We start from the raw sequence: 72,089 nt of genomic DNA on the forward strand, positions 1-72,089 counted from the left end.
GATACTGTAACATCCCAAACTCATCAGGTATTCCATTCTTTTTATGAAGAGATGAGTGTAGATAATAAGATTCCCCATAACGCTAAAAACCTGTTTATAGATTTAGCTGAGAGTATTGCTGGTAGTCTTAATGTAACCAACTGCTATGTGTGTGGAGGTACTAACATGGGAGACCAATGGCCTTGGGAAGCAAAGGAGGTAATGTCCGGTTCTGAGGCAGTTGAACAATTAATATCTACACAAGCCGATTATCAGATGAGTGTTAGAGGTAAATCTGAGTGGAGATTAAAAACCTCCATCATAGGCAGTGGTGTATCCTGGTTTTGTGCTGCCCTAGGCAGGACAAAACTCAGGCGCCCCCCCTCCCCCCGCGCCACCCCCACCCAACCTTTCCCCCCACCCCGCATTCTAAATACACACACACACATTCACTGACAGATACGCATACACTAGCTAACAGAAACACACACTCGCTAACAGAAACACACACACACTAACAGACACACTCACACTCAGTAACAGACAAACACACTCACCAACAGACACACACTAACAGACACACACTCACTCACTAGCAGACACAAACTAGCAGACACACACACTCACTAACATACACACACACACACTCACAGGCAAACACACACTAACAGACACACACAGTCAGACACACACACTAACAGACACACACACTAACAGACACAGACACACACTAACAGACACAGACACACACACTAACAGACACACACACTAACAGACACACACACTAACAGACACAGACACACACACTAACAGACACAGATACACACTCACCCACCCACATTAACACATTTTTTTGAAATTTATTTTTAACACATTTTTTTGAAATTTATTTTTAACACATTTTTTATTTATTTATTTTTAACACATTTTTATTTATTTTTTTTTTAACACATTTTTTTATTTATTTAAATCCCCCCCCCCCCAGCCTCCTTACCTTTGGGAATGCTGGGGAGGGGGGGTGTCTCTTCCTCCCTGGTGGTCCAGTGGCTGCTGGGCGATCGGGCGGGCGGGCGGGCGGCCGGCCGGCGAGGGAACACTTCCCCTGAGCTGTCTGCTCAGCTCCCTCGCGCGCCTCAGAGTGAGGCTGGGAGCCGGAATATGACGTCATATTCCGGCTCCGCCTCCCAGCCTCGCTCTGCGGCTGGCGAGGGAGCTGAGCAGACAGCTCAGGGGAAGTGCTCCCTCGCCGGCCGCCCGCCTGCCAGGCAGGCAGTGCCGCCCGATCGCCCAGCAGCCCGGCGGCATGTCTGTTAGCCGCAAGGCTAACAAGACATTTGCCTTGGGCATTTGGGGGCGGCTTTTTTTGCCGCCCCCTGGAAAATGCCGCCCAAGGCAAATGCCTTGTTTGCCTCGCGGCTAATACGCCCCTGATCATAGGTTATGTTTGCATAGCAAGGAAAGGAATGATGTTTAATACTTCTGTAGGAGAACTAACTTGTCTAGGGCAAAAAGCTTATGATGATGATACAAAGAATACAACTTGGTGGTCGGCTTCAAATGTCTCAGAACCACCCAACCCGTTTGCAAGATATGCCAATTTAAAGGACGTATGGTTTGACCTATCTATCACATCTAGTTGGAAAGCCCCAGCAAATTTGTACTGGATCTGTGGTAAGAAGGCCTATGTGTGTTGGGTATGCTCAAACCATCCTTCTTCTTGTTACCTATTGAAACAGGTGAGACTTTGGGAGTTAAAGTGTATGATGTGAATCATAGGAAGAAAAGGGGACCCATAGAGATAGGCGCCTGGGAAGATGATGAATGGCCTCCCCAGCGTATTATAGAGTATTATGGGCCAGCCACTTGGGCAGAGGATGGTACTTTCGGGTATAGGACCCCAATATATATGCTCAACCGCATTATAAGGTTACAGGCGGTGGTTGAGATAATTACTAATGAGACCTCACAAGCGCTCAATCTTCTAGCGAAGCATAATACCAGGATGAGGACAGCAGTTTACCAAAATAGATTAGCCTTGGATTACCTATTGGCAGTAGAAGGAGGTGTATGTGGGAAGTTTAACCTGAGCAATTGCTGTCTTCAAATAGATGACGAAGGGCAAGCAATAGCTGAGCTTACTAGCCATATGGTTAAACTAGCGCATGTGCCTATTCAGGTATGGAAAGGGTATAATCCAAGTAGTTGGTTTGGTAACTGGTATGAGCAGTTTGGAGGGCTTAAGGCATTGGTAGGCGGAGTCATGCTGATTTTAATGTTGTGCCTACTCCTGCCATGTCTTATTCCTTTAGTAGTTAGGTCTGTGCAGAGCCTGATAGAAAATATAGCAGAGAGGAAGGCGGCTGCACAGATAATGGCCATATATAAATATGAGGCTCTAAATCAGGGAGAACCAATGCAGGAAGAGGAGTGTTGAGGGATTCACATCATAGAAAAGTCTGGTCTGGTTCATGGTAACCTGAGGTATATGCAAACCAAGGTTAAGTGATGCCTCCGTAATTGTGAAATATCAGAGGCATCAAAGGGGGGAATGTGGTGGAATCTCGGTAAAAATAAATTTAGTAGGCCGAGATTACCACGTGGCATGTGTACGTGCATATACTGGTGTATCGGTCGGTTGGTTGCACGTGGCAAAGATACGATCAGTAGTGTACGGAGCATGTGCGAGAATACAGGATGTAGTATTCCCCTCCTCCATTGTGCTGGACAGGCCATGCGGTCAAGCAGGAAGTTAGTTCTTGTTCGTTTTGATTGGTTATGAGAATGTGCGGGTGGAGCTTAATATGGGAGGAGTTATGTGCCTATATAAGGAGCCTGCACTATTGTCCGGGGCTCAGAACCTGTTGTATTTTGGTGACATTAGTCCCTCTGAGTCCCGATCGGTGAACCAAATAAAGAATCTCTTCCTTCCTGAAGAAACCTGTGTCCATCTCTCTGTGCTTCGCTTCCGTCAGTTTCTCCGGTATCAAAAGCACTACAGAATTTATTGGCGCTATGTAAATATAATAGTAATAAATGCTGCTGCCCTATTGTGCTGCAAAGCTAATTTAAAAAAAAAAAATTTTAGTCTTGAAATGGACGTTCTCCTGCACGATCACCGTCACCGTCACTCACTGTACTCTGCGCTCAATTTCAACACTGGGAAACACAGATTTCAAGTTGTCTAAAATTATTTTTCTGTACAATGCAGAGACAGTCTCACAATTTTCATCAAGAACCATGTAGTGCTTAAGATGCTCACATTTACGTGCAACAGCAAGATCGCATGTACAGATAACAGCTGATACTGAGGTAATTGTAATGTTTAAACATTTTAATGAAGAGGTTTTGAAGGTGCTAAATGAATATCCCTGAATAATGTCTTGAAAAGTTGGCAAGTCTATGGGGCCCCTAAGCGCGTGCCTGTGCGTTAAGACGGCCCTGCCATATCCCATTTGTTCCTGGATAGCTATCACCTATACATATTGATGGATGGCACAAGGACACTCTTGCCTTGTTGCATACTGAATTCAGAAGCTGAGGTACACCATTTACAACCAGTCAGGGAGGGTTCCTACATCATATACATTATACATAGGGCAGGGTGCCACTTGCTATGTGTCCTGCTAATCCTCCCCCCAAGGTGTATGCAGTGACCGGGTGCCACTACCGCAGCACACATTCAGCTTTTCATCTGTATCAGAAGGGGCTTTTGTCTGCCTAGCGGTAGATGGGTGGCTGGGGGTCGGGGCGGCCCTTGTCGGGGTGGAGCGAAATGACGTGCGCAATAATGGAGGCGGGTGTCACCGCGACACGATAACCAGCCAGGTTGCTCCGTGCTGGAGGAAATGAAAGCGCCGGTAAGGGCGCAGGGCGTGCCTGGGGTGGACACCGGACAGGTGAGAGGGAAGGCGGCCGGTTTGCGGGAGAATCCGGCGTTAACCGAGGGACAGTGTGTAGAGAAGGCCCTGAAAATGATTCCAGTGTAGGCAGCGGAATATAATGCTGCGACCTTTCCGGCCCCTCCCTTTAGGCATATCCCCATACCGAGCACAGCCTGGCACCTCCTTCATAGAACACACGCCTTCCTGTCATCCTGTGTTACACAGAGTTCTATAACATTCTCAACAGCCTTTTTTAGAACACCGTGACCGTTTATACCCCATTCTATTTTTCTATAGCCCTGTAACCACTTTGTACTCGTTTTCCTTCCATGTATGTCACTTTTCACCTCACCTAAATACATCTCTTATTTATGTTTATATTTGGCGCACTTGAGACCTCTTTTCTATGGCTGTCCTGTAATATGCTGCTAAGCATTCATGTTCCAAGAAGGCAATAAATAAACTAAGACATGCATATACGTTTTGTTTGTGAACAAAGCAAATAATTTAAAATACCTCCAATGTTAAACATTTTATAATAAAATAACATTAATCTCTAAAATTAAACTGGGACCAAATGGCCCCACAAATGTACCCCATGAAAAAAACACCACATACAACTCTCTTGTTTCTAGAGTTAACAACATACCGCTCTCCACTTCTACTGGGATGTATGTCTCTTTACTTCATTCCACTCTAATGGGTATCCCAGACCTCCCCGATAGACTTTATTTGCTAATGTTATTGAGTTGATTCTGGGTTTCTTGCCCCTCCATATAAAGTCTGTAAAACTTCTCTGTATTAAATTTAACCAGTGTAATGGGATCTTAAGAGGGATCATGCGGAACAGATAGATCCATTTTGGGACTATATAAGCCCTAATCGTGTTAATTCTGCCCCACCATGATATTTCATGAAACCTCCATTCCCTAAGCAATCTATTCATTTCTTTTAGTTGATTTAAAAAATTCATTTCCTTTAAGCGAGCAACTTCAGATGTTAACAAAATGCCTAAATATGGAAGCTGTGTAATTGACCAGTTGAATGAATAATTTTGTCTTAACGTTTGTTACTGTGATTTCCCTATGTTTATAGTTAAGGCTAATGTTTTATTAAAGGGACACTATAGTCACCTGAACAACTTCAGCTTAATGAGGTTGTTCAGGAGAGTGCTACAGCTACCCGGAGCCTTTTTCTTGTAAGCACTGTATTTTCTGAGAAAATGCAGTGTTTACATTGGAAGCTTGGAACACCTCTTGTTGCAGTCAATCAGACGGCCACCAGAGGGACTTCCGAGTTCAGAGGCCCTAAAAAGGCCTCTCGTCCGATGCATTCTGGGTGAATGCATCAGACGGGCTATCAGCACACAAAGCACTGTGAACGCGCTTTGTGTGCTGATAGCCTGTCAGCACTGCTGTGGGCGTGGCTTCAGCTGACAGCTTCAGCTTCAGCTGACAGCTGAAGCCCGAACCCACAGGGACGCTTACGGTCCACAATAGTGGTTGAAGGGGGGGGGGGGGGAGACCTACTCTCCTCCCCCCCCCCCGGCCCCCACCGCTGTGCGGCGGGTGGGGCCCCTAAAATTATCAATAAGGGGGGGGACCTACTGTCCCCCCCCGGCCCCCACCCCTGTGCGGCGGGTGGGGGCCCTAAAATTATCAATAAGGGGGGGGACCTATTGTCCCCCCCCGGCCCCCACCCCTGAGCGGTGGGTGGGGGCCCTAAAATTATCGATAAGGGGGGGGACCTACTGTCCCCGGCCCCCACCCCTGTGCGGCGGGTGGAGGCCCTAAAATTATCGATAAGGTGGGGGACCTACTGTCCCCCCCCGGCCCCCACCCCTGTGCGGCGGGTGGGGGCCCTAAATACAAAGGGGGGGGGGACCTACTGTCCCCCCCAGCCCCCACCCCTGTGCGGCGGGTGGGGGCCCTAAAATTATCAATAAGGGGGGGACCTATTGTCCCCCCCGGCCCCCACCCCTGAGCGGTGGGTGGGGGCCCTAAAATTATCAATAAGGGGGGGACCTATTGTCCCCCCCCGGCCCCCACCCCTGAGCGGTGGGTGGGGGCCCTAAAATTATCGATAAGGGGGGGGACCTACTGTCCCCCCCCCGGCCCCCACCCCTGTGCGGCGGGTGGAGGCCCTAAAATGATCAATAAGGGGGGGGACCTACTGTCCCCCCCCGGCCCCCACCCCTGTGCGGCGGGTGGGGGCCCTAAATACAAAGGGGGGGGGACCTACTGTCCCCCCCGGCCCCCACCCCTGTGCGGCGGGTGGGGGCCCTAAAATTATCAATAAGGGGGGGACCTATTGTCCCCCCCCCGGCCCCCACCCCTGTGCGGCGGGTGGGGGCCCTAAAATTATCAATAAGGGGGGGACCTACTGTCCCCCCCCCGGCCCCCACCCCTGTGCGGCGGGTGGGGGCCCTAAAATGATCAATAAGGGGGGACCTACTGTCCCCCCCGGCCCCCACCCCTGAGCGGTGGGTGGGGGCCCTAAATACAAAGGGGGGGGGGGACCCTAGTTAACCCTCCCCCCCCCCAAAAAAAAAAAATTATCTCCCTACCTACCCCCCTCACCCTAAAAATAATGAGGGGGGAACATTAACTAAAAACCTGTAAAAAAAAAAAAAAGAGATAAAAAAAACTTACCATTCGATGTTTTCTTTCTTCTAAAATCTTCTTTCTTCAGCCCAAAAAAGGCCAAATAAAAATCCATAATAACCGACGCAATAAAAAAAAAACAAAAAAAAAAACCGAGCGCAAAAAAAATAATCCATCTTCACCCATGGAGGGCTCCGCGCAGACTGAGCTCCGCAGGGTGGGGAAGGCTTATAAAGCCTTGCCCCGCCCTGCAATTAGGCTAAGAACACTCTGATTGGTGGGTTTAAACCAATCAGAGTGCTCTTTGTCATTTTACAAGCGTGGGAAAGTTCTTTGGAATTTTCCCACGCTTGTAAAATGACACAGAGCACTGTGATTGGATGGATTTCAAGCCATCCAATCACAGTGCTCTGTGTCATTTTACAAGCGTGGGAAAGTTCTTTGGAATTTTCCCACGCTTGTAAAATGACACAGAGCACTGTGATTGGATGGCTTGAAACCCATCCAATCACAGTGCTCTGTGTCATTTTACAAGCGTGGGAAAATTCCAAAGAACTTTCCCACGCTTGTAAAATGACACAGAGCACTGTGATTGGATGGCTTGAAACCCATCCAATCACAGTGCTCTGTGTCATTTTACAAGCGTGGGAAAATTCCAAAGAACTTTCCCACGCTTGTAAAATGACACAGAGCACTGTGATTGGATGGCTTGAAACCCATCCAATCACAGTGCTCTGTGTCATTTTACAAGCGTAGGAAAATTCCAAAGAACTTTCCCACGCTTGTAAAATGACACAGAGCACTGTGATTGGATGGCTTGAAACCCATCCAATCACAGTGCTCTGTGTCATTTTACAAGCGTGGGAAAATTCCAAAGAACTTTCCCACGCTTGTAAAATGACAAAGAGCACTCTGATTGGCTCAAACCCACCAATCAGAGTGTTCTTAGCCTAATTGCAGGGCGGGGCAAGGCTTTATAAGCCTTCCCCCGCCCTGCGGAGCTCAGTCTGCGCGGAGCCCTCCATGGGTGAAGATGGATTATTTTTTTTTGCGCTCGTTTTTTTTTTTTTTTTTTTTTTTTTAATTGCGTCGGTTATTATGGATTTTTATTTGGCCTTTTTTGGGGCTGAAGAAAGAAGATTTTAGAAGAAAGAAAACATCGAATGGTAAGTTTTTTTTATCTCATTTTTTCTTTTTTACAGGTTTTTAGTTAATGGTCCCCCCTCATTATTTTTAGGGTGAGGGGGGTAGGTAGGGAGATAATTTTTTTTGGGGGGGGGGGAGGGTTAACTAGGGTCCCCCCCCCCCTTTGTATTTAGGGCCCCCACCCACCGCTCAGGGGTGGGGGCCGGGGGGGACAGTAGGTCCCCCCTTATTGATAATTTTAGGGCCCCCACCCACCGCTCAAGGGTGGGGGCCGGGGGGGGGACAATAGGTCCCCCCCTTATTGATCATTTTAGGGCCCCCACCCGCCGCACAGGGGTGGGGGCCGGGGGGGACAGTAGGTCCCCCCCTTATTGATAATTTTAGGGCCCCCACCCGCCGCACAGGGGTGGGGGCCGGGGGGGACAGTAGGTCCCCCCCTTATCGATAATTTTAGGGCCCCCACCCACCGCTCAGGGGTGGGGGCCGGGGGGGGGACAGTAGGTCCCCCCCTCATTGATAATTTTAGGGCCCCCACCCGCCGCTCAGGGGTGGGGGCCGGGGGGGGCAGTAGGTCCCCCCCTTATCGATAATTTTAGGGCCCCCACCCACCGCTCAGGGGTGGGGGCCGGGGGGGGACAGTAGGTCCCCCCCTCATTGATAATTTTAGGGCCCCCACCCGCCGCACAGGGGTGGGGGCCGGGGGGGGGACAGTAGGTCCCCCCCTTATTGATAATTGTAGGGCCCCCACCCGCCGCTCAGGGGTGGGGGCCGGGGGGGGGACAGTAGGTCCCCCCCTTATTGATAATTGTAGGGCCCCCACCCGCCGCTCAGGGGTGGGGGCCGGGGGGGGGACAGTAGCCCCCCCCCCCCTTATCGATAATTTTAGGGCCCCCACCCGCCGCACAGGGGTGGGGGCCGGGGGGGGACAGTAGGTCCCCCCCCTTATTGACAATTTTAGAAAGCGAGCTGAGCTGTCAGTCAGACAGCTCAGCTCGCGAACGCGCATTCCGCGCACATGCGCGGTAAAGCGCTCAGGTTCTTCATAGGGCGGCATTCAATGCCGCTCTATGAAGAACGCGATTGGTCCAGCGTGAAGCCGTCCCATTGGGCCCCGCGATTTCGTCATTTTGACGAAAAAGGGGGCGCGGCCTAGCGGGGAGCTCGGCGCTGGAACGGAGGTAAGTTTTTAATATAAAAACACCGATTTTTTTTTTTTTAATGAATGAAAGTTCATATAAAAGCAAGAAGGAAGGCTGGGGAACCTGTCTTTCTTGCTTTTATATGGTGACTATAGAGTCCCTTTAATATTCATTTTGAAGTTGGAGACCTCGCCATATAATGTTATCTCCTGCAATAACAGTGGTAGCGAGTGTTCTGGTTCTGTAATAGTCAATATAACGTCATCTGCATATAGACAGATTTTAAGTTGTTCATTTGGGATAGAAATCCCTTTTATACCTATACTTTGTCTAATTATGCATGCCAAGGGTTCCACTGAAATAACGTATAAAAGTGGTGAGAGTGGACAGCCCTGTCTCGTGCCGTTAAGAATTTTGAACCATTCAGATCTTAAGTCTCTACCTACAATTCTAGCTGACGGCTCCGAGTACAGAGCCTCCACTGCCCCCGTAAACCAACCTTCAAAACCCATTTTAAACATGGTTTGTTTTAGAAAATCCCAGCTGACCCTGTCGAAAGCCTTTTCGGCATCAATCGACAGGGTCAGCAGGGGCATCCCAGTTGTTTGGGCCCAGTCCATTATCTCTATCATTCTTCTAGTATTGTTATTGGATTGTCTCCCTGCTACAAAACCTATCTGGTCCTTGTGTATAATTTCTGGCAACACTGCTTGGAGTCTATTTGCCAAAATTGCTGAATAAAGTTTAACATCAGCATTTTTTTTTTTTTTTTAATTCTTTATTTTTGACGTGCAGTGTTGAATACAAGCTTTGTCAAGATGTACTGCACATTTTTTTTATAACAGAAAACTAGCTTTTCGCAGAAAGCTTGAACATAGCGAGGTAATAGAAACATGCATGTTATCAATGCCTTAGTCTAGATGCGTATAAAGGTTAACCATTTAGTCGACATACGGATGCAGTAATATGATATAATTAACATAACGTCTAAGCATTTGCTGGCCGTTCATCCAGCGTGATTTTAGCAGAGTAAATGCTACTAGTAAGTGAATTAGACAATTAAGGAAAAAATCTCTATGACATATTCACCTTCTTTTCTGGTATGGTGGACTAAGTTTAAATTCTCACTGTGAGGCCCTACTTTATATATATTGTTCAAGCTAGACCATGCCGTTAGGACTGTAAAGTAAGAATGAATGTAGCTAGCACATAGTGTTAACACGCTATAGGACATTCACAGTAAGCATTAAGTATTAAGTATGCTAGGACTTGAGGTTAAGAAGCCGTTAGACTTCAGTGAGATTACAGTGAGTTGTTAATTAGCCCCCTATACTGGCTATCCAGTCAAATCTAGCTCCCATCGATTAGTACTTATGCTGGTATAAAATGTTTAGCTAGCGAAATACATCTGCGGTATTGTTGATTGTCTGACTAGTAATGCATGAACAAACGTAGATAAACATTTTGCAGAGGGATAGAGAATTTAAAATAAAGGTTGCTAGCTAGGGCTTCCGGGCATGTAAAAGATCAGGGTAAATCATAGGTAAAAGTACATAGCCGTTTGCAGGACTCTGGCATGAACGGGTAAGTCCAGTGCAAGTTCAGCCGACCCTTGACACCGGGAAACGCTGGTGCTCTGTTAGGCAGTTCCTCATGTCTTCGGCGTTTCTGTGTTGGGAGTCTGCCCTTGTAGTAGCCTGTAGGATGTGCAGCCGCTTGATTGCTTGGTGTGCAGCGCTGGTTAGAGTGAGCTGGGTCGTGCTGCGCTTGATGCATAGCTGAGGTGGAGTGCTTGTGTGGTAGGCATGGTGGGCTATTCCGCTTATGTGTATTTGGGAGTGGGAACAGCGTGGTACTTTTCCCCGCCGTGGGGATCGCAAGTATCTGCGTCGCCGGATGGCTGTTCTGGGAGCTTGAGGCAGGTATCTGTAGCATCGGCTCTCGTTGCGGGTCGGACCCATGCTGCCACAGTTTTCACCGCCCGTTGGAGAGTCATTCCGCGGCTGTGTAGTGTGGCCCAAAAGCTTGTGCAGATCTGGTCCAAGGCCCCCAGGAGGTATGTGGGTGGCTGGACGCAGGTACTCTGCTCGTTAGGTCGGCGCTGGGCGGCCATTTTGGATGCGTCTTGGCAGTTTGGTGCCCTTGCCCGCTGTGCCAGTAGCTTGTCCAATGTGGACCGGGATGTCCCCCACCGGTCCGGGGTGGGGGTTGGGAGATGCAAGGTCTCGTAAGGGTTCCGGTGTCGGGGAGAGCGGCCGCCTCTCCCCGACCCTAGTCCCAGTAGGCCGCACTTGGATTCCCGCTCCCGTAGCTCCGACAGGCTCCGGGGTGGTCTCGTTCGGGTCCGTGGGACACCCCCGACGTGGGTGGTGTACCCTCGGTGGTCCTCTGGCAGAATTGCCGTCGCTTTGAACCCGGTTTCGGCCCGCCAGGCAGGAGCTCGTGCTTTGCGTGTCTGCACGGCTTGGCGGTCAGGCTCCGCCCCCAACATCAGCATTTATTAATGATATTGGGCGATAACTTGATAATTCTGTCGGGGATTTGCCCGGTTTTAATATCGGACTAATATGTGCTCTTAAAAAATCTGCTGAAGCATGGCCTACTTTTGATATTTCATTAAATGTATCTGTTAACACTGGAATGATTTGAAGTTTAAAGTTTTTATAAAATTGATTAGTATATCCGTCAGGACCCAGAGCTTTTTGTTTTGCTAAATTCTTAATTGCCGTTCTAATTCTTCTGTTCTAAATGGCTTATTTACCGTATTTATCGGTGTATAACATGCACCGGCGTATAACACGCACCTCATTTTAAGAAGGAAATTCCAACAAATTTCCCCCCTCCCATAGTATTCCCCCCCCATCCCATAGTGTCCCCCCCCTCATCCTGTAGTGTCCCCCCCCCTTTCCATAGTATTCTCCACCCCCTCCCATAGTGTCCCCCCCTCATCCCATAGTGTCCCCCCCTCATCCCATAGTGTCCCCCCCTCATCCCATAGTGTCCCCCCTCATCCCATAGTGTCCCCCTCATCCCATAGTGTCCCCCCTCATCCCATAGTGTCCCCCTCATCCCATAGTGCCCCCCTCATCCCATAGTGTCCCCCCTCATCCCATAGTGTCCCCCCTCATCCCATAGTGTCCCCCCTCATCCCATAGTGTCCCCCCTCATCCCATAGTGTCCCCCCTCATCCCATAGTGTCCCCCCTCATCCCATAGTGTCCCCCTCATCCCATAGTGTCCCCCCCTCATCCCATAGTGTCCCCCCTCATCCCATAGTGTCCCCCCCTCATCCCATAGTGTCCCCCCCATCCCATAGTGTCCCCCCCTCATCCCATAGTGTCCCCCTCATCCCCTAGTGTCCCCCCTCATCCCCTAGTGTCCCCCCCTCATCCCCTAGTGTCCCCCCTCATCCCGTAGTGTCCCCCCTCATCCCCTAGTGTCCCCCCCTCATCCCCTAGTGTCCCCCCCTCATCCCCTAGTGTCCCCCCCTCATCCCCTAGTGTCCCCCCCTCATCCCCTAGTGTCCCCCCCATATCCCCTAGTGTCCCCCCATCCCATAGTGTCCCCCCATCCCATAGTGTCCCCCCATCCCATAGTGTCCCCCCCTCATCCCATAGTGTCCCCCCCTCATCCCATAGTGTCCCCCCTCATCCCATAGTGTCCCCCCTCATCCCATAGTGTCCCCCCCTCATCCCATAGTGTCCCCCCCTCATCGCATAGTGTCCCCCCCTCATCGCATAGTGTCCCCCCTCATCGCATAGTGTCCCCCCTCATCGCATAGTGTCCCCCCTCATCCCATAGTGTCCCCCCCTCATCCCATAGTGTCCCCCCTCATCCCATAGTGTCCCCCCCCTCATCCCATAGTGTCCCCCCTCATCCCATAGTGTCCCCCCTCATCCCATAGTGTCCCCCCTCATCCCATAGTGTCCCCCCTCATCCCATAGTGTCCCCCCTCATCCCATAGTGTCCCCCCTCATCCCATAGTGTCCCCCCTCATCCCATAGTGTCCCCCCCTCATCCCATAGTGTCCCCCCCTCATCCCATAGTGTCCCCCCTCATCCCATAGTGTCCCCCCCTCATCCCATAGTGTCCCCCCTCATCCCATAGTGTCCCCCCTCATCCCATAGTGTCCCCCCTCATCCCATAGTGTCCCCCCTCATCCCATAGTGTCCCCCCTCATCCCATAGTGTCCCCCCTCATCCCATAGTGTCCCCCCTCATCCCATAGTGTCCCCCCCTCATCCCATAGTGTCCCCCCCTCATCCCATAGTGTCCCCCCCTCATCCCATAGTGCCCCCCATAGTATTCTCCTCCCCCCTCCCATAGTATTCTCCTCCCCCCTCCATAGTATTCTCCTCCCCCCTCCCATAGTATTCTCCTCCCCCCTCCCATAGTATTCTCCTCCCCCCTCCCATAGTATTCTCCTCCCCCCTCCCATAGTATTCTCCTCCCCCCTCCCATAGTATTCTCCTCCCCCCTCCCATAGTATTCTCCTCCCCCTCCCATAGTATTCTCCTCCCCCCTCCCATAGTATTCTCCTCCCCCCTCCCATAGTATTCTCCTCCCCCCTCCCATAGTATTCTCCTCCCCCCTCCCATAGTATTCTCCTCCCCCCTCCCATAGTATTCTCCTCCCCCCTCCCATAGTATTCTCCTCCCCCCTCCCATAGTATTCTCCTCCCCCCTCCCATAGTATTCTTCCCCCCCTCCCATAGTATTCTCCCCCCTCCCATAGTATTCTTCCCCCCCCTCCCATAGTATTCTTCCCCCCCCATAGTATTCTCCCCCCCCTCCCATAGTATTCTCCCCCCCCTCCCATAGTATTCTCCCCCCTCCCATAGTATTCTCCCCCCTCCCATAGTATTCTCCCCCCCCATAGTATTCTCCCCCCTCCCATAGTATTCCCCCCCATAGTATTCTCCCCCTCCCCCCCATAGTATTCTCCACCCCCTCCCATAGTATTCTCCACCCCCCCTCCCATAGTATTCTCCACCCCCCCTCCCATAGTATTCTCCACCCCCCCTCCCATAGTATTCTCCACCCCCCCTCCCATAGTATTCTCCACCCCCCCCTCCCATAGTATTCTCCACCCCCCCTCCCATAGTATTCTCCACCCCCCCTCCCATAGTATTCTCCCCCCCTCCCATAGTGTCCCTTAGCGCACTTTCCCTTGTCCCATAATTACTTACCTGTCTTGAAGCGTGGGCCGGCTTCACAGCACGCACCGCGGTACAGGAACTTCAATTTCAGGTTCCGGTTTCCGGCGGGACTGAAAGGAAGTGTGCACAAGTGTGCACACTTCCTTTCAGTCCCACCAGAACCTGAAATTGAAGTTCCAGTACCGCGGTGCACGCTGAACACCGGCCCACGCTTCAAGACGGGTAAGTAATTATGGGATATCAGCGTATAACACGCACCCACGATTTTCCCCCTATTTTCAGGGAGAAAAAGTGCGTGTTATACGCCGATAAATACGGTAAATTCTTTTTCTGATCAATTGAGATTTTCGGCATTTTTAACTTTGATAAATATCTTTCCATGCCTTTTTATTGGAGGATTTAAGTTTAAATTATATAGTTTGCCATAGAACTTCCTAAATGTCTCGGCTATATCTTCAGGTTTTGTAATATTCTCACCTCCTACTATTATCTTATAAATTTTTCTTTCCAAATTTAGTTTTTTTAGTCTATTTGTTAACATAGAGTCTACTTTGTTGTTTTTGTAATAAAATTTTACTTTCAATTTTTTAAAATTTCGTTGAATTCTAGCCTCGATTAACTTATTTATATTTGTTTTGCAGATCTTAATCTTTTCTAATCTTTCTCTTGAAAAATTACTTTTATTCAAAGTTGATAAATTATAATATTCAATATACATAATATATTGATTTAACCTCTCTCTTTGTTTTATGTTGACTTGCCAAATTAATCCAATACCGTCTTATCACTGTTTTAAATGTACACCAAAGGCATTCTTTAGTGATCTCATCTGTCGAATTTTCTTTAAAAAATAAATTTATCAAATTGGTCATATGATCGATATTTGACTTTACTTCTAAGAGGCTATCGTCTAGTCTCCATAATGGTGGAATTTTTTATTCCTTCTGCAACTTCAACTAATATTAAATCATGGTCAGACCACGTGTTCTCTTTTATATTAACTGAGATTAGAAATTTAGAAAAATTTACATTTCCAAGAATCAAATTAATTCTTGCCGCTGAGCCGTGGGGGACAGATCTGTGAGTATAGTTTTTCTCACTGGGATGCAACAATCTCCAGCAATCAATTAAATCAAATTTATTCACTAATTTGTTCATTTCTTTAGCCTGCTTTGCTAAATTTTGGTTATTTTTCTGATTTATACCCAGTTGTTTATCCATAATGGGGTCAAATATATTGCATTATTTTGATGTATAAATTGTTAATATAATTTGTGGGTCATTTTAGCCTTCTGCTGTAGTATTTTGCTGTTCATAATCAACCAGTTTAGTTTTACAAACCACAAATTCACATATCTGAAATACTTATTTGATGTTTAGCTGATGATTTATTTTTTTCTCTTCTAGGCCAAATTCAAACTATTGAGCGTGTGTGTGTGGGAACAGGGAGGGATGCTGCAATTTGTGGTTTGCAGTATTATTTGAAATGTGTTCCCTTTGAAATGTGGACTTAATTATGGGGAATTTTCTAACCTTAAATTTCCTTGAGTTAGTCACTTGAACAGTTCTGGAATTACATTCAAAAACATATGTAAAATAATATGCCTTTAAAAAAAAACAAAAAAAAACCAGGTATTACAAGGAAATGTTGTCAAAGTAAAATAAAACATTTTTTCTACGCTAACAATCCTTTCTACATACAAAAAAAATATCAAAACTAATTTCAGCATGGTGTTTTGGTAAAGATGTGTTTATTCTCTAAATGGAGGTGGGGGGAGGGGTGTGTGAAAAAGGGATAGTTTAGTGCAACATAGCCTAACTAGGTAAAAAATGCTGATTTTCTAGAATTATTTTCAATATAGATGTTTTTTGATGAGTGTCATCCATTTCGCTGTTACCCACAATTCATAGTTTAGTGATTATACGCCTTTTTGTATGTGTGTGTGTGTGTGTGTGTGTGTGTGTGTGTGTATATATATATATATATATATATATATATATATAGTAACTTTCTGACGTGAGTGTCCCCTTACCAAAAAAAAGTTACAATGTGTTGTGTGTTACACAATGAGTGTAAGAATTCACACAGTAAACATGAATAGCATATGGCTATCTGATCAGTGGGTTGGTCCTGCTGCGATATGGTTCACAGCTTCACCCAAAGGAGGGCCAGTGACACGTAATGGAACATGATAACACATATCGTACTAAAGTCTTCCTTTTTTTATGTTCCTTGTAAACTTTAAGCAATACAGGAACAGCAAGTAATGCAAGCTAGAAGCTACCGTAGTTGTACTGCATAGCCTGAAACAAGGTAGACAAGTAGGGAAAGAAAGGTAAGAACATCTTACTAATAATAGTAAGTACTAATAATACATGTGCTTCCTGATCTGTACATTTGAATGTGCCTGCACCCATTCGCTACATCAGAGTACATGTTTCAATCAATTAATGTGGCACAGACATCTGCCCATTACATGTGTAACAGTATGAGGTAATGGATGAACTATTTCATAATGTTATGAAAAATATAATCTACGAAATGCCATTATGTAATTTTTTTTCATAATTATTTTACTTTTTTTTTTTTTACAAATGTTGTTTTAACTTTTTTGAAATATATCTCTCTGATCCATATAGACCAAGCCTTTGTGGAATGTCTCTGAGCACAAAGATCAAGCTGGTAGTGACAGGAGATGATTTTGGGTACTGCCCACGTCGGGATCTTGGCATCGTTGACTGTTTTCGTGCTGGTGGTGTGTCCAGTGTCTCCCTTCTGGTTAATGGGAGCTCTGCAGCTGGAGCAGCTGATCAAGCACAGAGGTAAGAAGGCAGACGTGGAAAACAAACAAATTCTGCTGTTATTTTAGGTTTTGCTTCACATGCACACACCACGTATTCTTAAAGGGACACTATAGTCACCTGAACAACTACAGCTTAATGTAGTTGTTCAGGTATGATCTATAGCTCCCTGCAGGCAATCTAATGTAAACACTGTATTTTCAGATAAAATACAGTGTTTACATTGATTGATAGGAATACCTCCAGTGGCCATCACTCAGACGGCCACCAGAGGGACTTCCTATCATGCAGGGCCCTAAAAAGGCCCTGTACACATCAGACGTATTAAAATACGTCTGACAGTGTCAGGAGAGAGAAGGCACTGTGTGCGCGCCTTCTCTCTCCAGCCTGTCAGCAGAGGAGGGGGGCGGGCAAAGACCGCGAGCTGAGCTGTCAGTCAGCTCAGCTCACGGCCGCGCGCATGCGCGGTAGTGCGCTCAGGACTTCAGAGGGCGGCATGAATGCCGCCCTCTGAAGTATGTGCACATGTGTGGCGAAGCCGCGCATGCGCACAAGGGAGCAATGACGCTTCCAAATGGATGCGTCTGATTGCTCCCTGCTCGCGTCCGCCTATTTCGTCATTTTGATGAAATAGGGGGCGCGGCTTCACGAGGCTCCCGGCGCTGGAACCAGGTGCGTAAAAACTGCTGCCTGGAGAGTCCCTTTAAATTTAACTCTAGCGATTTCTTAAGAAAGATTTATTATCTACATCGATGTATTTGTAATGAATTCACCACAGATTTGTAACATTTAAGCCAAAATACCCCAAGTGGAAAAGTTCTCTTACTTGTCTGATTAACAAAGCTCTTTTCTATTCACCAAAATTCACTCTGCAGTAAACTGACCCTCATGGAATATAATTGTTGCCTGTCCTTTCCTGTGCAGAGTACAGTGAGCATCTGGCATGGAGCAGTCAAATCTTTGGTATTGAATAACTTGTGATTTTAATACATTTTGTTGCATTATGGTTGTAACTTATCCATTATCCTTCACATTAAACCCTTAAGGATGGAGGCAATTGTACAAATTCTAACCAAAACCTAGAATTTGAGTTATATGTTTGTTCTCCTCTCACCTCACCTCTTTCATATTAAAGCGGCACTGTCATGGCCGAATCCCGTTTTTTTTTTTTTTTTTAACCCCCCTCCCGCCTCCACTACATCTAACTGACCCCCTAGTCACCCCCAAATGTAACTAAGCTCCCCATATTACCTATTTTTAATCTTTAGTTTCTGCCCCGATCTATATTCAGGGCACCGCCATCTTTGTGTGGGTAGATGAAGTCCCCGTGGGACACGTCATCTGCCCACACTAGATAAACTGTGAGATTCCCGCACATGCCCAGTTAAACACTTGGACATGCGAACGGGAATTTCATCTATTCATTCATTCGTCAGAAAGACGAATGAATGAATAGCATTGTCAGACGAACAAACAAACACTGAATATCAGTGTTCGTTTGTTTGTGCAGTTTATTACAAGGAGGGAGCTACTGGTGCGCAGCTCCCTCCTTGTAATATGTAAAGATAGAAGCGGCTGGGAGCAGTGCTCCCCGCCACTTCCTAAGCCCCCCCATGTCCCCCTCACTCTATGGGGGTCAATATGACCCCCATATTAGCATAAGGGAGATTTAAAATCTCCCGAATGCCACTACTCGCTATATCGTGAGTAGGGGCATGTCCACTAAACAGTGAGCAGCCTGTGGCTGCCCACTGTAAAAAAACAAAACTAAAAAAAACTACTATGCGGCCCCCACCCCTGTGCGGCGTGCGGGTGGGGGCCCTAAATAACAATAAGGGGGGGGGGGGACCTACTGTCCCTCCCCTGGCCCCCACCCCTGAGCGGTGGGTGGGGGCCAAAAATTACAATGGGGGGGGGAACCTACTGTCCAACCCCGGCCCCCAACCTTGAGCGGTGGGTGGGGGCTGTGGCGGAACCAGCCTCACCACTGGGCATTGGAGAAGACTGATTGCCAGGCTCCTGCCCTGTGACTATGGCCCCATGTTGAAATGCTTGATTTCCCCTGCAAAGACCTGAAAGCTAGGTCATTCTGGCAACTTGTGTGACTTTTAACCGGTTAACTGCTGCCTGTCAGCAGTCCTTCACAGGTGAGCTACTACTTTGTGCTCCACTGTGGTAAAGCAGAAGATAACTCAGTGCAGGCAGCCGTTGTTACACTAGAATATACTGCTAGGTATCTTGCAGAAAAAACGGAGCTAGGTCAGCAACCCCTTATTTTACACTTTACTGCTTGACAGCAACCTTTATTTATTATCAATACGCTGCTATGATCTAGGCACCTTTTGTGATATTTAACTGGCTAATCGCCGTCTGTCAGAAATCTGTCTGAGCTGAACCATTAACGTTGATCTTTCTGAGGTTAAGCACCATAGAACATTATCAATTATTGTATGTGGAGCTAACCCATGTCCTTAGTTGTACTATCATGTAGGGATTTACTTATCCATAAATCTTTTAACTATTGACAGCACTGGTTTAGCAGTCGTCTTATCTCCCCCCTCTTGTTACAGCTATTAGTGATATATAATATAGTATCACTTCTATTACTTGGGAATACACTGATGTTATATTGTAGCAAAACAGTATTGCTTCAGCATTAGTGTTATGTATACACTTTTACAGCTTGTATAAGTAGTCAGAGTTTTACTCACTGTATAGTCTCCACCCACTCCTGTTGTTCATATGATTTTTCTTTAATATATTTTTATTTTAGATTTATTTATTAAAAGTTACTTTTTAAGCCTATAATCTTCTCAGTAAATCATACACAGGTAGAATGGCATTTTTTTCTTTTTTTGTTTATTCTCTATGATATTCACCATTTAGGGGTTACCCCCCTTTTTTGTGCCCTCTACCTTGTGATATCTAAATTTTGGCCCTAGGTTAATTCTTTTCATTTTCTTCGTATAATGTTTATTGGTTGTTTTACAAAACCCTGTGGGTGGTACTAATGTGTAAGAATGTGTATATAAGAACAATAAACCCACAGCTCTGTCAGTTCTACTTCACCCTCAATTTGGAGTGCTGTCTCTTATTGGGGGAATCTGCTACAAGGGATTGCTATGCTTGTCATACTCCCTTGCTAAATCACTACTAAGCTCTTGTAAGAGCTTGTTCCTGCCTTGCTCGCTGGAGGAGTCTACGGTGGTTATGGTGTTGGCTGGAGTGCTTGGAGCCCTCAGGAAGTGTTAGGAGCATCCTTCAAAGGAGGTACCCAGTCGGGGTGCCAGGTGATCCGTTACAGGGGCCATAAATTACAATGGGGGGGGAGAGGACCTACTGACCTCCCACCCCCCCCGGCCCCCAACCTTGAGCGGTGGGTGGGGGCCATAAAGATAGTGAGGGGGGACCTACTGTCCTCCCCCCGGCCCCAACCTCTGGGCAGCGGGTGGGGTCCCTAAGACAAATCCCCCCCACCCATCAAAGGTGACTAGGGGTCCCCAAGCCCCTAGTCACCCACCCCCCCCACCCCAAAAAAAGTTACCCCCTACTTACCCTCCTCACCCTAAAATATAGTGAGAGGGGAATAAAATAACTAACCTGTAAAGAAAAATTCAACTTACCATTTGACATCTTCATTTTTCAGCCCCCAAAAAAGGCCAAATAAAAAAAAACATCATACCCTTCTAACTTAAAATGAAATAAAAACCCCGAGCGCCTCCAAAAAAACACAACGAAAAAGAAAAAACACGAGCGCAAAAAAAATAAATAATCCATCTTCACCCATGGAGGGCTCCGCGCAGACTTAGCTCTGCAGGGCGGGGGAAGGCTATAAAGCCTTGCCCTGCCCTGCAATTAGGCTAAGAACACTCTGGTTGGTTTAAGCCAACCAGAGTGCTCTTTGTCATTTTACACAGCGTGGGAAAATTCCAAAGAACTTTCCCACGCTGTGTAAAATGACACAGAGCACTCTGATTGGGTGGCTTAAAATCCATCCAATCACAGTGCTCTGTGTCATTTTACACCGCGTGTGAAAGTTCTTTGGAATTTTCCCACACTGTGTAAAATGACAGAGTACTCAGGTTGGATTCCAAGCCCACCAGAGTGTTATGGCTGCTCACTGTTTACTTGACATGCCCCTACTCGCGGTTTAGTAAGTAGGGGCATATTATTTACTAATACTAAGTAATCTTTACTTGGTATTAGTAAAGTTGTCTGAAAGACCAATTTAGGTCTTTCAGTCTTTTGGAAGATAACTCCTTAATACCGTGGGAATTAGGGCGTTATCTACTAAGCAGCTGCAAGATGCAGCTGCGGCACAAATTGAATCGGAGTTTCATTCATTCCAATGAAATTCCGATACGAACAAAGTGCCGAATTGAGTTCTAAAACAAACGAACAAACTGTTCTCATTCAGTTAGAACGCAATTCGGCAGTTTCGTCTAAAATAACAGGAAGCATCGCGAGATCACAGAGGAAAGGTAAGAATTATGGGAAAATTGCTCTGACCAGCGGAAATAAAGCACACTTTGCTCCTCCGCTGGTCAGAGCTGGTCAAGCGGAGGAATCCTCCATAAGGCAAAGAGTCCCTACTTTGTCTTATGATTTTAAAGAAAACTAAAGAAGACAGGAAGAAAATAATAACAGATCCTGAGAGAGGGGGAGAAGAGGAAGAGATTGAGAAAAGCTAAGTTCGGCATGAGAGTGCCGCTTTAAGTGTGCCCACACTTATTATATGTAATTTTGTTCATGAGTAACAGGGCTTTAATTTCACATCAAATATTTCCATATGGAACACAATTTAATATGAATAAAATCTAAAAAAAAGGGTGAGAAATTAAGACATTTTGTTTTTCAACTTATGCATGACATTTTAACGGTGAATGTCATAATACTGTTGGCTTTTACTGCAACAAAACATATATTTGTATGCTGTGAGGTCCCAGGAGTATACCAATGCAACCCATGTACAGGTTCCATGGTGTTTTGGAAAGTCACAGGCTTAAATAAAGAGCTTGTCCATTTCAGTTTATACATATTGGAATCTGACGAATTGGTTTGCTGGGCCTATGTTGCCTTTGGGACCGTATAGCAGCCCAGGAATGAAAATTACCCCCATCATGACAAACCATTTGCAAAAGTAGACGACCTAGTGTATTCAAAATGTCCATTCACAAACTCTGGCCAAAGTTAGTGTTCATATTTTTTTTTTGCATTTTTCACACAAAAACTACCCTTTCACCAATGATATCTTTATTATGTTTTACTGTACGAAAACACTCATATTTGTTGAGTAATGTCTCATACGTACAACAGTAAACCCCATGTACAGGTTTTATGAGGTTCAGGAAAGTTACAGGGTCAAAGACATGGCTTGCAACTTAAAGGGACACTCCAGGCACCCAGACCACTTTTGCCCATTGGAGTGGTCTGGGTGCCAACTCCCACTACTCTTAACCCTGCAAGTGTAATTATTGCAGTTTTTTGCGCATTAGGTTTCCCCGGCCGGTGGGCGGGATCAGTCTCGCCCACCGGCCGACGCAATCACTAGGAGGCGCGGAGGAAGGAGCAGCGACGTGGGGACATCGTCGCTGCCTCAGGTAAGTCACTGAAGTGGTTTTCACACCTTCAGCAGCCGGGGATTGGGGGATGGGAGGGAGAGGGGACATGCAGTGCCAGGAAAACGGATTGTTTTCCTGGCACTGGAGTTTCCCTTTAAAGGGATACTATAGTCACCAGAACAACTACAGCTTATTGTATTTGCTCTGGTGAGTATAATCATTCCCTTAAGGCTTTTTTGCTGTAAACATTGTCTTTTCAGAAAAGGCAGTGTTTAAATTACAGCCTAGGGATACCTCCACTGGCCACTCTTCATATGGCCACTAGAGGTCTTCCCGGGGCAGTGCTGCACAGGGTCTACACCCTCTGCATGGAGACACTGAATTTTTCTCATAGAGATGCATTGATTCAATGCATCACTATGAGGAGATGCTGATTGGCCAGGGCTATGTTTGGCTTGTGCTGGCTGTTGCCCTGATCTGTTTCTTTGACAAGCTTGGGCAATCCAATGCTTTCCTATGGGAAAGCATTGTGATTGGCTAAGATCAACACTTCTGATGATGTCAGCAAAGCAAGCAGATCAGGCGTGGCGCCAGCACCAGCAGACTGCAATAAAGGTAAGGTTTTACTATATTTAGGGGAACAAGGGGCACCAGGGAGGCTATATGATTTTTTTATTTTATTTTTTTAACACTATAGGGTCAGAAATACATGGTTTTTGTTTGTGACCCAATAGTGTTCATTTAAATTCTCTGGACTGTCTGCCTGGGTTGTCAGCCAGATCCCTCAATATATAAAAAATCACATAAAATATGTAATAATAAACAAACAATTTAAAATCTATATATAAACAAACAATTTAAAATCTCTATATAATTTTATTTATTTTCCACCACAACTGTGTGGTTTTTAATTTTTTTATTTTTAAATTCATTGAATTGGGGGATCTGCCTGACATCCCAGGCAGTCCCCCTGCGGCAGTGATGTAAACTGATGATCCGAGTCATGCGATCAAGACCATATGACACGGTGGGCAGTATTTGTTGCAGGTGGACAGCCTGGGTTGTCGGGCAGTCCTTTCGAATCGTAATGGAAGGTAGGTAAAGTCACCCTTTTGCAGGACGACATAGCACATCCTAACAGCATTAAGGGGTTAAATGAACACTCAAAACACCATAACCACTGCAGCCCATTGCAGGACCAAGGTAAGTTGTCAAACTGTACTTAAATGGTTTGACCTTATGGGACAGTGCCAGGGCATTTCTGGCACCATATCCACTACAGTTGAAAGTTGTGGTTATGGTGCTTGGGGTGTTTCTTTAGAGAGCACCTGTCATGACTAATATTATGTTTTGTTTTTCTTTTAATAGAGAATAAACTGTATCAAATATATAATATGTAAGCTGGGCACACTCCAAGTGATGAGGTGTAAAAAAAGGGGTTTGCTTACATTTATCCAATACTGAGTCTCACTTAGTGCTGCCGCCTGCCTATCCTCTTGTGACATCATCCAGCAGGCATAACCTCCTTGGCTTCTTGTCTAATCCAGTGCTTCCTTTAGAGATGCATTGAGAACGAGAAGTGTATGGACTGTGCTTGTTCAATCAAATGCTTCTCATAGGGAATTATTGAATCCTATGCTTTCAAAAGGTCTGCGTTTTGAAGACTTTTGAAGACTACAAACTCTATCAGTGCAGAAGCTTCTCTAGTGTGAATCCTACAATTAAATCATTCCTGAATGTAGCTAAAGGCAATGTTTTAGATTGCAGGCCTAAAACAACAGGTGTGCTGCATCCAGGCCACTTCATTGAGTTGAAGTGGTCTGGGTGCCTTTAATGTTCCTTTAAATTGTTCATTGACTTTCAAAATCTTTGAATGCCTTCAGAGCAGGTCTGGTGACCATAAATATCATTATATAACTCGTGTACATGCATGCATGATTGTTCTTCTAATAATAATTGTGTCTGAAGGAAGACTGGTGTAGGACACCTTTATCTTTAAATCCAATTAGAACTGCTAATTTGGTAAGCCTGTTCATAAATGTTTTATTTACCAATAATGTTTATGTTGTACTTTGTGTATGAATTTGTACATAGAGTGGCCTAGCTAAAATTTATAAAGTCGATTTGTGCTTTCTGGCATTCATAAAGCCCTAGCCTGCTTTACGGTATGTCTGCCATTGTATTTTCTTTATCAATCAGCAATTATGATATGTATGTGTGTGTGTGTGTGTGTGTGTATATATAGACTTCTTTTATTTACAATATATCTACTGCTTATTAAGGTATAACATTCCCATTGGTCTTCATGCCAATCTCTCAGAGGGCATCCCGGTCTCTGCTGAGTTACGTCAGAAATCTTCCCTTGTTAACTCTGAAGGTGTCTTTCTTGGCAAGATGGGTATACGGAAAGCACTGGCACTAGGACAGCTCAGCATGCCAGAGGTGAGGGTCACTTTAGCTCTGAATACAAAGCACTTTTCTGTATCAATTGTTGCTCAGAGTTTCTTAAAAATATGTGACTTATACAATTTTAAAATGCGTTTGTTCAAAATATGTGTGTCTCTTTCTTCTTTCTTCTGACCATTTGTTTTGCTCTATAGGTCAGACAGGAGCTGCAAGCACAGGTCAGTCTGTTTAGAGAGCTGACAGGACAAACTCCTCAACATATGGATGGTCATCAGCATGTCCACATTTTACCAAGTAAGAGTTCAAGATTACAAAACTTGCTTATAATTTAACTCTGTTTTAAGTAAGAATCCGTGTATCATGCATTAAGCAACCTGATAATTATTTCCTATAAATTAAAATGATGTGCTCTTAAGATAATCTCACATTTTCCCCTTATACTTTACAATCTCATTGTAAGTTCAGACCTGCTGTCACAGGCAAGCAAAGGGGAGAAGGGCCTTTTAGAGCTATTTTTGGAAGACAGAAATATTGAGCAGCTCTCGCTGAACAGCACTTTCCAGAACTGCGCTCTGAGCTCTTACACTTGAGCAGCAACAGTGGGTATATTTAATAGACTATCAATTCTTCCCGATTTTCAGGCTGCTGTTCGGAAGTCAAATGGAACCACTACAGGAGGGTTGCCAGAATCCTATATATTGTGTGTGCTTCTGGATCTGTCTGTATAAGAACAGGAAAGTGTTTATCTAGGAAGTCCAGCCATTGTTGAGTTTTGTTTTGTTTAAGGGGCTCCAAAAAATATCTTGGCAGCTCAGGCTCTGCCAACTATGTTATATCTTGAATACCATTACATTATATAATCACGCATGCAGTTATTTGTTCTCATTAAGTGATCATTTTTTTTTAAATTTATAATAAACAATTAATGGACATCACAAGGCAGGGTTCAAGAAATAAATTCCTATGTTCAAGCCAGGCCCTAAAGGTTACTCACCACAGCAAGCCATGGCACACTAACCAGGGGTGGATTTATACTTACCAGGACTGAATTTTAACTCCTTGATGAATAGTGGAAATTTGAAAGTTTGAGTCCTAATATAAAACATGTTTTGTATTTTTTTTTTACCTACAAATGCATTTTGAATATATATCCTAATAAGGTGACATCATATGCGCAATAAGTAAAATTCACACAAACCGGCTTTACATCAATATTACACTGATCAGCCACAACATTAAAACCACCTGCCTAATATCATGTAGGTTCCACTCAAGCTGCCAAAACAGCTCTGACGCATTGAGGCATGGACTCCACCAAACCTCTGTACATGTTCTGTGTTGTTCCAGTGCATCCCACGAATGTTCAATTGGATTGAGATCTGGGGAATTTGGAGGCCAAGTTAAATACCTTAAAGTCTGTCATTTTTCTTAAACTATTCCTAAACCATTTATGCAGTGTGGCAGGATACATCATCCTGCTAAAAGAGGCCACTGCCATCAGGGAACACCATTGCCGTGAAGTTGTGAAAGTGGTTTGCAACAATCACATGTTGGTGGTACATGTCAAACCAGTAATGGCATTACTACGCTCCCAGGGAATTCGGTCCATCGTATATATGGACGATATCCTCCTCATGGCACAGGACCAGAAGACTCTACACCTTCATATGGTCATGACCTCAGCTTTGTTACAGAACCTTGACTTTGTGATCAATCTCCAGAATTCATCTCTCACCCCATCTCAGACAGTGCAATTCCTTGGATTCCAGATAGATTCTGTTCAGGCAGTTCTACAACTTCCTACAACAAAAATCAAATCCATCAAAAAGGACATTCAGAGGTTGCTGGTGTCACCATATCTCTGCCTGCGGGACCTCATCATCGGCTTACTCTATGCTTCAATACAGGCAATATTCCCTGCCCCGTTACACTACCGAGAACAACACCTAAAAACACGTTACTTGCATCAGTCGACATCTTACGATCAGCAGATCACACTCACAGACAAGGTCCGACTAGAACTCAACTGGTGCCTACATCATATGGAAGCTTGGAATGGGAGAGCCATCTTCGGATCGCAACCCAATTTTCATTCTGGAGTCACATGCCAGCCTTCTCGGATCAGGCGCGACTTTCTCAGAACATTCTACTCTGGTCCCAATCGGAACAAGCACTTCATATCAATTGCCTCAAACTAATTGCAGGTTTCTTTGCAATCCGCAGTTTCACCAAGCACGTCTACAATTGTTCCTTGGTTCTGAAGATGGACAATGTGTCAACGGTTCGCAATGTGAGCGAATTGTAATAGTTATGCCTGGACAGGAATATCTCCCTTCGAGCAGAATATTTACCGGGCTCAGACAACCTTGTTGCAGACTGGTTTTCCCGACACTGGAATCGATTCCAGCGATTGGCAACTAGACCCGTAAATCTTTCGACGTCTGCAGATCTGGCGAGGACCATTCAGCCTGGATCTGTTTGCATCTCGCTTCAACCGTCAGATTGACGCATTTTTCAGCTGGCTGTCAAATCCAGCGTGCCTTGCAGTCGATGCCTTCTTACAGACTTGACCGACGTCCAGAGCATATGCGTTCCCTCCATTTTCCATGATCCCACGCACACTACAGTATCTCAAAACTCAAGGCGTGAAGGTAACTCTTGGTAAATCCAGGCCTATGGTAAATCCAGTAGCAGAGTCTTGAATATTTCCCTCACGATGGGACCCTGTTGACCATCCCAAGCTTCTTGCAGATATAGATGTTAATCCACCATATACTGTTGGCCAAATCCTCCAATAGTATCTTGGCCTCTTCCAGCCTAGTGCAGAGGTTTTGGTATTTCTTTTTTTTTAATTGGCTTGTTCCCTAAACTCTTTAGATAACTCCCCCACATCAGCACTGAAATAAGATATAACCAAACTGATGTATTCTAGCACTGGTAGAGTCTCCTTACTACACCCCAATCTGCCACCTGTGAAATCCTCATTACTGCTGACTTGTGTCCAATCAGATGTTTCTCATAGAAGCATTGGGACACACCAACAATGTTTCTCATAGTGAAGTATTAAAACCCTTGGTCCAATATGAGAAGCCCTCACTTCCACTTTGAACAACAGTCCAAAGCAAATGAGGTAGAAAACAAAGGGGTATTATAAACGTTCAGATTTTTCTTGAAATCTGTATTTCTATCAAATGAGTCTGAAGGTACATGCAGTAAACCCTTAAAGATCTTCAGCAAGCTAACGTTTTTAAGGGTACTGAGGTGCCTGTTGAAATGTTTAGTCTACTGGTCAACTGTGCTTATTGCTCCACTTTTAAAACTTAGTTTAAATAATGCTCTTCATAGATAACGTTCATTATTTAGATCTAATACGTATGTAAAATGAAGCTATTCAGATTGAACGAATAGTATCTTAATTGGGGCTGATGTTTTAATTAGGGATCCGTGAAGAGTTTGCTCAAGTGCTGCAGGAAAACGGAATTCATTACACAAGACTGCCAGTGGAGCTAGGCCTTCACAGGTGTGACTGGATCCCTGAGGAACTTATGGTGTTTAATAGAGCAGTACAGGAAGATGCCCTGAATTCTGTGGGGATATTCAAGAGCTATGGCCTTAGGTAAGTTATCTAATTATATGGGAAAGAGGGTCCAGGGATGATGACCACGACTTTCTTGCTTTCTCTATACCTCTTCCTCTGCACACAAAACATCCTTTGAGGTTAATCTATCCTGTTAGACTGCTTTGGATAAGGAATACATTTGAGATTTTTTAGAAATGTATATTCCACATCCTCCTAATGCTTATTGTTGTTTTAACACCTTAATGGCTAGTGACATGCCTAACAGATTATGATGTAAATATATTTGCTGATCACCTGGTCATTAGATTTGGGTAATTTCATTATACACACAGCATCATAGACAAAAAAATATTGTTAAGTCCATTAAATCAGGCTTACTTAATGCCACCGTGAAAGTGTTATACTGGTAAATTCCCATCGCTATCTTGACTTTGGGTGAAGTATACTTGCCACAACAAAGCACCTTTAATCTAGAAAGTACCAAAATTAACCTAAGATATTGTGAACACAAAAGCTATGTATAATATGGAAAAATATTTTGTGGAACCTTTACAATCATCAGCTTGTGTGCACCTATGGACAATTTCTGCAGATATTAAGCCCTTATTTGGACAGTCATACCTCAGAATCATGTATACACAATTTTTACCAATTGCAAGGAAAATTGGTTCATTGCAAATTAGTTCCTCCCCTGTGATTGGCAGATAGCCGGCTCTGAGGTGTGTTCTGTCGCTGTACTGACTGCTGAGCAAATCTAAACATTTCCCTCAAGAGGTAGTGAAAGAGTTGCAGGTCTGCACCTCCAGCAGGTGCAGATCACTGCCAATACTCCGTCGCAGTCACAGATGGAAAAGGGATCATTCAAAGTGGTCTTCACCTAGGCAGCAGACCTACAGCTTGGCCCCCTGAACCACCAGGGAACTGAACTGGGAATATTGCCCTCCTCCCTCACACTTGCACACCAGTTTGTTAATTAACATTACTTGGGTCTCCGGGTCTGCTGGGCCTAGATTAATGCATTTATATTTTTTTAAGTATGGATTGCCTTTTTGGAAATATAAATATTTTATTAAACCCTCCTAAACTAGGGAAGACACCTTGCTGTACAACAATGCCTTCTTTTGAAGTCAATGTTAAAATAAATATTACTTCACAAAAGACTTGTACCTCACTCATGTAGCATCAAGCAAAGTTTAATGAGGAAGGTCCATTAAATGTAATGATTTATTCAAAATTAAAAAAGAAGGGGGGCAAAAGTCCTCAAACCAGAATTAATAAGAAGGTACGGATTGATGGGAAAGGTGCAGCAGAACTAAAAACATTATTTATTTTGTTTGTCACAATATATACGTCTATACCTGTATAGCTAATTGTCTTTTGAATATAGTCCTATATATAATCATAAACTTTCATGGGGACTTTGTTGGATGTTACACGAGTGCAGCTGAAGTCTTTTTCCTTTATATAGAACAAGACAACCTGCACCAGGTGCATTTAATTGTTTTCACAGACCATTTTGTAACTTGTTATAATGCCAATTGATGTAGTGGCACAAAACTTTTTGTGTTTTTCTAATAATCACACAAACAAAATAAATAGGATTTATCTTATTGCTGCTGTGTTATAAGCAATTATTCTAACTGAATTAATATATTTGATTTGCAGGTGGCCGGATCTATACATTGGTCTCAGCACAATGGGGAAGTACATGTCGACGCATAACATCCAGAGAGCAATTGAGTATGGAATCCTGTCTTTGCATAGCAGTCTTTCCCCAGGGCACTCAACCCAATCCAGCATCTGCATGACCATTGAACTGATGACTCACCCTGGTTACCCCAGTATGCCGCAAGAGGGGGGCTGTGGGGAGGGTCCAGATGATTTCTCACAATCCAGGGATAGACTGCATGAGTTAGAGATCTTAAGAGACCCATCATTACACAGTTATTATAATAACCATAATGTACACTTATGTAGTTTCAAAGATCTATAACACTTGGAGTGGAAATTGACCTCTTGCACTCATTACAGGGATTTTGCCAGCGTGCCTCTTTAAAGGCTTGATGGGATGGATTTACACCATGGTCAGTATAGCCGCTAATGTTTAACAGGGCAGGAACTTTATAGAGCTGCCCTGACTCCAATTTTGGTTGATTACTACTTTTGAAGTGTTGTTTTTTTCTTGTTTTTATTTTAAACTTTGACATTGATATTATTTGAAGATTTTCATTTTTGTTGAAATAAGCAGCTGTTCTAATGCCACAAGTGACATTTATGGTGTTAGGGGGTGGTGAGAATGGGCAAAATGAATGGTATACAGGGGAATATAGTTGATACTGGCTGATATACATTCCTAATTAGCTTTCAGAAAGTTTAGATAGTTCCAGTTCCCTCACTAGCAATGACCCATTCCACCATTACATGTTCCATCACAATTAAGGATCTGTTTGAGAATTACAGCATCTTCTTTTCAAAGACTTGATCAATATCACATTTCACCCAACTCTTTCTAGTAAATACAGTAAAATGATGAAAGGAAATTAGGCAACACTTATTCCCCATATTGACCTTATGGAATGTAAACAATTGAATGTGTATATATCCATCAGAAATGATTCATACATGTCAGATATTTTCCTTTCCTGGGCCATGGCAGCACTACCCTCAGCTTAGCTCATCCTATCACTCCCACTGGACAGAAATTAAATGATAAATATCACCCATAGCACTGGATCACCCTAGTTTCATTCCCACCATGGTGGAAACAAAGTGGAAATCCAGCAAATGTGACGATTGGACAATAGAATGCTTCTCATTAGATTAATGCTTCCTCATGGAACTCTCACTTCCATTTGAACAATCATTCGAGCAAAGTGAACGAGGAAGCCCTCCTGGCAGTTAGCTTGGCTACCAGGGATTGTTCTTAAATTCATAAAAGTGATGATTTCTCATGAAATCAGCACTTTTATGAATTGGGACAAGAGAGACATGCAGCAGCAATAGGCCCCTGTTGGAGGCACTGTGGAGGCCTGCAGGAGGTTGCCATTGGTGAGTTGGTGTCCTGCAGCTTGCATAAGGGAGAGACTGAACTCTTTTACGCAAGAAACCAAAATATTTATCGTAAGATATACACATGGTCACATACACATGGTCAAATGAGACAAACATCTACGTCAGATAAAAACAAGTCCTGCACACCTTTTGAGTAGTCAGAAAACCTTTATCCGCTATCAGTGCATGGAAGACGTTTCGCCAACTATCCTGGTCTTTTTCTAGACTTGACAAAGTCCAGTAAAGTGGTCAACATGTTGTCTTCTATGCACTGATAATGAATAAAATGGATTTCTGACTACTCGGGTGTGAAGCATACTCATTTTTATTTATCTGACTACTTACCTGGACTGCGGATCCAGAGGTATATTGCACCTTTGCTCCTGTATTAGCGTGCCTGTCACTGCACACTTGTTTAAGGGGGAAAAACACTGTGACCACCCTATATTGCTGTTGCCAGTTCTAACTTAATTTCCTGTCTAGTAAGCATGATGGGAGATGCTTATCAACAGAGCTATTTACTAAAATGAAAATTCACGGCAAAGGCCAGAGTAGCTGAAATGAAAGCATAGCTAAACATGAATCTCACTATGAGTGTACTACTGCCATGGTTGGGAAAAATATTTTATTAAATATATTTTTTGTGAATATATGTATATCTAGAGACTGCAATAAGAAATATGTCATTTAAATGTCTTGGTACTGAACAACCCTTAAGTACTATTTCTAGCTCATGCTAATCTAAGAAGACTCAGAAACCGCCAATAGTCTGCCAACCTGTTTGCACTGAAAAAAAAAAAAAAAAAAAAAGCGGATTGTCAGACTAGATAAGACATTGGAAAATAACATTGTATTTGTCCTTGATGCCATACTGACCCTTATAATCTGAAATGCTTTTGAAAAATCATATGGAACCGTTTGAATGAACCCAAGTGAAAAAGTCACATCTACTGCCAAACAAAGTGATCCCTCTCGCTCACTTCACTAATCTGTTCTAAACAATTCTCATGGCCTTCAGTAATGGACGTGCACTCAACAAATGAGAGTGCTGTTGTAATTCAGCAGATTGAGGTATTTTTTTTAGGTACTTCTACTTCTTGCAGCACAGAGAACTGATGGCCTTGGCATGATGTCGGCGGCGAGGAGTGTGGGTGGAGCCTGACGATGCGCCAAGGGATTTCGGCGCTGGATTCAGGTATGTGGCTGAAGAGTTTTTTTGTTTTTTTTATTCCAAATGTTTTTATTTTGTTATAAATTCGTATTACAAAGCAGTTTGAGAAGGGTTACAGGAGATACAGAGTGCATGAGTAACATATTATAACATGGTATCAGTTAGTTTACGGAGCATGTGATGGTTTGGGCTGAAGGAGCCTGTGTAGTTTGGCTACTCAACGAGTTGATCACCGCGTTACGGCATGTGATGGTTGCACCATATTTATACCATGAACAGTGTTGCAATAATAGTTGCATGACTCAGATCCGTCTATTTTTGTAGTAGGGTGTGGACATTTTCACGGTAGTGCGTAGTTTTGGCGTTCCATTGGGGTGTATGATTTGGGTGTTATTTTGGGGGTGGGTAAGTATATCTGGTAGGTTTCTCATGTCACATTACTTGTCGTGTGGGGTTTCCTCAGTTGAACGGGTGTTCAGTTGTGTATCTTACTTGGTAGTGACTCGTATCAGATCTCTGCGTGTAGGTCTAGTAGGGAGGGTCTGTCGCTGGGGCTTCGGGTATGAGGTTCGAAGCCTAGCTGTTAATGATGCTAATCGGGGAAGGTGAGATTAGTGGGCGGCAGAGGGTCGTGTGTCGGGGTGTATCTGCGCTCGGAGCTGTCTGGTAAGTGGGGAGGGGAGTTAGGGTTGCTGGCTTATTGGTCATTGTAGTGTGAGTAATGGGGGGGGATGCCCCTGGTGGGCTGTCTCGCGTGTGTCTTTGTCGTGTGTCATGGCCACGTCCCATTCGGATGCCTGGGGTTGTGGTGCGCGTCGTCCGTTCTGTGTGTGGTTTGTACGTTTCTGCTGGGTTGTGAGCGGGCAGGGTCGCCCGGGTGGAGGGGAGGGGGGAGGAATGAGGAATAGGGGCCAGAAGATGTGGATGGTTCCAGGGCAAACGGGGTGGTGTAGAGGGAGGTAGGGGTGGGTTAGGGTTCAGGTCCCGGTCCAGCTCCCCGGCTCCGACCCGGGCGGAGAGCCCCCCCTCTGCTCCTGAGGGTTGTTGGTCTCCTCCCGGCGCCGTGGTAGAGGTGAGCCATCGTAGCCAGTGGTACCAGGTGTCGTGGTAGCGTTGTATGCGTCCCGCCGCTGAGAGGATGAGCTCCTCTATTATTCTGATGTCTTCCACTCTCTTAGCGTCCGGGCCATGGGTTTTTTCGTGAGTGGTAGGTTCGCGTCCGTTACGGTCTCTAGAGCTTTGTGGATTTCTTCCCAGTAGGGTTTGATTAGTGGGCAGGTCCACCAAATATGGAAGAGGGTTCCCAGGTCTTTCTTGCATCTTCAACATTCTGGGTCGCAGGTGGTCATCATTGCCAATAGATTCTCCGGCGTTTTGTACCAATGCGAGATCATTTTATATCCTGCTTCTTGGAATTTGGTGGCAATAGAAGCTTTGTGTACAAGTGTGAACACCGTGGTCCATTGCTCCCCTGTGAGTGCGTGTCCTAGGTCTTTTTCCCAGTATCTGGTGAAGTAGGGGAGGGGTGCGTCGGTGGGTGGTGTGATTTGTAGTTTGAGGAGTGAGATTGCGTGTGGTGGGTTTGGGGGGTTCGAGCATATGGTTTCGAAGGTAGAGAGTGCTCGTGTTGCTGAGTTCAGTTTGGGCGTGTGCGTCAGGAATCTCTTTAGTTGGTGGTATCTGAAGCGGAGTGGCCAGCTGTGTGGGGTATCCGGGATCAGGTCTCTCAGGGGCATGATCATGCCTTGTTTGTAGACATCCTGGATTCTGCATGGGTATGGTAGCCCTAGGGTCGTGACGAAGCGAGGGTCCGTCACCGGGGGGAATCTCGGGTTGTGGGAGATAGGGCAGAGGGGCGATAGCTCCGGGGCCATATCCCTGTGTGGTGCTAGGCTTCTCCAGACTGTCAGTGTGGCGTTGAGGGTTGGGTGGTGGTGTGGCAGTTCGCCGGTCGTAGTTTTTGGTAGCCATGGGAGGAGAGAGAGGGGAGTTTGTGAGAAGCTTGCCTCTATTAGGATCCATAGTTTGCTCTCCGGATTGTGTGTCCATTCAATCAGGCGCTGGAGGTGGACGGCCCGCCGGTATTTGGTTAGGTCAGGTAGACCCAGTCCCTCGTATTGGTTGGGTTTCGTGATCGTGGCAAAGTTCAGTCTCGCCCTCTTGCAGTACCACACGTATTCTGTCAATATCTTTCGGGCTTGTGCGAAGAAGGTGTTGGGAAAGTGTATGGGTAGGGTTTGCAGGAGGTAAAGGATTCGTGGGAGAATGTTCATTTTGAGTACGCTGATCCTTCCCAGCCATGTGATGTGTGGAAGTTGCCATGTGTTTAGGTCTCTCTTAATCTGGTCGAGGAGGGGTGGGAAGTTGATTCGGAAAATGGTTGTGAGGTCTGCCGATAGCCAGGTCCCCAGGTACCTGATCGCCTCTGTACACCAGTGGAAGGGGAAGTCTTTTTGTAGGTTGGTCACCAGCGTTTGGGGGCATCCCACGTTGAGAATTTCCGATTTGTTGAAATTTATTTTTAGGTTTGACAGTGTGCCATTAGTGTCGAATTGATGCATTAGTTCTTTTAAGGTGGGGTTTTGGGTTGGTGATGGTAAACAGGAGGTCGTCCGCATATGCTGCGACTTTGCTGACTCCCCATTTGCCTCCTACCCCTGTGATATTGGGTTGATTTCTGATGGCGTTGAGGAACGGTTCCAGGCTGAGGACAAAGAGCAGGGGGCAGCCCTGTCTTGTGCCATTTCTAATATCGAATGGGTCCGATAGAATGCCGTTTACCTGCACTTGGGCTGCTGGGTTGGTGTATAGGGCCGATATCCGCGCTAACATGTGTGGTCCTATCCCAAGGTGCTCCAGGGTGGAGAATAGGAAGGACCAGTCCACTCTGTCGAACGCCTTTTCCGCGTCTGTCGAAACCAACAGGGTGGGCATGGATCCTTGTCTTGCCGCGTATATTAGATTGAGTGCCTTAATGGTGTTGTCCCTAGCCTCTCTTCCCTTCACGAATCCCACCTGGTGAGGGTGGATGAGGCCTGGCAGTAGGGGTTGGAGGCATAGCGCCAGGATCTTGGCGAGCAACTTGAGATCCGTGTTTAACAGGGATATCAGTCTGTAGCTGGTGCATAGGGACGGGTCTTTGCCTGCCTTAGGTATCACCACGACATGGGCCAGGAGCTTGTTGGGGTCCAGTTGGCTTCCGGTGTGGAGGAAGTTAAACAGCGTTAGTAGGTGCGGGGTGAGAGCGTCTGCAAATGTCTTATAGTATAGTATTGGTCCTGGGTTCTTCCCCTGTTTGGCCAGTTTAATTGCTAGGCGTACTTCTTCGGCGGTGATGTCTTCCTCCAGTGTGGTTACGGTTTGGGGCGAGAGCTTGGAAGTCAGGTTCTGTGCTATATATTCTTTCTGTCGGGCTATAAAGGTTGCTTCTGTGGCGTTCGCTCGTGAGGCGTTTGGGGGTAAGCAATACAGAGAGGAGTAGTATTGTCGGACCCCTCTGCTATGGCTTTGGGTGTGAGCAAGGGTTTTCCTGCCGCGGTGATCTTTTGGACGTGGCATTTTTGCCTGCGCGCTCTCAGTGCCCTGGCTAATAATTTGCCACTTTTGTTTCCGAATTCGTAGAATGTTTTTTTAGCGAGTTGAAACTGGAATTGGATCTTTGATTGTAATAGAGAATTGAGTTGCGCTCTGGCCTCTAGTAATTGTTTGTGGGTGGTGTCTTGAAGGGTGTGTTTCCAGTTGGGCAACCTGGGTGACAAGGTGTACAATTTCTTGTGTACGTTGTTTTTTCAATCGAGTGCCATGTTTAATAAGGATCCCTCTGACAACGCATTTATGTGCCTCCCAGATTGTGGGTTGTGTGGAGTCAGGTGTCTTGTTGGTGAGGAAGTAGTGCTCCAGGGCGGTTCTTATGTCAGTTTGAATTTGTGGGTCCTCCAGGAGGGATTCGTTCAGTTTCCATGTCCATTGCGGCTTTAAGGGTCTGGGGTGTTCGATAGTGATGATCACTGGTGCGTGGTTTGACCAGGTCATAGGCGCTATCTGGGCGGTGATCAGCGTGTCCAGGTCTCTATGTTGGGTGAAAAAGTAGTCTATCCTCGAGAAGGATCTATGTGGAGTCGAATAGTAGGTGAAGTCCCTATCTGCATGGTGGAGGACGCGCCAGGTGTCCGCAAATTGGTGTTGTGAGAGGAGGGTCCTCATTCCTCTGAGCATGTGATCTGGTATTGTGGACGTGCCTTTGGATGTGTCCATTGTGGGGTGTAGGGGGGCATTGAATTCTCCTCCCATTATGATTGTGCCTTCTCCAAATGCTTCCAGGGTTCTGAGGGCAGGGGCCAGGAACGTTCTTTGGCCCTTATTTGGGAGGTACAGGTTTGCAAGTGTGAGTGTGGAGTTGCCTATCTTTACTCTGAGGAAGAGGTATCTGCCTTTCTTGTCTCTTTCTTCTGCTTCCAGGTGGAACTGGATGTCTGCTGAGAATAGTATGGCCACTCAGATTTAGTCGAGGGATTATGCACGAAAATGCCAATGGGGAAGTATTTGTTGGAGAACTTCGGGGCTTGGGGTGCGTGGAAGTGGGTTTCCTGGAAGAAGGCTATCGACACTCCGAGTGCTCTGAGCTCTCGTAATGCTCTGGCCCGTTTGTGAGGGGAGTTGAGGCCCCTTGCGTTGATCGTGTAGAGTTTGATGTGGTTCCATTTGTGTCCGCCCGCGTAGGGGGCGCGGGGAGCAGGGGGGGGCGAGCCCATGTTTTGGGGGTTTCACCCGGGACGGTTGGTGGGCGAGGGTGAGGGGGGGGAGGGTCAGCAGGAAGGGGGGGGGGCGATAGGTAGTAGAGTGCGCAAGGTGGGGCACAGAGTATAAGTGTTGGTGACTCGTCGAGGTAGCGGTAGTAAGGGGTGATATGCCACTGGTAGGTGGAAATCGGGGGGTGTTGTCTCCCGTGTCCACCTAACAGGTCGTTGGCAGTGTACCCGTGGGGTTGGGGGTGCCGGTGGGAGGGTAGGTCGTCCACTAGTGACTTCTCGCTGGGCTTTGTGTCACGGTTGGGTCCTCATCCGGCCCCCGCTGCCCCTAAGTTTTGAGGTGTAGGGTGGTGTGGCACCCATTGAGGGGACTGCCGTGTGTGTTGACTAAGATGCGCGTGAGCGGGTTTCTGTGTTGTCCCTTCCATGGTTTGTAGCATATAATACGTATAATGAGGGGGGTTTAGGGTTTAGGAGAGAACATAATCATGCAGGTTATGAACACACAGTGATCAACATTATATAAGAAAACATTTGTAACATTCAAAAACATTTTAACTCAACCAGTTCGTGCAATTTGTACAGTTTGACAATTTTATCATTCCCTTGTGGTGCGTGGGTTGTCCAGTCTCATTCGTCCTGAGGTTATGTCCTGTGGGTCACTCGAGGTCTCAAGGTGCTCAGTCAGGTAGGAGAGGAAAGGGGGAAAGGTAGGGGACTCAAGTGCCATCTAGGTCTCGTTTTAAGTTGTACGTCTTCTGTTTCGTGTCGGCGGGTGTTCATTGCTCAGTGTGAGGTTCTGACTTCCATATAGTCACATATGAGTCAGTGTGTCTGTTGTCGCCCGTGGGCGTCAATTGGAATGGTTTGTCGGGAAAGCCTAATCTGTAGGGTTCGTGAGTGATCAGTGCAGGATGACTCGTCTGTCAGTGTTGGGAGCGGGCGGTTGTCGTCGGCAGGGTCAGGTTATGGTTCGGACATCTGAGGGTTCCTCCAGGCTGTGTTCAGTCGTCTTTGGTAGCGAATAGTCTCAGTGTTGCGGAGTCGTTACATTTTGTGTTCCCTTAGTTGGGGTAGCACTGAGCGGTCGTGTACCAAAGTGTAGGCCTATGTCTGTGTCGTCGACGTAAGCTTAATTTAGCCTTGCTTGTACAATACCAGTGTCCCTGATGTCTGCGACGTTATTTTGTCGCCCGTATGTGATGTGTAGTCATATGTCGTGGTGTCTGTCTTGTGTGTTTGCTTTCACTGTTTAGCACCCACAGATTATACAGAGGAGTACAGACAAGTAGCCTCGTCTTCAGTGTATCATGGCTTGGATTGGGCACTACGGACCCCACCACGTCTAGCACCCTTGGTATTCAACCTTGCAATCAAAGCCTGCTATTTGTATATCAGAGCAGCGGCTTGGAGTGAGAGTCTCGGTTATAGCATTGCCTTTGTGACTGAGCATAGTGCGAATGTCTCTGGCGTCCGCATGTACAGTATATCACCATCGTGTAGTGTGTGGCTAGGTGTTGTGTTGGTGTGAGTGTGGGTGTGCCATGTGTGGTGGGTTTAGGCTTGTCATCTTGCGTGTGGTCTTGTGTAGTGCGTGTAGCTAGTGTCGTGTCTGGAGGGGTTGAGGCCCCCGGTTTTGTACTTGCGCTTTCAGTGTTTTTCTTCTTCAGCTTGGGAGAGTCCATCATGTATCAGTGTCAGTCCTCTTATCGGTTGCCGGTGGGGGGTTCCCGTGCAGTGTTGGAGCTTGCTTGGTGAGAGTTCATGTTGCCACCGGGTATGGGGGGACGAACTCAGTCTCTTGTCGGACGGCTTGTGTGAGGGCCGGTGAGTGCACTGTAGATGTTTGCTGGTGGTCTTGGCGGTGTTGTATGTGCATCCTGGGCCTGCTGGGCGGATTGTGTGGTTGTCTAGGGCTGTGCTTCTTCTAGTCGTGCTTGGTCGTTCTCCGGTGGGTGAGTGGTGTCCGGTGGGTCGGCATGAGGAGAGACAAGCGAGAGAAAAAAAAAAGGGGGGGGGGGGCTTAATGTTTTAAAAAGAGTTTTTGAAAAAAGAGGGGGGGACCTCGTGATCCTGTTTAGAATGTCTGCGTGAAGTCCTCGTTTATGTCTCAGGCGAAGTGGGTGGTATTATTCTTCGGGTTCCGTTTGCTGTAGAGTGGTAAGTTCGGCGTCTGGACCCTGCTGGACGTTGCGGCTGGTTGGCCTTCTTGTGAAGCGTTCGTTTGCCGGGCAGTTGGTCCAATCTACGATGGGGTCTTGCGGGAGGCCTAAGGCCTCTTGGAAGGCCTGTATGTCCTGTGGCATTCTTATTGTGGCTTCAGTGTCGCCTCTTCTGGCAGTAAGGGCGAATGGGAATTGCCAGCGGTAGCGTATTTGAGCCTCCTGCATGGCGGTGGTTACGGGCCGTAGCACTCTTCGGGCCTGTAGGGTGAGGTGGGAGAGGTCATTGTAGAGTTCGACCGTCTGCCCTTCATGCCTCCAGGATCTCTCTGCTCGGGCTTTTCTCATTATTTCTTCCTTAAGTTGGAAGTCTGGTATGTGGCAAATTATATCCCTGGGCGGGGCGCCTGGTGGAGGTTTGGGCCTCAGGCCCCTGTGAGCTCTATCTATGGGAATGCGAGTGTCCCTGGGCCTGTTAAGAATCCGATTAAAGAGTGGTAATAGGATGGCCCAAGCGTCTTCCGGGTGTCTGTTTCCCTGCAGCCTCTTGCCCGTATATTGTGCCTGCGGCTGTGATTGTCCAGGTCTTCAACATGTAGGCGTAGATCCTGTAGCTGTTTAGCTTGTATATTCGTGGCTGCGACCGCAGGGCAGGGGTCTGGGATTCTAGGGCCTGCACTCTGGTTTCCAGCGCTGTGATGGAGGTGCCTAGTGCAGACATCTCCGTGTGCAGCGTGGTTTTAACCTCTGCTAGGAGGGAGTGGAAATCCTCCTTCTTGGGCAGGGATGCATACAGGGCATACCAGTCTGGCGTTGGTGGGGCAGCCTCACTGATTCCTGTGCTGGGGCCTTCTTCCGATAGCGTGGAGCTTGGAGAGGAGGGCGCCATGTTGGATGTCTCCTCCTGCGTGAGAAAGTCGCCCGGGGTGTTCAGGTAACTCCTGATTGAGGGGTGCGGGTTGTTTCCCTGTGTTCTTGGCGTGGAGGGGGTCATTTGGGCTCGCTTGGTGCATCCCATGGGTGCCATGACACGCTGTTTAGTTGTGCTTTGGGGCAGTCGGGCGCGGAGCGGGGAATCGGGCTGCCATTCTCTTTCGGCGCCAAGCCACCGGCTAAAGAAGTTTTAACCCCTTCACCCCCGCAGGAGAAGGGGACCTATTAAACCTATAGTGCCAGGAAAACCGCTTTGGAAACCTTTAACATATTCCTTTATCTCATCTTATTTGTTACCAGCATACGATACAAATTGCATCTTTGGACCATTCTCTACATGTCTGCAGTTAACTTCTGGACACAGTTTTAAACACACAAGAAATGCAGAGTGCTGTCTAAAACACAATTGTCTTAAATAAACCAATAAAGGGACTGCGTTCATGCCGTAAATCTAAGCTGAAATAAGGAGTTGGTGCTTTCAAATCTGGAGATGGCAAGGCTCTAGCCCGTATCCAGAAAGTATAAAAATGGTCCAGCCACACTAGGTGTCTCAGTGGGCAGGCTTTAATGGGAGCAAGACACCATGGCAATGCTTTTATACTTTGTCAAGTAAATTTTAGTGTTACAAAGCAGCATTGTGGCAAACCTAGCCACTTTGGATCACATTGCTGTGTCTTTAAAGGTTGTCTGTAGGAAGCCGCTGAAATGCTGTTTAAATGTATGCCTTTAATGTTATAATATAGAGCATTCGTATGCTAGCAGCCGAAAACCGCTAGCATTCATATGGTCGTTTCACGACTAGCAACTTTACCTGCTGTTTGTGAAACGAATCAAGTACCGAACAAGAGCCCACACACAGGGTCGTGTGGCGCCAATTAACGGATTGCAACATTGTTGCAATCGGTTGTTAAGCACTTACCTGGGTGGCCGTCATTTGACTACCGACCACGCGGATCCTTTGTTAGCCCAGCGGTGTTAGGTCGTCGAGCGCCTGGAACTAAAATCGGCTACTCAACGGTGCGAACACCACTGGACTTCCAGGCCGCTCGGGAGCTCCGGTCTTTTAGTATTGGGTTCCCCAACCGGTGTTTGGTACTTTGAGGAGAATTTAATGTAAGTTGTGTTTTCGTGCGCCGTTCGGTTATTTATGCTGGGATCTGAGCGGTACTCCCACAAAGTATGCGTTCAGACCCCAGCTATCTACCGAACGGTCATTCATTTATATCACACGAATAAAGCAAAAGTTATATATTTTTATGTTAAAATCCGGTTCTGCTGGACAGAGGGATAATCCACTTAACAGGATATTCTAGTGGGAGTATCCCTCTCGTACAGCAGTGCATGGTGGGAGAAATGCTCTGTAAATGCAATTCCCCATGTAGTCCACTACTGTAATACCCCTGTAATGTGACTAAGGAAACCCCTTGCATGGGGAACCACATAAATAGTGGAGCTTGTGAATAAAAACCTCAGTTGACTCCCAGAACTGTGTTTCGGACGGTTACTGGGGGATTTGGGATATTGCCTTCATTTCCAGCGCTTTACTTTGGATTACTTTCTTAACTAGCAGAGATTTTGTGATTTCATATTGCAGCTCCGTTACAATTGGTGGCAAGCAACGGGATCCAACCTTACAGCCGAAAAGCGTGGTTCGTGCAATTGAAACTGCCAACAGGAAAGGGAATGGCAATTCGAATGCAACAAAAGAACCGAACACAGAAGTGAATGGAGACGGATTACACTGCGTTAAAACGGCAGACGTTAAAGGAATTATTAGAAGCCCAGAACTGTGTTTCGTCCGGTTACTGGGGGACTTGGGATATTGCCTTCATTTCCAGCGCTTTACTTTGGATTATTTTCTTAACCAGCGGAGATATTGGGATTTCATATTGCAGCTCCGCTACAAGCATATTATATATCCCACCACAAAATAATTACACAATTAAATACAAAACGCAAACACATATAATAGTGATTAATAATAAAGTGCATTTTTTTTCCCCAAGCAATGTCACCATCAGGGAAAGAATACAACAGCATTATCGACTGGTTGTAAATGTAAAAAAGGGGGTATAGGTGCTTTATTATTATTATTTAAAGGACCACTATAAGCACCCAGACCACTTCAGCTCAATAAAGTGGTCTGAATGCCAGGTTCCCCCCTAGTTTTTACCATGCAGCTGAAAACATAGTAGTTTCAGAGAAACTGCTATGTTTATATTGCAGGGTTAATCCAGCCTCTAGTGGCTGTCTCTCTGACCGTATTACCACCTCTCCTGGGTCTGTCAGATAGCCATGGGTCCCATGACCTGGACGGACCACGCACCGTTTACAATGACTGTGACCTCCCGTCTCTTCCGACCCCACTCCACCCACAGGTGCCTAAATGAAACTCTCTTCTCAGACACGACCTTGGTCAAAGACCCACACACGACTTGACACAATACTTTGCGAAAAACACAACGCCCGACTGGCCAGCACCAATCACCTGGGAAGTTCAGAAATACACGGTACGGGGATTCTTCTTAGCCGGGAGCGCTGTACTGAAGAAAAGCAGAGAGTCTACAATTAGGGACCTCACGGACAAAATCCAGTACTTCGAAACCAGACATAAAACAGCCCATACTCTGGACACATACGAAGAACTGGCTCCCTTGAAGGGGCAATTATCCTCTCTCCTCCAACACTCACACCAACACACCAAAGTGTTCTTTTACGTAAAAAGCGAGAAGTGTGGTAAACATCTTGCCACGATCATAAACAAGAAAAGGAACACATCCTACATAACCAGCCTACGTGATATCCACGCGACTACTTCAAATCACTGTACTCTAAGTCACCTGTGGGTACCTCACAGACCACTGAATCCATGCGAACCTATCGGGCCGATAACCTTCACACGAAAATACCGGTGGAAGTGTCAGATGCGCTGTAACCCCCGCTTACCACAAAAAGTAGCGCCAGCAAACTATACTATAAAATAAATGTATTCGGATGTACTATCCTCACATTTCCTGTTGGCTTATAACGCGTTGACACAGGGACAAAGGCTTCCCTCCCAGATGCTCCCATTGTGGACCAATGTGCCAATTACCCTATCTCCCTTGAAGCTTTTCGCCAATATTCTGGCTGCCAGGTTGATGCCTTATATACCATCCCTAATGAAACCGGACCAGGTGGGATTTATTCCAAACCGAGAGATGAGGGACAACACCTCTAGAACCATATCCCTGATCCATTATCCACAGCAGACAGGCAAGGATCTTATCCTGCTATCCACCGATGCAGAGAAGGCCTTTGACAGAGTGAGATGGGATTTCCTATTTAACACGCTCCTTGCCCTGGGGATGGGGCCGAACATGTATAAGTGGATCACTGCACTGTACGCCAACCCGTCGGCGAAGGTATACATAAACGGAGCTTACATGGACGCATTCCACATCCGTAATGGGACCAGTCAAGGCAGTCCACTATCGCCTTTGCTGTTTGTTCTGGCCCTGGAACCGTTTTTACAGCCGATTAGGAATAACACAGATATCGGAGGACTCGAGGCAGGACCCTCAATGCATATGGTGGCTGCTTACACGGACGACCTGATTTTCTTAGTTTCTTCGTCTCTTCACCTGAGACAACCCTTCCCAACATTATACAAGAACTAGAAATATACGGAAGGATCTCTAACTTCAAGATCAACCTCACGAAATCCAACCTTCTCAATATCAATCTACCAGCTGACAGGGTCGATGTGCTGCATCAGAGCATCCATTTTTACTGGTCAGACAGAGTAATGAAATACCTGGGGACCTGGATATCCCGAGACCTCACCCCACTGTACCGACTCAACTTCACTCCAATGCTAAACAACTTTAAGAAAAACCTGGAGGAATAGAAACTGCCTCACCTGTCCTGGCTTGGTCGTATAGCAGTGCTAAAAATGAATCTCTTGCCCTGCATCCTGTACCTGTTTAAATGCTTCCCATACAGATCCCAACAGCGTGCTTCAAGTCTCTGAGGTCCCTGATGATTAAGTACATATGGGGTCAGGACACACCACGACTGAACTATCTAACACTAACGTGACCGAAACTTATCGTCCCCGACTTCAAGTTTGTTACCGCGCTGCCCACTTACAACGAATACAGGAATGGGTCAAGGACGGCATAGTTAAACCTTGGAAGGAGATCCAACAAGCTCAATCTGGTGGCTCCTTGAAAGCATTGACATGGATAAACCCAACAACTGGAAGACGGATATCGCACCATTAACCACTGGTGAGGGCCAACCTGGAGGTATGGCACAAAACAGCCCCACGGGTGGAACTTTCTTCCTTTCCTTCCCCTCCATACCCGATCACGAACAATCCAGAACTCAGCCCGGACATGAATCCAAGGGCATTCACATGCCTGACCCCAATGACACACATACAAGTTAGACACATGATGATGATGGACAACAAAATCAAACCCCTCAGCGCCTTCCTGGACGGCCCACACGTTACTTTCCTTCACAGACTAAAACACAAGCAAACCTGAAAAAAAGTTCCTGAAAAGCATCCCACAGAAACCCGACCTTAGCAGGGTCTTGACCTTATTCGAATGCATTGGGACAAGTAAGGACCCACTTTTACACATTATCTCCCACCTATACACTCTACTGGCGAACGATTAGTATGGTGATACAAAAGTTCTCTGACAACCCCTCCCCCCCTTTCAGCCTACCGCATACCTACTACACCACACTACAACCCCGACAGCCAAATGTAAAAAATCTTTAACTATACGGATACTGAACACAGCAAAACATGTCCTGGCTTGTATTGAAAGATTGCCAACCCACCACCCTAGCATATCGTTCTTCCCTGAACCAACACACATGAAGGGAGAAAAGGGCTGGACCAAGGGTCTAAATGGGCACCTGCTGGGTAATAATCCACAGAAGCCATCTGGAGTGTAATCACGCCACAGGGCGCACCTGGAGCCACACCTATATTGAAAGTAAAAATAACCTTTGGTAACAGTACACTACTACGAGATTCTGCAAGCCACATTTCAATACATTCCACACTAACTGAGCATATGTTCCTTTGTTTTGATTTCCATTATTTATGTAAACTTTATGATAATTGTGATCTACGGCAGTGTTTCCCAACCCAGTCCTCAAGGCACACCTACCAGTCCAGGATTTAAGGATTACCCAGTTTTGTCTAAGGTGTTTTTAGAAAAAAAAGAAAAAACACCTTAGACAAAACTGGGTAATCCTTAAATCCTGGACTGGTAGGTGTGCCTTGAGGACTGGGTTGGGAAACACTGATCTACGGTAATGATTATCTTACTCAATTTCTTGACTTGTTCATCGCAGCTAGCATATTGAAAGTACAGTTATGTGCCATGGACCTGCGAGTCCTACCTCTTAGCCGCAAGCTATAAAGATACAAAATATTCAATGAAGTTGTTACTGGTGTCTTGGTGTGGTACATGACATACATTATGGAGATCCCAGCATGTACTGTTATATCTGGAGGTCTTTGTTATGACACATGGCTGCCCCAAGTGATCACATACATGCAGGGACCTCCAGAAAGCCATTTCTGTGATTTAGCATAATTTTTTTTTATTAGCAAGAGGATGTACACTGCCTGTCCTTGGCGGCTTCTTATATACTCCTATCACAAACTAAACATCGTATCGGTTAGCTATTTGGCAATGCTTGCCTCACAATTCAGTTACATTAGATTTGGACTTTAAAGGATCACTATAGTGTCAGGAAAACAAAGCGGTTTTCCTGACACTATAGTGCCCTGAGGATGCCCCCACCCTCAGGGTCCCCCTCCAGATGTGCGTCTAGTGGCTGTCCGGAAGACAGCCACTAGAGGCTGGATTAAAGGACCACTCTAGGCACCCAGACCACTTCAGCTTAATGAAGTGGTCTGGGTGCCAGGTCCTTCTAGGGTTAACCCATTTTTTCATAAACATAGCAGTTTCAGAGAAACTGCTATGTTTGTGAATGGGTTAAGCCTTCCCCCAAATCCTCTAGTGGCTGTCTCACTGACAGCCGCTAGAGGCACTTGCGTGATTCTCACTGTGAAAATCACAGTGAGAGCACGCAAGCGTCCATAGGAAAGCATTATGAATGTGAATGCTTTCCTATGTGACCGGCTGAATGCGCGCGCAGCTCTTGCCGCGCGTGCGCATTCAGCCGACGGGGAGGAGAAGAGGAGGATCGGAGGAGGCGAGCTCCCCGCCCAGCGCTGGAAAAAGGTAAGTTTTAACCCCTTTACCCTTTCCAGAGCCGGGCGGGAGGGGGCCCCTGAGGGTGGGGGCACCCTCAGGGCACTCTAGTGCCAGGAAAATGAGTGTTTTCCTGGCACTAGAGTGGTCCTTTAACCCCAAATGTAAACATAGCAGTTTCTCTGAAGGGTTAATACCTGAGGGACCTGGCACCCAGACCACTTAATTGAGCTGAAGTGGTCTGGGTGACTATAGTGTCCTTTTAACTTCCACCAGCCTGCATACTGTGTGTGCAGATTATACATACAAAAGCTGTGCAAAATGGATTGGGGGGGTTTGAGGAGAAAAAAAAAACCCAAAGACAGTTGCCAATCAACCCAGGAGTAGAGTAGTAGTAAAAGTTACATTTCAGACTCTACAGGCCTCCATTAGCATGTTAAAGTTCATGACCATACAGTTGGAAAAAGACTTGGCAAGTATGGTTTGTTTGGAAGAGTATCCAGGAGAAAGCTTCTTCTCTTTGAAAAGAGCATGGCAGCACAGCTTAGGTTTGCAAACTTGCATCTGAACAAACTACAAGACTTCTGGAACAATGTCCTTTGGACAAACAAATGCAAAGCCGAGTTGTTTGGTAAATACCAAACGGCATATAAGCAGAAACACCTCATACCAACTGTAAAGTACGATGGAGTAGAAGTGATGATTTGGACTTATTTTGCAGCCACAGGACCAGGGAACCTTGCAATCATTGAGTCAACCATTAACTCCTCTGTATGCCAAAGTATTCTAGAGTCAAATGTGAGGCCATCCATCTGACCGCTAAATCTTAGCTGAAATTTGGTCATGCAATTGGACAACGGTTGCAAGCACATCAGCAAATCTACAACAGAATGGCTGAAAAAGGAAATAATCAAGGTATTGCAATGGCCTGGTCAAAGTTGAGACCTCAACCTGACTGAAATGTTGTGGGAGGACCTTGAGAGAGCTGTGCATAAACAAATACCAGAAAACTTCAATGAAATGAAAAATAGTTGTAAAGAGTGCACTAAAAATCCTTCACAACAATGTGAGATTGATAGTCATACATGAAACGATTACTTCAAGTTATTGCTGCTAAAGGTGGTTCTATGAGCTATTGAATCATAAGATGTACTTAGTTTTTCCACACATGGATTCTTTAAATTATGACACGGTGTAATATGCCATTTGTTGTTGTTTATCTGATGTTGTATTTACCTAATTTTACGACCTGCTAAGGAACCGATGATTGTTAGTGTGTTCGGATATGTAAAAATTCAAAGGGATACTTTATTTTTCTCTTGACGGTGAACTTGAAAAAGGAAACTAGTATCTCTCCTCCCCCCCTCCCCCCCCCCAGCCGATACATTCCCGTAAATTATTTTTTTGGAGACTTTTCCACTTTTAGGACTTTGCCCCAAAATATCCCATAGTAAATACACATGGTGTTTTGCCCAAATAAAATGTATGCCAATTTTTGTAATAGGTGGCTTTTCAGCCCTATAACACACAAGTCCAACTCAGAGACAGATGATTTAGCAACTCTGTGCAAGAGGTTTAGTAACCACACTCAGCATCACTGTTACCAAGTTCTTCCTTTGTACTGGCAGCAACCCTGACCTAGTTATGTACGGACATCACGCTGTTTCCGCTTATCACTCAGTCTGTTAGTCAGCTGTGGACCACGACTTCATGGTTAGTGGTATGCAGCCCATTCAGAAACAATTCTTTGCATCTCCATATTAAGATAAAAGCATTAAAGCAGTACCATAAAAAGAAAATTGGTAATAGCTTATGTTGATTTAATTTTTTTTTTATCTGTTCATAAGATTATACACAAATATTTCTGCCTATCCTAGCCTTCCTGGGCACAGTGAAATTATGGCACCATGAGGCATTTAAAAACAGCATTTTCTCTTTCCTGCACAAAGGAATGCTGATTGGGAACTAAAACTCAACTGAGAAGACCTTAATTTCTAGCAGCACATACATCAGACATATAGAGAGAAACTAGAGCTTTATGATATTGATTTTATATTATATTTAATAAAATTAAAAAATATATGTATTTCAGGGCGACAACCTCTACACTGAAAAACGGTCAAATCAGTTGGTGTCCTGCACAACACCCGAATGGCCAAATGGAAAGAAAGAGTTATAGAATCACAATTTGGATTTGGTTTCACTGAGGACTAAATACAGTGCATACTTTCTCACAGCTATCTATTTAACTCAGACACACACCATATTCACAGGAGTAACATTACATTTTTACAGATTGCATAAGACCTAAATCCACATTTCTTTGGATTTTAACAAGGTCCTGCTGCTTAATACAGTATTTGGAGCAGAGAACGGATCTGAATCCACCTATATGATCTATCCAAACAGCTAGGTCTATCTAAGCTCACACAAATCCACTTGCCTATTTTGGTTAGAAAGCACTGTATGAACAGAATAGTCATTGCTACTGGAACACAAAGAGTGTGGGTTGGAATCTAAAGTGACTGTATGTGTGATATAGGTATATCTTTATCAGATATAATTCCCTACAATGCCAAGTTTAGTGAATGACTGATGAATGAAAATACACCACTTTTACCATAGTACTCTGACGAAGATATTCAGATTATTTAGGATCTTTGTATTGCCACTTGAGCAATTCAGCCACAAGCAGTGATACAAAGGGGGTTAAAAAAAAAAAGTACGTGTACAAGTAAACAAACATTTTAGAGTTGAATTAACGTTACAGGAAATTCATATTGGAAAAGTGAGCAAGTAGGACAAGTTAGGTCATACACATCAGTTCTCCCATATAAAGATTGAGGAGGTATGTGATCAGCTGACTGTCAGTAAGAAACGCCTCCCTGGAGTGTCCTTTACATTGCACTGGTCAGCGAATGTATATCCGAAAAGTTGTTTTGCTGGAATCACATCCTCTCCCTTAAGAAAATAAATAATAAAATCCCTGTTTAGTAGATATACTCAAATTAATAAATGCATGTATTCATTGGGTTAGATCTTAAAAGAGCTTGCACAAGCTGTAGTCCTTATGAATTGCAGCCTTTGCAAGTCTACACCTTTTCAGCCTCTTCACATGAAATAGCCAGAGGCTTCTCAATGAGAAACCTCTGAAGCGATCCCCCACTGCACGTGTCTGGTTGCAGGCGCACTGCACAGGGTTTTGAAAGACTACTGATCTGATGTCTCGGAGTAAGAACGCAGGTAGAGGCAGTAGATGAAGCCAACAGAAGTAAACCTCCATGGTTGTTTGACTGACAGCTGGGGGGCACAGGGTATGTTTAAAGTGCAGATTTTTATGAGAAGTGCCCTTCAAATAGAATTTTTCTCACTCATGAAGTGCTTTATGGGTGTGGAATAGTCCTTAAAGGAAACCACCAATTCTACGAATAACAATAGGCATTACCAAATTATATTGTTTGAACTTTTCCTTTACAGTGCACAAATATTGACAAATTAGAAGAAAACACCAGAAAGATTCAGTCTCAAGCAGTCAAGCTGATATACTCTTGCATAAAACATTATCTGTGATACTTAAAAATGGGCTCATTCCAGCAATTTGAGATTTTTTTTGTTTTTTTTTTTCAGTTTTTTATTTTTATTATTTTATGTTACAAACTGAAGGAGAACTTACCGAGTCCCACAAAGCACAGTGCAACATTGATAGAAAGGAAACCTAAGAGCCAAACGTTCAAACTATACCCTCCCCGTGAAGCGGTCTGTATGGGACAGCTGAGTAAACCCTTTAATGTCAGGTCTGTGACCCATCCCTGGTACAAAAGAGGTTACTGTGGGAGGCATACTGATAGACTAAAATCATATAGGACCTTGTCAAGGAGTGTCCAAAATATAGTAGGTGATGAAAAATGACAAAAATTATATATTTATATAGATAGATATATTTTTTAGCAAACCTACCGAGAAACCCTAAAGAAGATCATTAAGTTGTTTTTTTTTTTTTTGCATGGAAAATGTTCAATAAGAAAAACAGAAATGTAGAACATTTTTTCGGTAGTTTTAGTATGGCAAAGTAGTAAACTAATTTGGTGGGGGTTGTTTTTAAACACAGAGAGCAGAACCATACTCCCAATTTCATACATTTTTTTTTTTTTTAATCTTCCTCTTTACAAGTTTATCTAGTTAACAGTTTGACTGAGAGCATAGCAGAAGCTGCGAGGTTGACTCTGACACTGTTCCACGTTCCCTCGAAGTCCTGCCTCGTGTTTCTTTTCATGTTGGGGAGATGGAGGGAATTCTGAACTCACTGACTCCAATTCTTCAGTTGCGCTTTTTGAAATCATGTTGGTTTGTGTTTTTTTGTGTGTGTTTTTTTCCCACTGGCACTTGGCCCCAGATATCTAGTCCACTGGTCGCTTTTCTCCATATTTCTTTGTAAACTCTTCGGCATTCTTACAGAATTTTTTACGGTCCTTTGAGTATTCTTCGGCTAGATCTGCACGCAGTGGGTGCTCTGGTTGAGGGTCGTTGACCAGGGCAATTAGAGACTGGATGACTAAGACAAGAAACACAGTATAAGTGAAGGAAGTTCATTTTTGCAATGTACAAATTTGACTGATATTAAACATTCCAATCACTCCTACTTGCCAGAGAGATGCAAATTCATTAAAACAGTCACTCGATCATTATCAATCTGGGCCCAAGACTTTTAGCACAATCCAAAGACTGGTTGCAGAACATGAAACAGGGCTTAAACTGTATATATACCCACTGCACTTAGAAATCAAATATAGCACATCAACATAACTACAAATATAATAATTTAGTATATGGATTAACTTTTGTAAAACATTTTTAAAATGTGCAGGATCAAATCGAACAAAATCCTCACGAATATTCTAAGAGAGCAGAGTCTAGAAGAGCATGATTAAACCGAAAACATAGGCCACGTTGAGTGTTCTATTTGGGGAAATGGGTTAATTCACAATCACAATCTGAGGAAAACAAAACGAACACTCACTGTTGCAGGAATTGCAATGTTTTAAAGTTTTATTTTTTACTACAGTTGTAGTAAAATGGAATACAGGATATTTAAGCAATAAAATTCCAGAGTACACAGTGATTGATTTATCCATTTACAATGATCAGCCTGAACATTAAAACCACTGACATTGATTATATTGTTACAATGGAACCTGTCAAGAAGTGGGATAGATCAGACAGCAAGTGAACAGTCTGTTCTTGAATCCCACGTGCAAGAAAGTACAACTGGTGAACATACAGGGGCGCCCAAGGCTCATTGGTGCATGTGGGGAGTGAAAGCTAGCCATCTGTTGCAATCAAACAGAAGAGCTACTGTAGCTCAAATTGATCGAAAACTGTAAAAACACACAATGCATCAAAAAAAGGGCAAGTAAAAAAAAAAACAGGTGACTTTGACAAGGTCCAAATAGTGACGGCTAGACGACTGAGTCAGTGCATCTCCCGAATGGCAAATCTTGCTGGGTGTTCCTGGTATGCAGCGTTAGAATCTACAAAAAGTCGTAAAAGGAAGTACAACCAGTGAACCTGCGTCAGGGGCATCCAAGGCTCATTGATGCACCTTGGGGAGTGAAGGCAGATGAGCTACTGTAGCTCAAATTGATGCATTTGGTCAGATCACACAGAAGAGCTACTGTAGCTCAAATTGATGCATTTGGTCAGATCACACAGAAGAGCTACTGTAGCTCAACTTGCAGGAAAACGTAAAAATGGCCACAATAGAAAGGTGTCTGAACACAGAATGCATCGAAGTTTGCTGCGTATAGAGCTGCAAACCAGTTAGAGCAGGCTTCCCCAAACTCCGGCCCTCTGGCGACTCCCATGATTCTATGAATGAACTAGATAGGCTGAGAATCATGGGAGTTGTATTTCGGCAACATCTGAAGGGCCGGAGTTTGGGGAAGCCTGAGTTAGATTGTCCATAATGATCCCTGTCCACCACTGAAAACACCATCAATGGGTACAATGAGCACCATGTAACAATGGAAAAAGGGTTGCCTTGACTTTTCAATTTCCCTGATCTTAGTCCGACTGATCTGTTGCATGTGCTGGAAAAACAAAACCAATCTATGGAGGCCCCACCTTGCAATAAATATGCTTCTAATGTCATGGTGCCAGATACCATAGAACACATTCAGACGTCTTGTGGAGTCTATGCCTTGACGCATCAGAGCTGTTTTGGCAGCATGAGGGGGGTGGTTTTAATGTTGTGGCTGATCAGTGAACTTATTGACTATAAATGGAAGATGGTAGCATAGGCTTCCAGAATTCTAAGTACTTTTAACAACCATGGACAGTTCTTACATCTTTACAGCATATCCATTAGTCTTACCTTGGTCAGTTTTGGTTGCTGGTTTCCAGTTTTCAGCGCTGATCACTGGCAGGCATACCTGGCCCTTCTCATCAATGTTTGGATGGTATATCTTTGTTTTGAATGTAATCTTAGGTGGCTTGAACGGGTACTCTGCTGGGAAATTAATTTCAATCCGGAAAGCACCTTTGTCATATGGAGGATTGTCCTAGAGTGACACACGACATTGTGAGATTCAGAATATATGCATTGCTTAAGCAGACTCATACATGAATTGAAAGAGTCGGTATGTTGTCAGCTAGTAATGCAAGGGTTTTATGGATGTGAGATTTCAGTGTACTTTGCAATTAAGACAACAACGGTAAATGTGAATAGAAGACACCAGTCAAAAGGTTAAATGAAAAACTCACATTTTTAAGGTTTTGTGGCATTTTATAGTCCTATAATAAGGATGGGGGGTTATTTATATTATATATACACACATAAAAATAAATTAGATGTATATATATCGAATTTATTTTCTTCTAACTCCCTTTCCCCCTGCCTGCACAGCAAGTCTAAGTGACCTTGGTCAGAACAAACTGACATAGGACACAAGATCACCCTCAACTGCCAGACTGCTGCGTGTCACCAGCCAGAAACTAACAGAAATATTTACTGCTGCTGTGGCTGAACCAGCAGTGCTCACAACTGCTAAATGTTACGGTGTATTTTTCAAGACAGCTATAACAGTTGTTACCTGTGTTAAGCTCCGTGATCGTGCAGCAGCACTCAGTGAGCGTAACCTTGGGTCAACTGTATTCTGATGCAAAATCACTCAAAATAGTGTGAAAGTAAAAATATACCAGACTGTAAAATCATTTAAAAAAATAAAATTCTTGGGTTCCTGAAGATGACATGCCATATACCACCTCTTTAGCTGCATCCTCTCAAAATTGCATTTTTCAAAGGTATTGATATGGTACATGATGTTTTATTAATGATTTTTATGATTCACAATAATATCCCAGCAACGTGAGCAGTAAAGGAGAAACAAACATGCACAATGAAACTGCTATTCATAGGAATGATATGCTTTATACTTAATAAATTGAGAACCATCTGATACACTGAAACTTGAGTTGTTCTGAGTGAACAGTAGGGGATGTGATAATCTTCATGAAACATCTACAGCCCAACTGCTCGAGCAGACTGTCCACTTGAAGAAATACAAATGTCTCTGCTAGCGATAGCTTTGCGATAAAAATAAATAAATAAATAAATAAAAAAAACACAACCCCTCCATCCCAAACTTTTCAGTGTTTTCTTATGGAACCAATCATCAGTTAACTCCTAGTACTACCAATTTTACAGTTATCTAAATAATGTCTGCCTGTTATTACGGACCTTTCTTTGAGCTATATATGGTATCCTGTAAGAAAATAAAAGTGCACTGGGCACATGTTGCACTTCCTGCTGTTCTGTGACTGGCGGATATCAGCTAAACAATGCAAAGTATATACAGACAACATTTCAACACACCCACTAGCCATGGGCATATTGGAACTCCGCCTCAATGAGTGTTATATGGACCACCAATGCCTGTGAGTATGTTTAGTGCTGTTTGAGGGAGCCTACCACGTTTTTGTAACAGTGGCCACTTGGGTGATGTTTGTTGACATTAGAAACGGTGTTACTCCAGGGGATCAGGCAATTGCATGCTTTGAGAATAGGTAATGAGCTAAAGGCCTCTAAAACCCACTTCCTTTGTCTTCTGGTTCTTCTGGCCATATGCAATTTATCAAACAATGCCTGGCGGGAAATCCTTTTTTGTGTTCCTGGCCTTTGTGGTAAAGACAACAAATATGGAGTCCACAGGAAACTGCACAAGGCACCCTGCAGCTCCAAATGTGCAACCATATGCTAAGAATTGTTGGCCATTTGGCCTGAGAGCAGCTACTACTTTAGCAACTTCCCATGGTCACGCTGCAAGAGGATGTTTGTAGTGGTGAGTACATTTTAGCCCTGGCAAGCAGCGTAGACCCTTTTGAGCCTGTGGTCAATATTACTCAACATCCATTTAACATTAATATTCTCCACAGATATGGTGAAGATTGAGCTAGTCAAGTTATTATGTCTGAATACAGGCAAGTAAATAAAACAAAAGGTGTTTAATAATTTCTGAATTTTATCTGCATTGTGATTGGAAACTTGGGGGGGTGAGGAGGGGGGGAGAATTAAAAATAATTAAACAGACGCCTGCATCATTCAACAAAGTCCTCAATGCCAATGTTATACTCACTGGAACGATGAGTCCCTGCCAGGTCAATAAATTGGCTTCATCCACCTGTATGTTACGGAAACTTCTCAACCCAGATCTGCGGATCTCTTCAAGCTCCTGGAAAGTAAAATGATAAATGATTGGTCTGTTCAGCTAAAGAAGAATTTTAACACCTGTCAGTCATGCTTGTCCCTTTTTTTTCCCAGGGCACTCTAAAGAGCAATGGGAATTACCTTATAGAAGAACACAGTATTACGACCCCTAAACCATCTCTCTCCCACACACAATCTCCTCATGAAGTGTGACATCACAATAGGTTCAAAACTAAACACAGAGAGGATGGTCGCAAGCAGCACGATCTGGAGTTGCCAGAATGACGTACATTGATGCAAAAAAAGGGCACAACAACATGTATATGGGTAGGGGCAATTCATTTCAATATACATTTGATTAGCAAACCTTGAAACAAAAATACAGAAAAAAAACTACTAAACTACTAAAAAGTGCATATGCAGTGCCTTAAAAAATGAACAGTCAAAGTTGCAGTTAAAGGTGATTCTATCAAGATTTGTTGCACCTACGTTCAGCAGAGATGCGCAATTATCCCCACAGAGATGCATTGACTCAATGCACCTCTATGAGGAGAACCTGATTGGCGCAACGCTGCGTTTTGCCAAGCATGCCCAATAACGTCCCAAAGCTTTCTAATTTATGATCTCAGCCATGGCGAGGGAGAAACGGTAAGTAAAATCATATTTTAAACTCCATGGGGGGAGTGTAAGTATCTTACTTAGAAACCAGACACTAAAAAAAGTATCAAAGTGACAACAATGAGTAGCACACACAATAGGCACCAAAACCATTCTGACTTACTGCAGTTTTAGTGTATAGATCATGCATCTGCAGTCTCACTGCCTAATTCTCTGTCATTTATTTTAAATTTAGAGTAACCCTGTGGGTATTATGCATGGTACAGGGGTCGTGCATAGCTGCATGGCTTCTCCACACTGCAGCGCTGTTCTGACTACCTCTTACAAACGGAGATATTATTGTGAAGTGGAAATACAACACTTAAAGTTGACCAGGGCAGTTGTTTGATTAAATTAAAACATCGACCTATGTTTATTTATTTTTTTAGAGACGATACCGATAATCTGTGAACGTTCAGGCCAATAGCCGATAACCTGTACATTTACCGTTTAAAAAATAAATAAATTAAACAAAAAAAATATTTCTACACAAGCTACTGTTAACCGAACAGGTTTATTTATTTAATTTTTATGTTCCAATATTACTTAACCCCTTAAAACTGTAGGGCGTACTATTACGCCCTATTCTAAGCGCCGCAGGGCGTAATAGTACGCCCTCCAGTTTTTTGTTACTTACCCGGTCGCCGGCGATCGCGGTTGGGGGGACTCACCTGGGATCCCAGGGAGTCCCCCGCGGCAGATCCTTCCTCCTTCCTGAATATCAGCCGATGATATCGGCCAGACCGATAATCGGTCAAACCCTAAAGTATACCATCCTGTTATTCGTTTTTTTGGGGTTTTTTTTATTCTTTATTTTTGTAGTGCGTACGATGGTAACAAATGCTTAAGAGGTACCCCAAAGGCATCCCTCTAGCGTAGTATACACAGTGAAAACAAAAGGGTAAACAGTAGATCTTGCACAATTTTTGGTGAGGAAGTTGACAGTTTAGGTTAAAAAAGCAGCATAGATTCCGTTTATATAAGACAATAAGTAGTACCAAGATTTTCATTGCGAAGTTTAGCAGTTTAAACAGTAACATTTTTGTTCAGCCCCTGGAAAAAGACTGGTTGTGAGACCTCGCTAGTTTGCAACAAACATGCTAGACTAGTTAGCTATATGGCTACGTTATCTACATTTAAGTTTGTAGCTTGGTATTGAACAAGAAAAAAAAAAACACAAAAAACAAGTTGCAAAAATAGTAACTGGACATTAATGGTACATGTTGCCTGTGGTGCTGCGTGACCTGTAACTAAGTGTACAGGGATGTATAGGGTGAATTTTAATAAATTCTTTAGTTTTCGTGCTTTTAGGCTTAATCGGGTTTGTGGTGCCCCAAAGGCAATCCACTCCCTTTTGCCATCAACATATGAAACATTGGGGTACAGAATGACATGTGCACATTTTTTCTATTTAAAGGGTATTATTAGCTAAGTATAGAGTAACATGTTTGATAGTACTTTACTGTGAATACTATGGAGAATGGGCAAAACATGAATAGGCTTGCTTATATAGCAGTTAAATGTGGTGTAACACGCTAGACAATACATGACTGTAATTACTTATGGGTTTGCTTTTTCAGGTGTACGCCAAGTGCAATACGGTTGGTATTGTTAGGCTAATATTTGGTTGGTTACATGCTAGATCTTCAAGATAGCTGCACATTTTTGTTTTAAAACATGTACACGTAAGAGAGTGCGCTGCGAGTAAAATGGTTACATCGGCAATTGTGAGACGCATTAGTAGAAAGTGAGTAAAATATAGATTATAGTCTTTGCTTTGAAAATAATAACCTGCTCGGGAACCTAGGCTGAACATAGTTTGAACATATATATCGCAAAACAATCCTAGTAACAATCTGATTAAGCAATATAACTGAGCTTCTGAAAGAAAGAAAGATAAAAACTAAATAGAAAGCAAGTAAACAATAATAGGGCCTGTGTTAGGTGGGTTGCTTATCCAAATGGTAGCAGTCACTGCGTCCCGTTTTGGATATATTTCCGCCAGTCTTCGTTCATGTGGTGACTGTTGCATAGGGGTCGGGTGTTAGCACCTGTGGCACAAATGGGGTTATTCGGGACGGGTCCTAGGAGTGGTTTGGGGATGTTGTGCTCTGCTGGTTCGTCGGTGTGAGAGAGTCTCGTGGTAGGCCCAAGGCCTGCAGCAGCTGTGCTGCTTCGCCCATGTCACGGATCTGGTGGGAGTCTGTCCCCTGGTGAATGGCCAGTGTGTGGGTAGGCCGCCATCGATATTGGAGGTTGTGTTGTCGTAGGAGAGTGGTGAGTGGCCTGAGGGATCGCCGCCATGCCAGGGTGTCGCTTGATAGGTCTGCAAAAAAGTTCAGTGTCATGTCCTCAAATTGGAGTGGCGTTTTCCCCCGCAGGGCAGTGAGGATTGCCGCCTTGTCTTGTGCTGAAGGCTATAATTACATCCCTGGTGGCTGTAGTTGGCGCTTTGGGTGGGATGGGGATCCTGAAGAGGTGATTCTTTCGGCTTGAGTAGGCGGCAATATACTCATGAGCAGGCGTTTGATGAGCTGTGGTAATGCCGCTGCAGGTATCGCCTCAGAGATACCCCTCAGCTTAAGGTTGTTGCGCCTTCTGGCATCTTCCTGTTCTGCCATGCAGTGTGCCGTGTTCCGTTGATGTAGCTGCAGGTCACTCACGGTCTTTCGGAGCTCGCCAATATCCCGGGTGTTATTTGTGGAAGCGTTTTCGAGGGGGCCCATGCGGGTTGTCAGGCCCCTCAGGTCTCCCCTCAGCGCCATGATATCCTTTTGCATGCTAGTTTGAAGTTCTGCAAGCAGTTGCTTCAGGATCAGCATAGTTACCGGAGTGGAGTCCGGTGTAGATTTATTGGGCTGTGAAAGTATTCCCGGTGCTGGAGCAGGTGAGTATTCTTCACCAGACATGTCATCGGAGAAGTTTGAGCAGCCTCCGTGGAGCGCCGCCATGCGCTTGCCTCCACATGTCCCCTATTGTGAGTCCGGGGTGGGGTTTTCTGCGGTAATTTTCTTTGTTTTGCGTCCCATGTGGTTGGGGACGCATAGAGGGTCTTTGTTTTGGGGGGGTATGCCGTTTGGGTATTATTCCTAGTTTTTCCCTTTTGGGTCTTGGAGCTCCAGCTTAGTGCGACTCCTGTTATTCGTTTTTTTAATTCAGTTAAGCATGTTTATTTCAGTCTCCTTCACATACAGAGGCATCTTATGCTGTCAGAGTACGCACTCTAAGCAAGCCCCACTGAAGCATTAATCTTCCTACTTCTTACAGCGCTGTCATACAAATGTCTATCACGTGAAGTCTATATCGTTGTATTAGTATCATGCTTGCTTATACTTCCACTCATATGCCTCCCAGCTAGACAAGTACTATAATATGTTTTAAAATGTGCATGATTTCTCTTTTGCTCCTAATGTTATGCATGACCACGCGCTTGAGGATTGCTGTTGGGGCACCCCGAGCCTGTCTGTATTGATGCTATGCATAAAAATGTAAAAAAAAAAATTACAAAAATAAAGAGTGGCTTCTGGGCTGAATTTTACACATCTGTCAACAACTGATGTGGTTCATATTGTACAGCGCTACAGAATCTGATGGAGCTCTAAATATATTATAAAATAATAATATAGTTCTGTTCTTAAATAAAAAGGGTTCTTACATACTGAGTAGTCACGCTCTATAACCGCTTCCCCTGTGCATGTAAACAGCAGCTGAGTGTGCCTTCATTCAGAGATCTATGGTTGTTAAAGCAGCTAAGTCATGGCATACTTTCCTTCCCTCATTTAATTATTTTCTTCCTGTAGCTTATTCAGTTATTTTCCCTTCTATTTCTTCTAAAATACATAAAGCACAAGGTACAGGGTATTTTATTTTTAAAGTAAAACGAACAGTTGACCTGCTTCACTGCCATTGGTAATGTGTGGCTATACACATCTTCTGGAGTGAAATATGTTTTTAAAAAAATGACAAATTAAATAAAAAAAACACATTTGAGAAGATTGCAAATACTTATCTTTGAGAATGCTAGTAATAGTACTACTGTCTCTCCTACTCCATATTGTATTTGCCATTGAAACTGGTTTTAAGTTATGACGAAAAGAACAGGCACTTCAATTAAAATAAAGTGACATGTTGGGGACCAGATGCTCTACAGAGTATACTGGCTAAGGAAGGCCAGCAAAATCCATCTGAAAAGCCCCCTCTCTTAGCCATTCACATCTAAAAGGGAACATTAGGATGCTCAATCAGAAGAAACAATGCAGCCATTTGCAAAGGAACTAGTTGTGTATCAAGAGATTAACACATCTGGAAGCTGTATGAAAAACCCTAATATTTTTTGGAGACACCATGATCCACGAGAGCTGAAAAAACTATGGTAAGTTGACATGTCTCTGATATTCCACCTATAGGTACATAACTGGATCTCATGGTTTCCCAAGTATATGAGTAATGTTCTTCTTTCAAACCACATAGAAAGAGCTCAATATATAGACAACTTCATATTGCACCTATAAAAAGGTCTATAAGCTAGCTTATATAAACACCACAAGAGGATATTTGGAGCCACCGTGATCTTCTACATACCCAGCATTCTATTTAACAAATGTCAGGCTCTTAGACTACCTTATTCTGCACTTATTTTGCACCATTTCTCTCCTTGTTCTGTGAGTATGTACTAGTTAGATTATCCATTTTCATGTCTTGATGGTACTGACAAAGCCAATATGAATTCTTCCAAAGAACAGAATTCAATAAGATTAATAAAAATTATTTAACACCGCAAACAAACAGATGCAGCCTTTACCTCGTGGACAGAACTCCCTTCCTTGAAGACATTTGCCTACTTTAATAGAGTGCTATGAATTTTCTGTTCAGACACCTGACCTGCTTTGAGAATATTTATATGGGTGACATCCTGTCACTGTTCTACAATATGGGCATTGTATGTAGCCCTTTTGAGCAGCCTTCAAATGGGAATCTTAAAATGTATAGTTGTCCGACAATGAAAGAACCAGGTGGTTAAATCTGAGGTAACACTGTTCTCTTTGGTCCAGGATAAAAATTACTGCACTGTGATATTAGACCCCTTTAACTCTTTTACCCAGAGACTTGGCCACATAGGATGCATGCACTAGTGTTGCAGAGGATTTCTTAAGAATAAGGTTTTATTAACAATAATGGTTTTATGGAACATGAACAGTATCAGAAGGAATTGTTTGTAATCACTGAACTTTAACTCCAGGACCTGGATCCAAATACTGCAAAGTAGTGTTTTTGCGCATGTGGTGAAATCATTATATAAAAGGGGATTCCTACAGTTGTTTAAAGTGAAAATGTACAGCAAAAAAAATAAGCTTTTTTTTTAACATTAAACCGCCTGGTTCATATTTTTTATTTTAATTTTTTTTTCTAAGTCATTAAAATAATGCATCATTTGTAGGCTCTGTAGCTAAGCTGACCCACCCACCCTCTTTTTTTTTTTGCAAAGTTACATTTCTTGCTCATGCTAGGCAGTGTCCCAACTGAATACTTCTCATAAAGAAGCATTATGGAGACAGTGAGCACACTTGGAAGCTATGAAAACAAAAATATGTAGAGATTAGTTTACTAAAATAATACTGGATCTATTAAAAATTGTATGAATAAAAGTACTGACACTGTGGAACAGTTCCCAAAATGAGCTTCTCTGATAGTATCGCAAGACTAATGGTTTCAAAGAATAAGAGTTTCTTCCTGTGAAGATTTGATTTCTTCTTTATCTAATCTCACAAAGGAGATTATTTCCGCTAGCAGGCAATTAACGGAGCAATAGACAAGAAATTCTAAAGTCAACACACTCTGCTTAGATAGGTCTGAAAATGAACACTTTTAAAGAAGTGTGTAGGGAAGCTGTGAAAGCCACAGCCAATGGAGGCATAGCTATGGCTGTCGAAATAATAGTGCATAACTTGTAAAGGGCAGACAGTTAAGCAGATTGCAGGAGAGTGATCCATGCACCAAAACAAAAATTAATTCAGGCTAAAGTTGCTTTGTGTTTACAGTGTCATTTTAAATACCTGTCCATCTTACACATATAACAGACATCCATTAGACAAAAATGCTGCAATTGATAAAACATACAGTTAGAGAAGCAAAAATATTTTGGTTTATGCACAAAGTAACCCGAAATAAGTGTCTGCGGTACAAAACCATGATATTTTTGAGACAGTTATGAAATTGCCAAGTGTAAAACTGGACACTAACATTGCCAAATTACGCTACTACTATTATCCCATGTACGTATTGATAGCGACATGAAATTAAATCATGTTTTTAAAGGCCTTGTAATCAAGCATCACACAACACTTGGTGGTAAAACACAATATATGATTACATGTTTGATAAATCCTAAAACTTTGTCAAAAATACAGCTCTTGAATAACCAGTTGGACGAACACCTCTTTGGCAGACATGACCAGTCCAACGTGTACCAAATCTGCTTTCAATTTGGGAGTAAAAGAAAAACTGGTGGAAACATTAATATTTAAATTCACATTTAGGTTATGAAACTTTTAGGTTCCTTCTAGACTAAATCATGTGAGGAAATATTTGACTACAGTATTCGAAGCATAAATTGTAATCTCATCTTGCACTATCTGCAAGGTGCAAGATGACTGGAACACACATCAGTCATTCTGGCATTAGGTTAAATGTAAATAATCTAGGAGTTAAAATAGAGTAATTAAACTTACAACAGTCATAAAATGTGTGCGTGTGTTGGGGTTAGGTGGGAGGAGATCAGATTAATCTTCAAATAGGATTAACAATGATTGCCTTTATCATCAAGTTAAGAGTTGCTTGGTTAAAAGACGTTTAGCAAAAAAGGTTTAAGAATGCTTCTAATCAAGTATACTTCATGCATATTTTTTTAACATAAAAAGAATATCAAAATCCACTTGAACTTTAGCATGTACAGCCTTTTCTCAGTATTCTAATGAAAGTTCTATGACAATTTCTTTGTACATGAACCGCAGTTAAGACAAAATTAGTTTGTCATTGAAGAGCAAGAATGAAGCTAATAATGCAAGAGATCATAAGCTAACCAATGCACATTGAAACGTGGTATACAACTTTCTTACGAAAGATTACATTTATGTCTAATAAACTCTGTAAGGGCTTAAACAATATGTACTAGGCTACCAGTGGAGATATGTGAAGATCGGGAGAAGCAGAGAGACCTTAAAGGGACACTATAGTCACCTGAACAACTTTAGCTTAAGGAAGCAGTTTTGATGTATAGAACACGCCCCTGCAGCCTCACTGCTCAATCCTCTGCCATTTAGGAGTTAAATCCCTTTGTTTATGAACCCTAGTCACATCTCCCTGCATGTGACTTGCACAGCCTTCCATAAAACACTTCCTGTAAAGAGAGCCCTTTTTAGGCTCTCTTTATTGCAAGTTCTGTTTAATTAAGATTTTCTTATCCCCTGCTATGTTAATAGCTTGCTAGACCCTGCAAGAGCCTCCTGTATGAGATTAAAGTTTAATTTAGAGATTGAGATACAATTATTTAAGGTAAATTACATCTGTTTGAAAGTGAAACCAGTTTTTTTTTCATGCAGGCTCTGTCAATCATAGCCAGGGGAGGTGTGGCTAGGGCTGCATAAACAGAAACAAAGCTATTTGACTCCTAAATCACAGTGAATTGAGCAGTAAAATTGCAGGGCAATGATCTATACACCAAAACTGCTTTATTTAGCTAAAGTAATTTAGGTGACTATAGTGTTCCTTTAACTACTCCTTGAGGTGTACAAAATGATTCTCCGTGGAATAAGTGCCCTTTAGTATATATTATTAAAAAAAAAGAAGAAGAGGAAAATAAAATGGCCATTATTATCTAGAGTCCTATATCCAGAGGAACAGTACCAAATCGGGAACCTGGAGACAGCACTGGGGCTATCAATCCATTAAAACATGGTCACTTTGTGCATGCAAGCAGTCCAGGCTGGTTGGCTAGAAGGGCTGCCAATCAACTTGACATACATTCTTGGCTAACACAGCCTTTTCCAACTACCTCCATCACTTTGATGCAACCCCACCTAATTTTATACAGGCAATGCTTGGGCAGTGAGCCCTATATGCAAACAAAACTGAAGCCAACAGAAAAAACCCTAAGTAAAGAAGGTCTACAACTAAAGTAGTTTATGAAAAAAAATAATAATAATAATTATATATATATATATATATATATATATATATATAACACCCCCCAACATTAACAGGAATAAAAGGGATAATTTTACATGATCAAACCTCCATATGTGTTTCTTGCACAAAGCACTTGTGCACTGGAACCTAATGTGGCCTCGGGTATTACCAGGCAGCGATAGGAATACTTAAATGTACATTTGTTGGACTTTTCTCACTGAACTTCCCATAGGACAGGGGTACAGAAGACCCAAGTAAGTCACAAAAGAAAAAGTTGGTGCAAAGCATTCTGTGTCCAAAGTGAAGTGGACAGGAAAAAAAGACTGAAGGGTAGGGGAACGCCTTTTATTTTTTTAATTAGGTGTTCCTAGCCATTTTGGAAGCTAAACCCATCTGTAGTGCTGCCATGGCTATATCCGGGAAATATACATTTGTTGGACTTTTCTCACTGTCCGAAAGGTTGCCATTACCAAGAGAAGGCCATAGCCACTAAAATAAACGGTTGCAGGCTGTTGTCCAGGGCACATTAACATGTGTTTAACAATCACTTAGAGACTTGCTGAGATAGCATGTGTACCATTTTTTGGGTACCGAACCAGAGGTTAAACACATATATAACCAACCTTATGCTGATGATTTGCATTAACAATGAAACAGCTGTCCATGAGTGGTTCACTGGCTTTGCATTTTGTCCTAGTTGTGTATTAAAGCTGTTGTATACAGCAAACACAGACTCAAAGGAATCCATGTTTAAAATGGAATGAGGAAAAAATGTGATTCTTTGTTGAACCAATTTGCATATGCCCACCTAGAATCCTTTGCGGTAGTAACATCACTGCAGATTTGTGATTTCTGTGGGAAAAGCAAGTCTTATGGCTTGACTGGTGTGCATTGTATAAACTACATATGTTAACTATAAAAAAGTGAACTCAGATATATATATCTATCTATATCTCAGAGTTCACTTTTTACCTTAAACAGACATGATATCCACTATGCATTTTTGAGATTACACAAGATAATCCATATCACAATATGAAGGCAAAGACAGACAACTAAAATATAATTTCTACAGTTTGATTGCAAATTCCTGTCCTAATGTGTTTTACACCCCACCTCCTATAGAATGTAAGCTCGATTGAGCAGGGTCCTCTTCAACCTATTGTTCCTGTAAGTTTATTTGTAATTGTCCTATTTATAGTTAAATCCCCTCTCATAATAATGTAAAGCGCTACAGAATATGTTGGCGCTATATAAATGGCAATAATAATACAGTTCAAATGTATTAGACTTACAATATTAGAGACATTAAGTTTCTAAACTTAAACATTGACAGTAATCGGTTTTTCACTACATATACTGGTATTTTTTGTTGCCACAACAGTGGGAGGGGTGAAAAATTCTAACTCATTTTTGGATTGTGCATAAAGTTTGTCTTTTCATAAAGATTCAAGAACTTCCTCCGTGGGCAAAGCCTGAAATTACCCCCATCATTAATTATTTTACGAGCCATTGTCAGTAAAGGACTGGCTTGACTATTTGTAAAATGAGATAGTGGATGGGGAGTTAACATCTAAAAGGAATGAGTATGTGATGGGTAAAACATTAAAGCAGTAGTGTGATCCAGGAAGTGGTGTCAAGATTACCATCAGGAGATCGCCCAATAAATAAAATAGACAATGAGAACCATCACAACAAAACTACAAGGAATCTGTAACATTACAGGCCACATCAATTAAATTCGGTTCCCTGCATTGAAGCAGTTTTACAGATCACCGCTCACACACTTTAAGGCACATAAAAGCTAAACCGGAGTAACTGGTATAAACACTCAGTCATCCACTACTTTAATTGCCAACCTTCATAAGAAGTTATCTTACTAGGAATATCAAAATATATCAATATAAAGTAATGACCCCCCACACCAGGTATTGGCAGAGAACACCCCGATACTATGAACACAGAGCCGGGTTTCAATGAGGAAGCCGAAACTGTATATTATAATGAAGGTTTGTCACCAGGAAATATCAACCCAGAGCCAGATTGCAGTGACACTGCACGCCCAGAGAGCTCCCATTCACTCTCAGCATCCTCCAGCTAACAATGCGGCCGCCCAGTGCCCGGGCCATGCCCTCCCTGCCAGCCCGGGGATAGCGGGGGACCTCGCAGCCCGGGGATAGCCGGGGGGGGAGGGGGTCCCGGCAGCCCATTGGTAGCCGGGGCAGGAGGCAGGATGGCTGTTCTAGTTATTGCTGACCTGCGGCTCCTGCACGGACATTAAATCCCTCCGTGGCCCCCACTCACAGCGGGCCGGAGCGGTCTACACACGGCCCCCCTCCCCCGTTATGATACCAGGCGGTCAGTCCCCGCTCCCCGGCCGTCCTCCTGCCCCGGGGGCCAAGGGTTGCCGGGCTCGGCGGGCGGCGCGGGGTTAGTCCGGGGATTTGCGGCCTAGTCCCGGAGGGCGCCCCGCACGCGGGGTGAGCGGGTGTCAGATCCCGGGTGAGAGCCGGCCCGAGGCGGGGAACGGGCTGAGCGACACGCGGACCCCCGCCGCCCGAATGAAAGAGCCGCCCTATTCCCCCCATTACCTTCATCAGCCTCCTGCTGGCCGCCATCTTGGATCTGAGTGGATTTCCCCACAATGCATCGCGGCTAAAGGGCCGGCACTTCCTGGTGCGCCTGAGCTGGGTCACCGGGCAACCGAGGGGGGTGGGGAGAGAAGGGGGGGGACTTTAAAAGCAGGAGGGTGACATAATGTGTGCTGAGACCCAGAGCAGCATGGAGGACAGAGAGAGTTATTGTAATACCATGAGGCTCAGTCAGCCATCACACCGTGTCAGTATATAGAGAGTGATGGCTGCTGGTGACTGGGACCAGACAGCCCATAACCATGAGGTCATTGCAATAAAGAGAGAGCTTCCTGGGCTGGGGCTCCTCATTAAAACACACACACAGGGCTGGGGAGCGAAGTATCCCACCTATTTACTAAGCTACCAGGCGATGAGTCATATTGTTAAGGTATATTGCGATAGTAAACCCTCCTGCAGTCTGTGTGTGCCAGTGTTACAAGCAGGCATTGTGCTGCAGTGGAATTGTCCTTTATGACTAGGCTAGATGGGCTGCCATACAGATTGTATGAAAACAGTAAGGACCTTTAGGCTTCCTTTACTTCTCAGAGTAGTTAGGGGATTAAAAATAAAAAAGCAGTGGACACCTTTGATGGCTATTCCTTGATAACTGCTTTCAAGGCCAACACCCAATTCTGTCTCCACATCTTAGCGTGATTCTATCTGTATTCCTCAATTTTTCCTTGTGTTTCTTTTCTAGTTTCCCCTAACCTATCTTGACTTGCGCACAGTCGGATTTGCTGGCATATGCGCTAACCTTAATCCTCATTAAGACACGGACACAGGTTATACTGTTGGAAATATTAGTCCACAGCTTTATTAATTAAATAATTAAGGAATAACAAATGGGGTCGTTGCCAACAAATCTTAATAAAGTCAACTTCCCCCCATATACATAACATACCCCTGGCAATGACCCCACAATAATAACAATATATAACAATCTAAATAACATTAACACAGAAACTGGCTGTCCAATATGACCACATTTCCACCAGATTAAATTGTAGGGGTGTACCGAGACACCGCTACCCACCATATCGATTGTAGAGGTGTACCAAGACACCACTACCCACAAGTTTCAGTGTAGGGTGTACCAAGACACCGCTACACCCCCAGGTTCTGAGCCACCGACGGGCTCGAACCTACCAACCACGTGTAACACTGCCTAATCCACACTAAACCTCAGGATGCCCACTTCCTCCTCTATCTACCTCCCCCTCCCCCCCATCCCCTATTTAACCTGGCCAAAACAGGAAAAAATATCTAACCTAACCAAATTCAGGGAGGGAGGGAGGGCCACTTCATATAAATACTCCCATCGTGACTCCGCCCCACCCAGCATGCTAGCTGTCACTCAGACTTCCTATGGCTGTTATGCCTACCTCCTGGCTCTGTCAAGGCCCACTCCCCTAGCTGTGCTGATCCATGGGCTACATTTATCTCTCCATCTCCTATAATGACCTTTGTTTCTCTCCTCATCTCCTATAACATCCATTGTATCTCTCTTCCATTTCCTATAACCTTTATTGTATCTCTTTATTTATCTCTTATAACCTCCCTTGTGTCCTCTCCCCACTCATAACCTTCCTAGCTCTTCTCCCCATCTCTTATAACCCCCATGTGTCTCTCTTCCCATCTCCCCTGCGACCTACTAGTCAAAACTCTAGTACTCTTACTAGTGATGATCACACTGCACCCCTCTCCCTTACACTGGATGGCTTGTGGGTTTGTGCAGAAGTGGTGCTATGCTTATTAACTCCAAAGTCTGTATTAAGGTCTCAGAGGCCATATACAACACTCTATGCACTGTCCTTTGATAAAAGCGTTCCACCAAAATGAGGATATTTCCTTGGATATTCCCTTTTTCTCACAACTCGTTTGCCTTCCTGTTTAATTGTGGTATGTAGTTGTTTTTGTATCCCAGGTTTTACCATATCTGGCATGATACAATCTACTTTTCTACTATTTTTTGTGTGTGTGTTTTTTCAAATTGTGTTTTGTTTTCCTTGAACTGATATATGTTATCCAGGTAAATGGTCTTTCTGTGATGTACAGATAATTAGCACTAGATCTTCATTGTTTTTGATGTTTTCCATGAGTACCATGTACATTTGGTTTAAATAATAAAGCTGATTTATTTATACTGGTTGTGCTTCTCGTTCTGTATTGAATGTACCTTGATTTATGGTCCTATGGGGCACAGGGCCTTTGAGTGAGCACCCTGATACTGTACTTATCTTTGCAGATATATTCTGCGGTTAAACCTGTATAGTGTGCCTGCCTTAGCAATTTTGTTTGTACAGAGAAGTGGAGACATATCAGAGGACATCAGGGGACATATCCTCTTCTATCTGTTAAGTCCCTGCCTATCCATGAACCTATGAACATACAGGGTGCACATGCTAGATCTTGGCATATACTTTGGTGGTAATGAAAGAGATTTATCAAAGTGCTTGAGTTAGTTTAGCACCATTTCTTATTTCAGTGCAATTTATTAAATTTGTCAGATTCTTTTCATTAGTTTTTTTTCTCTTTGCCAAACCGTCCTTTTTAAACTGTGTACCTCATTATTTTTAGGAGCATAACATATTTAATTCTAAAGGACTCTTATATTCGTGCTTTTTCCTTTTACAGTGGGGAGCTGGTTTGATGAACAGTCTACCCAAACTAAAAAAATACAATTACTGGTATCCTGCTACTTGTAGAGCTTTTCCCCCTGCATGGAAAACATTATTATTTTACCAAGCCACACTAGGTTTAGCTGTACTTATCACTTGAGCTTTGGCAGGTTGTGTTTAGGCTGTCTAGAATCACATCACAATATTTAAAGCCTTCAGCGCCAGTTGTTGTGACTGAGGTTTTTCTGAGATTTCATGAGTTTATTACTGACATTTTATCACTATTGCATGAGTTAGTTCTATACTTATTTTACTCTTTCCAGTCCTGGGTTAAGATTCTAATGGGCCTAGTTCCAACAGTTATAATAGGCCAAGTTACAGGATTGTTTCAAAATAAAATCCTAAAACATACCACCTAAATGTCCTGGGTCTGATAGGACTGTTAATTTGCAACCTACAGTATCTCACAAAAGTTTGGGAACTCACATTTTTGTAAATATTTTATTATATCTTTTCATGTGACAACACTGAAGAAATGACACTCCGCTACAATGTAAAGTAGTAAGTGTACAGCCTGGATAACAGTGTACATTTTCTGTCCCCTCAAAATAACTTAACACACAGCCATTAATGTCTAAACCGTTGGCAACAAAAGTGAGTACATTGTACAAGTGGAAATGTCCAAATTGGGCCCAATTAGCCATTTTTCCTTCCCAGTGTTACAAAGTTTCAGGTATGAATAGGGAGCAGGTGTGTTAAATTTAGTATTACCGCTCTCACACCCTCTCATACTGGTCACTGGAAGTTCAACATGGCACCTCATGGCAAAGAACTCTCTGAGGATCTGAAAAAAATAATTGTTGATCTACAGAAAGATGGCCTTGGCTATAAGAAGATTGCCAAGACTCTGAAACTGAGCTGCAGCACGGTGGGCAAGACCATACAGCGGTTTCACAGGACAGATTCCACTCAGAACAGGCCTCGCCGTGGTTGACCAAAGAAGTTGAGTGCACATGCTCAGCGTCATATCTGGAGGTTGTCTTTGGGAAATAGACGTATGAGTACCGCCAGCATTGCTGCAGAGGTTGAAGGGGTGGGGATTCAGCCTGTCAGTGCTCAGAGCACACGCTGCACACTGCATTAAATTGGTCTGCATGGCTGTCTTCCCAGAAGGAAGCCTCTTCTAAAGATGATGCACAAGAAAGCCCACAAACAGTTTGCCGAAGACAAGCAGACTAAGGACATGGATTACTAGAACCATGTCCTGTGGTCCAATGAGACCAAGATAAACTTCTTTGGTTCAGATGGCATCAAGCGTGTGTGGTGATAAACAGGTGAGGAGTACAAAGACAAGTATGTCTTGCCTACAGTCAAGCATGATGGTGGGAGTGTCATGGTCTGGGCCTGCATGAGTACTGCTGACACTGGGGAACTACAGTTCATTGAGGGAACCATAAATGCCAACATGTACTGTGACATACTGAAGCAGAGCATGATACCCTCCCTTTGGAGACTGGAGCGCAGGGCAGTAATCCAACATGATAACAACCCCAAACACACCTCCAAGACGACCCCTGTCTTGCTAAAGAAGCTGAAGGTAAAGGTGATGGACTGGCCAAGCACGTCTCTAGACCTAAACCCTATAGAGCATCTGTGGGGCATCCTCAAACGGAAAGTGGGAGAGAGCAAGGTCTTTAACATCCACCAGCTCTGCGATGTCGTCATGGAGGAGTGGAAGAGGACTCCAGTGGCAATCGCTGAAGCTCTGGTGAACTTCATGCTCGTTAGGGTTAAGGCAGTGCTGAAAATAATGGTTGCCGCACAAAATATTGACACTTTGGGCCCAATTTGGACATTTCCACTTATGGGTGTACTCACTTTTGTTGCCAACGGTTTAGACATAATTGGCTGTGTGTTGAATTATTTTGAGAGGACGGCAAATTTACACTGTTATACAGGCTGTACACTTACTACTTTACATTGTAGCAGAGTGTCATTTCTTCAATGTTGTCACATGAAAAGATATAATAAAATATTTACAAAATTGTGAGGGGTGTATTCACTTTTGTGAGATATTGTATGTCCTGTCTATGTGGTTATTTCTATAGTTTACCAGTGTAAATTTCATACCGCCTAACTTTTGTCCTTGAGTAATTGATAGTAGGTACAGTGCATACACAATCTGTCTGATTTAGTGCACTCTGTCTATAAACATGCATACTCATCTAAATCCTTTCTACTGTCCTCCCTATTCATGGCTAAACTCCATATTTTACACGTTTTTTTTAACATCTTTTCTGTTAAAGGAATACTTGAATATCTAAACCACTGGAGATACTTCCTCCTTCATATCATTTGCTTTTTGAAGGCCTTCGCATTTGGTGTCATCTCGCACTGCATGCTGATGTTTCTCCTAGAGAAGTTTTGGATTGCCTGATCACGGCCATTGTTATGCATCGTATGGCTGCAGTGCTTCTCTATGAGGACTGATGACTTCACCGAAGGCGGATAGGCCTGCAGTGAGGAGTCTGTCCTAGCACTGTAATAAAGGTGAACATAATATCAGCTTTTATATTTTTTATAAATAATCCAAGGGAGTCATAAAGCTAAATTTATAAGGGAACAAATCTAATTAAACATATTCATATTCCCTATGTCACTTGTGGCTGTGACCATAATATACCAGTGGATCTCAGAGAGCTGACTGGTAGATTACAAATTGATCATTGATAGACAGGCAGCTACGATATA

At 44.1% G+C, this 72,089-nt stretch overlaps 2 protein-coding genes across 3 annotated transcripts; one reads left to right on the forward strand and one right to left on the reverse strand.

Annotated features, from left to right (window-relative positions):
• Positions 1–3,752: 3,752 nt before the first annotated feature.
• Positions 3,753–30,468, forward strand: YDJC (YdjC chitooligosaccharide deacetylase homolog). 2 transcript variants are annotated; one of them, XM_063457042.1, is made up of 6 exons: positions 3,753–3,875; positions 16,545–16,727; positions 24,550–24,709; positions 24,868–24,967; positions 28,112–28,289; positions 29,919–30,468. In XM_063457042.1, exons 2-6 carry the CDS (start codon positions 16,561–16,563, stop codon positions 30,244–30,246), a joined length of 933 nt encoding a protein of 310 aa, XP_063313112.1. In that variant the 5' UTR covers positions 3,753–3,875; positions 16,545–16,560; the 3' UTR covers positions 30,247–30,468. The 2 variants fall into 2 exon arrangements, with proteins under 2 accessions (XP_063313112.1, XP_063313113.1); XM_063457043.1 differs by lacking the exon at positions 3,753–3,875 and adding an exon at positions 16,150–16,263.
• Positions 30,469–49,522: 19,054 nt separating this feature from the next.
• On the reverse strand, positions 49,523–66,781 carry UBE2L3 (ubiquitin conjugating enzyme E2 L3). Its single transcript, XM_063454469.1, has 4 exons — positions 66,679–66,781; positions 55,176–55,271; positions 52,916–53,102; positions 49,523–51,097 (listed from the first exon to the last, which is right to left on the reverse strand). Exons 1-4 carry the CDS (start codon positions 66,703–66,705, stop codon positions 50,943–50,945), a joined length of 465 nt encoding a protein of 154 aa, XP_063310539.1. The 5' UTR covers positions 66,706–66,781; the 3' UTR covers positions 49,523–50,942.
• Positions 66,782–72,089: the final 5,308 nt, after the last annotated feature.

Source organism: Pelobates fuscus, chromosome 5, assembly GCF_036172605.1.
Source record: "Pelobates fuscus isolate aPelFus1 chromosome 5, aPelFus1.pri, whole genome shotgun sequence".
NCBI lineage: Eukaryota > Metazoa > Chordata > Amphibia > Anura > Pelobatidae > Pelobates > Pelobates fuscus.

Excerpts from the sequence above, each read along its gene's own strand:
- YDJC (XM_063457042.1), top strand. The coding sequence starts at position 16,561 with ATGTCTCTGAGCACAAAGATCAAGCTGGTAGTGACAGGAGATGATTTT. Across the intron at positions 16,728-24,549 it reads GCAGCTGATCAAGCACAGAG|GTATAACATTCCCATTGGTC; the intron begins GTAAGAAGGCAG and ends CTGCTTATTAAG. Across the intron at positions 24,968-28,111 it reads GCATGTCCACATTTTACCAA|GGATCCGTGAAGAGTTTGCT; the intron begins GTAAGAGTTCAA and ends TGTTTTAATTAG.
- UBE2L3 (XM_063454469.1), bottom strand. The coding sequence starts at position 66,705 with ATGGCGGCCAGCAGGAGGCTGATGAAG. Across the intron at positions 53,103-55,175 it reads GGCAGGGACTCATCGTTCCA|GACAATCCTCCATATGACAA; the intron begins GTGAGTATAACA and ends GTGTCACTCTAG. Across the intron at positions 51,098-52,915 it reads AGCAACCAAAACTGACCAAG|TCATCCAGTCTCTAATTGCC; the intron begins GTAAGACTAATG and ends TTCTTGTCTTAG.